Genomic DNA, 72089 nt, shown 5'->3' on the forward strand with positions numbered 1-72089 from the left:
CTAAGCAACTCAGTGAGACCCTGTCTCTAAATAAAATATAAAATAGGGCTGGGGATGTGGCTCTGTGGCTGAGTGCTCCTGATTTCAATCCCTGGTACTCACCCCCCTCCAAAAAAAAAAAAAAAAAGAAGGATATAGAAATCTGTAACTTTTTTTTACAAGTCACCTTTGAATAGTTTTGGATGCTAAAAATTAACCAATGTGCTGACATTTTTATATATTTCCTATTTCATTCTCTCTGAGATGCCACCACCTTTAAGACACTTAGAACATTCTTATTCTATGTTCAACTCAGAAGAAAAATTTCCATGTGGTTACAACATGCCAATTTTAAGATTCCATCCATCTCAGATGTGCATCTTAAAAATCAATGAAATGCCTTAATTATAAACCACAGAATTGTATGGTAAATTATTTGTTTTTCTTCCAATTAACTCTTATGTCTCTCAAATGTAAAACTCCAAAAAGGCATGCATGTTTTGTCCATTTGATGACATTTCCTCCATGCTTAGAAACTGGAACATTTTCAGTATCTTTGTAACTCATTATTTATTTAGTTTACATAGGAATATGTGAATATGAAAAAAAGTAATGATTTTTAACAGTATTTTTAACAGTACTGACCTCTTTTACTCTGGGAAATTTTTCTTGCTTAAAATAAAAAAAAAGTAATTATTTTCAATTTGGCTGGCTTCTCAGGTCAAAGAGATTCAATACATCTCTACACAATTGAAAATATATTCTCTTCCGAGAAGTCTTTACTTACATGTTTCCACAGCACCTTTCAATACTAATAAGCAACAAACACTTTACAAGATTTTTAAAAAGTCAAAATAAACATCCTTTTTAAAGTTAAACAAGTTGAAGAAATTTTTGTTACATTGTAGCTAGCTTGAGCTAAATGCTATTTTAATTTTCTCTATCATAACTAGCAGTGCTTCAAATGAAAAGATAATTTGTAATGAGTCATACCATGAGATCTGGTGTATGTACATCTATCTGCATTTTTCAAATTTGCTAATATGAACACCAGTAAGTAGAAAGGGTTATTTTAAAAGTGATTACAGCTGGGCATGGTGCTGCTTTCTTGTTAATCCCAAGAATTTGGGAGGCTGAAGCAGGAAGATCCCAAGTTTCAGACTGCCATTTCAAGAAGGGGAGAAAGGGCTGGAACTCAGTGGTAGAGTGGCTCTGGGTTCAACCCCTAGTAAGTAACCCACCCCGCCAAAGTGATGACATGAATGTATATTCTACTCAACTCAGAACTACTATCATACACACGGCTGTCACTTCCCAACTCTGTTCTCACATCAAACTGCTAAAATGATATTAGTGTTTAGATGTCAACATTTCTAATGTGAATTCCCATTAAACACAGACAAACATAACCTTGCCTTCCAAGATTCTAGAATAATTGACAAAGGTGTCACTAAACAAGATCATAGCCTTTTTTATATGTCAGACACATCAGAAAAAATAATTTTCCCAGAAAGAAGTTGTTTGTCATCACTTTCTTGTTAAAATAAAGTAGGTAATGGATATGTTCTCAATAGTATTCTCAAAGAGGCAGAACAGTCCTTAAGGAAAATTTTTAGTTATCAAATATATTGAGGGACACCAATTTAGTGTTTGGGTGCCAGGATCTAGGCTTCACACAATTCTTGGGTGGGATGGATCTGTATTATCAAGATTCATCTGGTCACAAGAATTTTGATCTTAAAATGGTTTAATCAAGCCCACTTTAAATGACAATTATTTTAAGCCACAATATTTAAAAGTTTTTATAGGAAACTCTACCCCTTGCCTCTAATTATGTAACACAAAGTAGTAAGGGGAGCTTCAGGAGAATAAGGAAACTTTATGAAAATTAGTGCTCATTTTTTCACACTACACATTAACTCAACATAAATTTAAAATTATAGTGAGTAAACATAGACTAGTATATATGCTAACAGTATGAGATGGCACATAAATATCACCCCAATGAATCTAAAAATTACAATCTTGCTAATATTTTACTTGTTATTAGTGGCAACTGAAGGGATCCATGGAAGGGTCATAGTACAACCTGTGGGTAGACTGAGGCAGCCTGTAATTGACCTTGGCGTGTCATCCCTAGTTCAATCTAGCCTCTATTTTTTATTAGTTTAAATAAGGTTGTCCCAACACTAAGTGTCCCAACACTAGTTTCCATCTTCATCTCCCTCTTGGATTTTCTTGTTTGAACTAGATCCTAGTACTTTTTCTTTCTTTCTTTTTTTAACCAACTCAAACGTCTTCACTAGCAGCAGGTGCAAGCACTCGAATGCATGCTGTCTTTCACTACAGCTGAAGTTTCTGGTTATAAGTGAGACTGCAATGCATGTCATATATTGTCCTCCCTTTATTTCTCTTCTACATGTATGTGAATGTATCACACCGACTTTCACTTATGTGTGTAGGCAGGTTCTGTTGTGTACAACCCTCACTGCTCAGTAGCAAAGTGGGCTTGATAAACATTCAATACCAAGGAGAGGAACCTTGGTTCTGGGGTTGACAACCAACTGTTCCAGACTGAAATCCCATGCTTCAAGGGTTATCTAAACGTTCCTTTGCCTGAGGCAAGGCTTGGGCTCCAGTATTTCACTTTCCTTGGGTGAGTGACACCACCTCTGGAGTACAAAGATCACTCTAAGCCCACCTCTGCTCTCTCACACAGGGCCAAATGATAGTTTAGGGGTAGAAGTGAAAGGAAAGTGACCACAACACTCGGAGTGACCAAGAGATCTTTATTGCAGCAGTGCAAAAGAGGAGGAGAGAGAAAGAGAGAGTGAAGAAAGAGATTGAGAAAGAGAGAACAAGATATGGAGGCACCAGCAGGAGGGAGTTTTTAAAGCCAAATTCTAATGGGGTCTCTGGGTCTGCAAGCTGCCTTGTTGGTGGACAATGATTGGATTACACAGTAGTTGCTAAGGGTATCCTCTTCTGCCTTCAGGCAGATGGTGCAGGGGTCAGATGTGGGTTTCTGTTGCACCAGATGGGTGGGGGTCGAGTGTTCAGACTTGATGTAAACAGGTGATAAAGAACGGGGGGAGGGGGGGCATGTGTTATCCTGCAGCTAACATCCGTTCAGCCTGCCCTACATACAACTGGGTTCAGCCTGTCCTGAACCTAACATTCCTCCCATTTGTTTTTCTAAGTGACATGGGGAAATCATAAAATCCTCTGGCTACATCCTGCTTAATGGTGGGCAGCGTAGGACCTAGGGGAGAAACTGGAGGAATGTTCAGGGACAGGTCTGGGAACACCAAGCAGCCAGAAATAACACCCAGTGGCTATAAACAGTTGTTTTGGCAGGGGTAAAGTCCATAAAAGTTCCTTGAAACCACAAGTGATCGATGGCTTCAAATCAGTCCTGGGCAGAGGAGATCCTTGGTATCAGCCTTTGGTCCTGTCGTAGGGACTCTAGGAAGTATCAGAGGTAGCTTGGTTGAATCCAGTAATGTTAAGGGTGACAGCCCAATTTCAGCCAGTGGAAGGGCAATTGACCCATAAACTGAGAGTGGGTGGTGTAATCCTCATGCCATGTCACTTGGATGTTAAAGCACCATCTGTGGTTGGGATAGAAACTTGAAAGAAATTTAATGATTAGTAAAAGAAGAACAGGATTGGTGAGAAATTTTGAGTTTAGTGGGCGTGGTGGAAGTCCAGGACTGGATATTTGGAACAGGTGCCTTTTTCAGGTGGGAGACATGGTACCAGGGAGAATGTCTAAAAGCTTGGTCACCATTGGGGTAGTAAATATGACTGTATGGGGTCCCATCCAGCAAGGTTGCAACAACTGAGAATGTAGTTCCTGAAGTAAGACTGAGTTGAAGAGGGTCCAATTCAGTTTGTGGTTGTGCTGGGACTGAGGTAATGAATGTTGCAGGAAGGCACTGGTCTGCTTGTTTCCTGAGAAGTGGGGGCTGGACCTTTGTCTAACTGGGAGGAGGTGGGAATTCTTAACATGGGAATGGTCTGCTTGATGAGGATTGAGGTGACAGTGTCAGCAGTTTCCCTGGATGTAGGGAAATCTTCTATCCAACCTGAGAATGTATCAACCAAAGTAAGTAGGTAGTGAAGCTCTTTGTGCCTAGGCATGTGAGTGAAGTTGATCTGCCAGTGTTCATCTGACTGGTGGCTCCTCATCTGATGTGTGGGGAGTTTAGGTTTGATGCTTCATGGTGGGGATGCTGTAGAGCAGACAGACCAAGTAGAGTGGACCTGCCAGAGAGCAGATCTCATTTCTAGGAAGTGAAAGAGAGGTTGTAATATCTGGAAAAGAGGTTATGAAGGGTGTTAGGTGGGAAAGAGTGTCTAGAGCTAGTGTTATGCTCAAATTCGGGACCCCCAAAAAGACCACCAGAGACCCAAGATCAATGTAAGCAGTAAAGAGGCATTTATTATGAGCTAGCTCGGTCCTCTGCGCACACACAGCAACTGGTGATACTGAGAGGCCCAGAGCCCAGGATTTGCAGCAGTTTTATACATTCTTTGGAGAAGGCAGAGACCCCCACATACATCATAGCATCTCTTAGCAAATTATCAGACACCGCAGGAAAATCAAATAACAACTTTAAAACATGATTAGCACATTCACTGGTGGGAACAAGTTGGGTAGAAGTGATTGGTTACAAATATTCATTTGAACTGATGGGTTTAAGCCAAGACGGGTTTTCATGCTGAATTCCATGGTTTCCCAACATGTAATTACTGGGAGGGTCATCTGGCATCCCAGGTATTTCCCTGTCTCATGCTGATTGGTGGCTGCTAGGGGGTTACTATGGGTTTCCACCTAGCCTGAGTCAGGGACACCTGGTGCAGCATATCTCTCCTGTTATTTGTAGATAAACCACTTAGCAGGTTGGGAATGTGCTTAGGAGTGCTCTGTGGGTCTTTCCAAGGACAATGGTCATGTCCCTTACTTGGACAGGCTTTGCTCTGAGGTATAGGCTGGTTTTTCACTAGAAGAGTTGGTCATGAGTCGTAGGTCTCTGTCTTGGGCATCAGGGGCTGGTAGTCTTAAAGAAGTAGTTGATTGCCTGGCTGGTTGGTGAATTTGTGTATCTGATCTTGCAGGAACTTCTGTAGGCAATTTAACATACAGAGTTCTATTAGGAGAAACATAAAGAGGACTAATAGGGGTCCTGTGAGGTGGAGGAGCCAAGGCCACACTTGACTGAACACCACCCCTGGAGTTCTGTTGGCCTAGTTGCTGTCTCCTCTTTTCTAGCTGTTCCTGTCCTTCATTACTCCCAGGAATTACTGTGTTTTATCTTAACTGTTTTTGGTAGGTGTTTAAGATGAAGCTGGTCAAAATTGACTTTGTTTCTATCATTAAGAGTCAGCTGAGTTCCCATAGGGATCACTTGTGGGAGAACTTGAAAGCAGCCTCTTAGTTCTGCTAGTACTATCTGCACAATGAGGGGTCCAGATCTTGCTTGACCATGTGGCTTTCCTTGGAAGAATCAGGGGCATCTCCTGTCTCAAATGACCCTCCTATTCACGGCAAGTTCACTGATTGGGTTTTCATTCTCCAGTGGTCTCATTAATCTCCCTGATCAGGAGGTTATGTGGTCCAGAGTTGCAAAGCTCTTTAGAGAAGTTCCCTGTTCCCTAGATTCAGACTGACTCAGAGGGCAAGAGTCAAATATTGGTTTTCTTGGCCTTTTTAATTTAACTTTAATTCTTGATCTTAAAGATCCAGAAAAGTCAGTTTCACCTTAAATTAAGAGTACTGGCTTTTAGCTGAAGTCAGGGCTACTTTGGAGTCATTCTGATATATAGTAAGATGGTAGGCAGAACATTATCTCAGGGAAGGCAAGGCTCTTTATAAATCTTAGGTAAAGTGTTCTAGTATTGAAGTTGATCTTTGTTTCTTAAATATCATTTTATAAAGTTTACATATATTTTTGTTTGATGTTACATGAATACTAGCTAACAAAATATGATGTTACATTTGAATTCTACCCAGTGTATAGGACTTCATATTTATATTATTGATAACAGGTCCAGTTATAGAAAATTAAATGATATAAATAAATCTCCAATATGTTATTCTTATAAGTCTAAAATTACCATGCAACTTTAGTTTGGAGAACACCAGCTTGATATAAGTTTTTTTGTTGTTGTTGTTGTTGTTGTTGTTGTTGTCGAGCTTCTAATTTAAAGACTTATATACCTGGAAAACATGAACACATTTGATATACAAAAAAGAGTAATACTACCACAATTACTATAGTTGATTTTATATTAATCAAGTTTAGCTCTTAAAGAAATAACATACTACAGTATTGCAAAATAACAGTTGTGGTTTAACCACAGTTGTATAATGCTTAATTACTTCAAGATTACTTGCTCAAAAAACTTACATATATAATCAACTTACACAGACCTTCTTTATGACTTACTGAATCCTATATAGCCAACATAAACAGACCTTCTTTATCACTTGTTTAAACCCTCTGATTTACTTAATCACATACACTCTCTTATCCCAAAACAAATTTTCCTTCTACTAAATCCATACTTAGAACCTTCTAATTTCTCTTTCTCATCTGTTAACTTCTTCTTTATTCACACTTTAAAGCAATCCTTGTAAATTTCTGAACTTAGGCAAATTATTCCATTTTAATAAGTGATATTTTGTTATTTGAAGTACACAATTAATCTCATCTGTTTACCGTTTCATGAAAACATAAACAATGTTTAAGTGTATAGAAGTATACTTTTGTAGTGATGGACAAGGCAAGGCACCTAAGATAGCACTGAAGATGGGGAAACAGTTTTATTTGGTTGCAGCCAGATTCAGAGGGCACCTAACAGGAATACCTTCCAGTAATTGGACAAAGGCATGGAAAAAGCCTGTCCCAAGGAACTCACACACTCTGCTGCATCCAATTTCAGAGCAAGTCCCAGAACACCCTCAGCAGCCCCACCAGGACCTGAGGGAACCAGTTGTGAGCACCGCTGGGAGAAGGACCAGAGGCCAGGAAGGGCGCAGGCCTGCACGGGTATTGGAAGCTCATCCCACCACATCCCAGCAGTGTGACTTTGGGCAGGGCGCTGCACCTCTCTGTGCACCCTGAGCATGGAAACGCACAAGTTAAGTGCCTGGTACACAGCAAAGTGGTAGTGCCATGGCCAGCAGTGCCAACCCCGCCACCCTGGGAAACTGAGGCGGGCCCCAGGGTTGCACCCGAGTGCAAGGATTGAATGGCCAGGGGGACTGGCCCACGGCACCTGGCGCCTTGCCCTGTGCTGGGTCCCCAAATGGCAGGGACTGGGCAGCGCTGGGCAGTGCTGCTGTAGCCTCGGGCCTGTTGGGCTACCTCCGAAGATGCGGGCCACCCACCCGACCCACTCCCCTTGCAGCCTTGGTCTCTGCCGCTCTCAACCTCCTCAAATACCCCCCCTTAACCTCCTCAGCCCCCACCGAACACTGCTGCTGCCTGCAGCTCACGTGTTGGCCCCACCACCGCCAGTCCTAGCGAGTCTTCCCTCCTCTCTGCACTCCGCCGCCCTCACCCCAGGGATAGCGGACTGGTCTGGGTCACTGAGCCCTAGCCCAGGATCAGGACCTTTTATCCATATGCCCTTCCTGGAATCCTCTCCACCAACCATCGTGACCTGGAAGGATTAAAACCCAGGTGCTGTCATGTTTAATTTGCGCCCCCAAAAGACCCGCAGAGACCCAGATCAAGGTGAGCAGCAAAGAGGTGTTTATTGCGAGCTAGCTCAGTCCTCCATGCACAGCAACTGGGGGCGCTGAGAGGCCCCAGCCCAGGGCCTGCAGCAGTTTATACACTCTTTGGGGAAGGCAGGCACCCCACATCCATCACAGCATCTCTTAGCAAATCACCACACACCGCGGAAAATCCAACAACAATTCTAAAACAGGATTAGCGGATTAAGAATATGGAAAGGATTCTTAGTTCAAGGGTTTAATGCAAGTAAAATGATTGGTTTAAACCATGAGGGTGTGGCAAGGGGGGCAGGAGCCCAGCTGCAGGGCTTCTAGTTTAGATATTGGCCACCACACCTAGATGGGAGCATCTGGAATTTCAGATATTACAATATCTTGGCCTGTCTTCAGCGATCACCATCTGCGGCTTTTTTAGAACTGTTTCCACAGAGCTTTTCTGTGGTATTTTCCTGACTTTAGGACTATAGTAGGTCAAAGGTTAAGTTTCAGAGCAAAATGAGGTCCCAAGTAGAATGAGGTTGCTTGGGTCTTTCAGTGGATCTGCAAATTAATACAAATCTGGAAATCTGTATGAAGATTAAAAAAAAAAAAAAAAAAAAAAAAAAAAAAAAAAAAAACTAGAAATGAATACTGAGCCTATTCTGTGCCTGAGGGCTTAGGAGATCCTAGTTTTGAACTCTGCTCTCTCCTTCACTATTTATTTGGGATCACTTTACAAAAGCACTCTTTCTTGAGGCCGTGACTCTCATCATCTTAACACAGTTACCCCAGGTGCTTCCTGTGACCCTGGCAGAAAAAAAAAGCAGGAATGCTGAGGGAGTGTCCAGAGACTGAAGGGAAGGGGCCCAAGTGCATTCCATTAATTGTTTTCCTTGATGATTTAATGGTTCCTTTTTCTTTGTTTTTTGCAATGTTAAATTATAGGGAAAATACTGAAAATTGAAAAGCAAATGTTTTCATGAAGCCAGAATTAGACAGGCAGTCAGTACAGATAGATAACTTGAGTCAGGCAAAATCAAGAAGACCGATTTTGAATGATTCCAACCATTTGGAGACTGTCCAATAAGGGAAGAATTTTAACTCTCTCAGAGTGCTTCTTTGACCCCTGTGAAGAACCTCACCCCTCCACCTGTAACCAAGGTAATCTGTCCCAAGAATTCCCCCTCTTTACAGGAAGCTTTAAGGTGGTTCATTTGTCTTTCGCTCTCTGTATTGCTCTTCCTCCTTCAGCCCACCTGTGTTCCACCTTTGGGCCACCCCACCAAGAATTTCTTGGCCTATTTCTGGGCCTAGTCAAGGATTCAGAAAAGAGAAAAATAAGAAGAAAAGGCATGAGAACAAAGGAAGCCTAGAATACAAAAAAGGACAGAAATCCTCAATTCTTCGGACACCAGTGTTGTTGTTGTTTACCAGTGACAAGTCCTTGGTTCCCCAATGTTGAAGTATAACACCAGAGAAGCACGCTGAGACAAGGTCAGAGTGGAAAGTAGAAGTTTATTAAAGGACAGCAGAAAAGACGTCTCAGAGGAAGAAGGAGACCCAAGAGGTGGTATCCGTGGAAGGGTCTTCTTCTCCTTTTTATAGCTAAGGTTTTCTTTTAGCTTTCCTGCATTTCTGTCAGGGTTCCTGTCCTTTGTTCTGTTATCTTTCAGTGATTGAATGTAGGTGTGAAGGCCTGAAGAGTGGGGAACATGTGGGCCAAAGGTAGCCTTGTGAATCCAGCAAGAAGAGCTGACCAGATTCCCTCTAAGAGTGGAGGAATGTAAGAAAAAAGTTCTCACATCTGTTGAGAATTAACCTCTGAACTATTTAACCAAACATTGGCTTATCCTGTCCTTGGATAAGGTGTATCCAGCAAAGAGATGAGAAAATTAGGAGGCTATTCTTTTAAATTACATCAGGAGGGGGCTTGTTTCTGCTGCAGAGCTCAGAGGGTTCTGTCTGAGAAATCACATCACCATCAGCATACTCAAAGACAGAATTGAGTGCTTTCTTCTGACTGGGAGTTCAGGAATTCACAGGGATAGATAGATGATATATAGATATACAGATATATAGATATAGATAGATATGATGTATAGATATATAGATGTATGGATATATAGATATATAGATAGATAGGTAGATAGGTAGGTAGATAGATATAGAGAGAGATTGATACATAGATACAGATATAGATAAAGCAAGAGGTATTTTAAAATAAAGTGCATGCATGGCAGGCTGTCTGACCTGAGCCAGGGCTATAGCATGGATGATTATGGAAGAAGAAATGGTATGCGTCACCATCACACAGAAGTTTCTAAGGGTTCTTCTGCAGGAACATCACCTCTCATTTTTCCAGAGACCCTGTGTGAAGACTTCCAGAGCTGTTAAGGACCTCCAAGGACATCCTGCCTGCCCCAGCCCCCTCTTTGAGTGCAGAATTTCTTATTTCATGGCAGGATGGGCTAGGAAGAATTCTAGACAGGTAGGGCTGTCCAGCCAGCTTCAACTGGCAGATCAGATTCATTGCAAGGCCACCAGGCCTTGGACAGAAATGTTGGGGTACAGGCTTTGGATGCTGCCAATGGACCCACCTTCTTTCCTGTTTCTCTTCTGACCACCAAAAGATAGGAACAGGTTCTGTAAGGGTAAAAGAAATTGAAGTTAAAGCATAAAAGTTAAAGGGTAAAAGACCTGGTGTTGTAAAAGTTTCTAAGCTGCAAGGTCTGAGTTAAAATGTAAAGGAGGTATTGTTAGGTTTCTATGCTACCTGCAAAACCCGAAATTTCTGTAGCTGTTAAGACAATGCTTAGAACCGCCCAGTAAATATTTCCCCTGACTATTTGGATTGTTTAATAAGGGCTCTGTGTGGTCGCACATAGGCATTGCAGGGCCTGGACCAATCAGTTTAAATGTAACCCCCTCCTTAGGAATGACCTATCACTCCAGCCTGACCTGTTCCCGCCAATGAATGAACCAATCATGTTTAGGAGTTGTTATTCAATTTTCCCGCGCCTAATGATGATTTGTTCTGATGTATACAAAGCCCTCCGCCCTTCCCCAAAAAGTGTACTTAAGCAGTACTCAGCCCCTGCTCGGGGCTCTGGGCTGCTTTCCCTTCTTGAGTGGGCACGGAGCCCCAGCATGCTGGTTCAATAAATCCCCCTTCTGCCAATTGCATGAGTGGTCACTTGGTGTTCTCTTTCTCTGATGTTTCTCGGGACCCTTACAGTTCTATCTCCCTTTCCATGACACAGGTAGGCCCTCTTTCAGTCCCAAACAGGCTGCATGGGAGGTTTCATGAACTGTTATGCTTGAATTCAGGACCCCCAAAGACCACCAGAGACCCAAGATCGATGTAAGCAGCAAAGAGGTGTTTATTGTGAGCTAGCTCGGTCCTCCTCGTGCACACACAGCAACTGGTGATGCTGAGAGGCCCTGAGCCCAGGGTTTGCAGCATTTTTATACATTTTTTGGAGAGGGCAGGGACTTCACATACATCATAGCCTCTTTTAGCAAATCATCACACACCGCAGGAAAATCAAATAACAACTCTAAAACATGATTAGCACATTCACTGGAGGGAACAAGTTGGGTAGGGGTGATTGGTCAGTACAAAAGGGGTATTCATTTGATCTGATTCGTTTAAGCCAAGAGGGGTATATGTGCTGAACTACATGGTTTCCCAACTTGTTATCAACCACCATAAACCACTGGCATCCCAGGTATTTCCCTGTCTCATGCTGATTGGTGGCTGCTAGGGGGCTGCTATGGAACCCCACCTAGCCTGACTGAGTCAGGGACACCTGTCACAGCAGATCTCGCCTGTTATTTGTAGATAAACAACTCAGCAGGGTGGGAATGTGCCTAGGAGTGCTCTGTGGGTCTTTCCAAGGACAAAGGTCATGTCTCTTCCTTGGACAGGCTTTGCTCTGAGGTAGAGGCTGGTTTTTCAGAACACTAGAGGAAGTTGGAAGTCTTCCATGAATGCCTTCTGTGACCCCAATAGTAACCTCCTTTTTTGTGCCTCAATTTCCACATGGGTCAAAGGAGCTGGATAAGATAATCTTCAAGGCCCTATCAACTCTGTACAGAATAGTGTTTGTCCCTAAGATTCCCTCGATTTTTTTTCTTGACATAGATTTTTTTATAGAAGCAACTTTTCCTTCTTCTCCCAGGGAATTATTAGCCACATGTTTCTGAACTTTTCCACACCACCTTCTCTGGACTCGTCTCACTGAATCTTTGCTTATTTCTCAGGTCCCTGGTGGCCAGAGCTAGTAAGGTGTTGCCTGCCTGCTCCCTGGGACACACTGATCTTATATTCCCATGGAACTTTTTCCGTGGAGGGGGAATGAAAAAGGTGCCCCATCTCTTTGAGCATTGGCTCAGTCCTGGGCCCCAGGCTGGGCTCTTTCATTTGTGTTTCATTAAATTTTGAAAGCATCTCAGAGACACAGAGGAGTCAGTTAATATGAGGAAACTGAGGCTCAGAAACCATGGCTTGTGCAATGTCCCAGATTAAGAAAAGGTGAAGCTGGGAATCCAACTACATCTGTTTGGCCTGAAAGCTAGATTTTATCTTTTGCATCATATAACCACCTGGCTTCTTCCTGGAGAAAATTCCTGCCTCAAGGACAGGGGTGGCCAAATATCAGAGAAAGAGGAGAGCACAGAATGTTGATCTGAAGACACAAATACTCCTCAGGAAAACAGGAAAGGGAAAAAGAGACACTCAAGTCTCAGAAACTGGCAATAATCAACTTGAATCCAAGGCTCCTGGCATGTGACATCACACCCAGTCTGCTCCCCACCCAGTTTTGTCAATCTGACTCTTTAGAGAGGATTTTGTACCAAATCCTACAAGAGCCCAAATGGCAGAGTGCAATGTGCCCTCATTTCCATCACAGAGGAGCTGTGGGAATTTGGATAAGCCCCTTCCATGCTCAGAAACCTTGTTTTGTTTTCATGAGTAATGAGTGTGAGACTCTGCACCTATCTCAACAGATTATGGTGGGCAGCAAAACTGAACAGGCTTCTCTGACTCAGATGTAAAAACATATTATCCTCTTTCACTCACAGCACCCACACATCTCAAGTATCATCTGTAGAAATACCTGACAGACATTTTTGAATCTCTACCTGTCACCAACTTTGAACAGTTTCTTAAAGCTTCATGAGTATTTCCATATTTTCTAGTCTGTAATTCTCTCCACAGACCTCTCAGTAGGCAGTGTGGCTCCTGTCCTTGGCTGTAGTTCACAGATTTAGAAACTAAGGCTCACCATTTATGGTTCCCAGCTTGTTGAAGGGTTGACTTGAAGTTGGAGCCCTCTGTCAACATTTCTCTATCTTCTTGTCATTTGGAGAGAGCAGGTGAGTAAGAATATCTCTACAGCCATCTGTGGCCCAGATGTGCCCAAGACCCTCATCAGCTCCATGTCCCTCCACACCAGCCACATGCCTGAGTTCAAAGCCAGCCTCGGGACTGAGCATAAAGGCTAGCCCACAGGTCAGCCCTCCTGAGGCCACCCACGTTCTGAGGGCTGCTGGTCTTCTTTCCTGTTTTTTTTTTTCTTTTTGTGTGTGTACTGGGGACTTAACCTAGGGATGCTTCATCCCTAAGCCCCATTCCCAGCCATGTTTTATATTTTGTTTAGAGACAGGGTCTTGCTGAGTTGCTCAGGGCCTCATTAAGTTACTGGGGCTGGCCTCCAGCTTTTGAACCTCCTGCCTCAGCCTCCCAAGCTCTTGGGATGAGAGAATGTGCCACCATACCCATCTCTGAGGATGCATGGACACGTGTAAATGTACCATGACCCCAACTTGAGTGGGATTCACCCACAGAGCACTAGCCTATATAGGCATCTTCCTCCACAGCACACTCCCCATGTCCCCTTCAGTCCCACAAGCTGGGCACCATCCCTGGGGACATGACTGCTGGAAAACTGCCTGCAGAACTGTATGATTTTGGAATTTGTTCTTCGTGGTCATAGGATGCTGGCTTATTTCTGTGTTTTCAATGCCATTTTGAAACTGAGGTGGTTCAGACTTCTTTACAAACAGCCAGTCCTGAATTCAACTTTATTAAGGGCAATTAATCTTGGATTCATTATAAATTTGCCCAGAGGAAGTTATTATACTTTCCCCTTTGATTGAAATTTGGGCTTTAAAGATGCTTTCAGGAGTGAAATGGAAATTTCTCTTTTCTCAGAGGGGACCTACCTTGCCAGCAATTGCCATTAACCCTGTGTGCTCCTCAGTGGGTTGTACACCAACCTCAGAGCAGACTTTCAGGCCTCCAGCTGAGCTCCCTGTCACCCCCAGAACTGAACAGATCTGCTAATGTCACACTGAATCAGAGGTGCAGGAAGTCTGATGCAGTGGCAGAATCTCATTCAAGCAGGGCACAGTGGTGATCATCTGTCATCCAGGTGGCTCAAGGGCTGAGGCAGGAGGATGGCAATCAAGTTGGAGGCCAGCCTCCACACCTTAGTAAGACAGTGACTCAAAATAAAAACACCAAAGAGAGCGAGGGATACAGCACAATGGTAGAGCATCCCTGGGTTCCCTCCCTAGGACCGCAATCAATGAGAAAAACTGCCACTGAATTTGGTTTACTAATACCAGATTTTTGTGAAAAATTTTGTGTCTATGTTCATGGGGATATTGACCTTGTTTTTTTTTTTTTTTTTTTTTTCTGCTTGTAGAATCTTTACCAGATGCTGTTACCAGGATGATGCTGGCTTCATGGGAACATATTAGAAAACATTTCTTCCTCTTTATTTATTTATTTATTTGATAAGAGTTTGAGATGCATTTGGTTTCATTCTTTGTTTTGGCACCAGGATTTGAACCCAGGGGCACTTATCCACGAAGCCCCATCCCCAGCACTTTTTTATATTTTACTGAGAGACAGGGCCTCACTGAGTTGCTTAGGCCCTCGCTTTTGCTGAGGCTGGCCTCTAATTTGTAATCCTCTTGCCTCAGCCTCCCCAGCTGCTGGGATGACAGGAGTGCACCACCTTGCCTGGCTGGTGTTCATTCGTTAAATATATCATAGAATTCAAAATCGAGTCAAGCCATTGGGTCCCGGGCTTTGCTTTTCTTTCTTGGAAATCCCTTGCAGATAGCCATACTTTTTTTTTTTTTTTTTTTTTTTTGTACTGGAGCTTGAACCCAGGGGTGCTTAACTACTGACCTCCATCTCCAGCCCTTTTAATGTTTTATTTTGAGACTAGGTTTCACTATGTTACTGAGGCTGGCCTCCAACTGGACATTCTCCTGCCTCAGCCTCCTGAGCCCTGTGATTACAAGCATGCGGCAATATGCCCAACTGAGAAAAATAACTTCTATTTTGCTTTACCCACCATTGTTTTGAATCTCTCCATTAATGCAGTTATACTAACATTCTAACTAATACAATATTAGATCATCACTTGCACAGCTGTGAGTGTTCAGCTGAGGTTGGAGGCTATGATGACACAAGGGCTCCTGGGGAACCCTGGGTGACTTTCTCCTCCTGAGCAGCAGTACAGAAGGAAAGGCAGGCTTGATCCCAGGCTTGGGGGTTCAAAGATAAGATGGGACAGAGGTCAAGGCAGGCAGGGAGCAAAAGAGTTGGGAACCAAGTGACTGAGGGCCTCAGTCTTGGGCTGGAGAGAAGAGAGGTGGAAGGACTTAAGGTGAAACTTGATGGGAGTGAGAAGCTGAGAGACGGGATAGATGGTTTGTCCAGTGCACGGTTCTGGAAGGTAGTTCTCCATAGGATTATTGGTGTATGTTTCATTGCATTGATCTGGCATTTTAGTACCTATTAGTGGATACAAAATATAATTGAAGCCAGGCACAATGGCATATTCCTGTCATCCCGGTGACTTGGGAGGCTGAGGCAGGAGGATTGCAAGCTGGAGGCCAGCCTCAGCAACTTAGTGAGTCCCTAAGAAACTCAGTGAGACCTTGACTGTAAATAAAACATAAAAAAAGAGTGGGGATGGGGCTCAGTGGTGAAGTGCCTCTGGGTTCAATCCATAGTATAAAACTAAAGAGCATGGATTCAACCGTGTGTGTGCGTGTGCAGGGGGATATCTTCTAGAACTTTCTTTGAATTCATCAGAAGTCTTATCTAGAAGCTTGTTTGTAGACTGTGTACCACGTTCCAAAATTAAAATTAAAATGGTAAATATGTGTTCTCCACCTTCATAATGTAAAGCAGTATAGGGATAGAGGCAAACATTGACTCAATAATGATGTCAATGATTAGAATAAAATAATTAGATTTTAAAGTCAGACTAGAGAGGACAAAGAAATCACATGGGAGTCAGGAGCCCCCACAGCTGGGCTGGATCTCGGGCGTGTCTTCACCCTCCTGTGAACTCACTTATCCCTGGAAGTTCTGTATTTCTCTGGATGCATTTTATTCATCTGCAAAATGGTGCAATGCCATTTGCTTCTGATAAATTCTCACTCATTTATTAAGATTCTGAGTAGGTGCCAGGCATGGTGGCGCACACCTCTAATACCAGCGGCTTTGGAGGCTCAGGCAGGAGGATCGCTAGTTGGAGGCCAGCCTCAGCAACTTAGCAAGTCTCTAAGATTCTTAATGAGACCCTGTCTCTAAATAAAATACAAAATGGGCTGGAGCTGGGGCTCAGTGATTTAGAGCCCCTGGTTTTAATCCTTGGTACCAAATAAACACCCAGAATAACGCTCCTCGGGGCCACCCACCCCCTGGGCTCAGCTCCTCAGCCAGGCAGCAAAACTCTTGGCTCCCTCCTGCAATCACACCCTCAGAGCTAGCTGGAAGAACCTGTTGCCAGGGAAGTCAACCCAGAGACACAGCGGGAAGTGTGTGGGCGGAGCTCTACCGGCAGCTGCGATGAGCACATGCCTGAGCCAATGGAGAGTGGCGGTGTTCCAATATCCTCCAATGGGGCACCGACAGAGGCGGGCTCTTGCCAGCTGCCCTTGTAATGGCCCTTGGTAACCCCTGGGCGGGTGCAGGGTAGTGGCTCCTGCACTGGTTGGGCTCTGGCTGGCACTTTGAAGATCGAGGAGGTGGAGAGCACCACGAAGATGCCGCGCATCGCCTGGCACAGCCACGGGAAGGGGCTGGGCCTCAGCGAGAGTGCCCTGGTCAAGCAGGCGGCCTCGGGGCTCCTGGGCCAGGAGAATGCATGAGAGGGATGGCGGGCGGGGCTGGGGGGCGTGGGGACCTTCCCGGCATTCGTCCCGACTCAGTGTCACTTTGGTGCCCGGCGTTGACCCCGGGGGCGCTGCCCACAGAACCACACTGTGGCCCCTTTTGTGTTTATTCCGAGACAGGATCTGGCTGAGCTGCTGACGCTGGCCTCCACCTTACAGTCCTCCTGCCTCAGCCTCCAGGTGCCCTGGGATGACAGGCCTGCACCATCGTGCCCTAACCCTAACCATCCTTTTACCAGTAAGTTCTACTTTTGTTAAGTGGCAACTGTACCAAGTCCCTGCAGTTATGGTATTTTTTATTATTTTATTATTATTATTATTATTATTATTATTATTAGCAGAAAAAAATGGCCTATCTATAGGCCACCGAGTTTAGTAATGACAGCTGGAGGTTTGCACTCCACCACCTCTAAGCTGCTGGACCCTAGAGTCATGGCCCATGGTCTCCCTGGAGGCTGAGCAGCTACAGAAACCTGCAATTTATATGAGCTTGTGACTGTGGCCTTGGAGTCTCCTAGTAACAGAAAGGGCCAAAGAAAAGCCTCTGGTTTCTTGTCTATGTCTTTTTTGGAGGGCGGGGGGAGCCCTAAACCCCTGAGCCCCTCCCCAGCCCTATTTTGCATTTTATTTAGAGACAGGGTCTCTCTGAGTTGCTCAGGGCCTCACTTTGTCTGAGGCTGGTTTTGAACTGAGATCCTCCTGCCTCAGCCTCCCGAGTCCCTGGGATCACAGGTGTGGGCCACTGTGCCCAGCAGACTTTCCTCTCTCACCTCCACTGTCTGGGCACCCAGAGCTGTGCCTGGAGGGTGCTGGCTCTCAGGGTTGGTTGGACAAGTCTGTAAATTGTTTGGACCAGGGACTGCATTTTTTTCCCCACTGAAACACAGTAATAGTGACCATTTCTCCCCTCTGTGCTGCAGGCATGTGACATCATAGAAGAATTAATTGAAAGCAGGAAAATGGCAGGAAGAGCCTTGCTGTGGGCCGGACCCCTGGGAACTGGAAAGGTGCTTGTGTTCTCGTTGATTTCTGCTGCCCAAGAGGACGATTCTCACGTTGAAGCTAGTTGGAATATGCATCTTAACTAGTCTTTGTTTAGCGACGTGGGTCACATGTGTGTTTAAGAAAGGAATCTGATCTCAACTCATACTTCTAGAATGAAAATCATCCTGGTCAGAGGGAGGGGAAAGTCCTAAGAGGGGTCTGGTCTCTGGGATGGTCCTTGAACTCTTTCAAGTCTCCTTTGCTTGGGAAATGTATCTCTTTTCCTTTTTTTTTCTCTTCTTTTTTTTTTTTTTTAACCAGTTATTGAACTTGGGGGCAATCAACACTGAGTCACTTCCCATGTTTGTATTTTATTTAGAGCCAGGGTCTTGCTAAAGTTGCTGGGGGTATTGCTATGTTGCTGAGGCTGGCCTCCAACTCGTGATCCTCCTGCCTCAGCCTCCTGAGTGGTAGGATTATAGGCATGCACCACCGCGCCCAGCTGAAAATCCATTTCTGTTGGTCCAGGGCCTCGTAAAAAATTGTGATGGGCTGTGGCTGTGGCTCAGTGGTAGAGTGCTCGCCTCGCATGTGCAGGACCCTGGGTTCGATCCTCAGCACCACATAAAAATAAATAAGTGAAATAAAAGTATTGTGTCCAACTACAACTAAAAAATAAATATTAAAAAATTGAAACAAAGATATTATGTCCATGCACAATTTTAAAAATATTAAAAAATCTTCTGTGGCACATTTTTGGAGGGGGAAAATGAGTCAGCCAGTATTTTTTTGAATGCGAAATTTGCCCACCACTATTTTGGCTACGTGCATGATTGACAAATAACAGAAACACAAGTTTGATCTTCAAGGGGCTTCTAGTGTTTTCTGGGCAGAGAAATAGGAAGTCTCCTGATGGCACAAAATGGCTCAGTTGAGTCTGAGCTTCAAACTGCTGACTGATTATAAATGCTGGAATTGGGCAGAGGGTTTGATAATTCCCCCCAATTTGGGCTTTCCAGGGGACAAAAGAGGACACATGGTGGAGCTTTTTGGGATCTGCAAGGGGATTGGCCAGATCCTCAGGCTTCCCAGAGCTCCTGGTCTGGGCATGGCTTGTTCTCTGGAAGGGCCTCTTGGCACAGGAGAGTAGGAGCCTGCACTCTTGTATGTAAAGAAGTGGGCTCTTAGAAGGGGTGGTGGCCCCTGCCTGTCACCTCAGTGACTCTGGAGGCTAAGACAGGAGGATCACATGTTGGAGGCCAGCCTCAGCAGTTTCACCAGGCTCTAAGTGACTTAATGTGACCCTGTTCAAAAATAAACACCCTAAAGTTCTGGGCTGTGTCTTGGTGGGTATTGATTGATCAGTTGGGAGACCTGGGGCAGGCTCCTGACCTTTCAGAAGCAGAAACACAATCAGCTGTGAAATAAAAGCTTGAATTCTAATTTTGAAGTTGTACATATGGAGTTGCCAGGGTGTGTTGTGTGGTGTCTGATGGTGGATGAAGAAGTCTTGAGTCTGGGGGAAGTTATTTGAGGCTGGAATGCTATACAGTGTGCACTTACAGGAACATTAGCATGTCCAAGTCGTCTTCCATTTTTTTGGGGGGAGGCTTACCAAGAATTGAACCCCAAGAATTGAACCCAGGAGCTCTCGACTCCTGAGCCCCATCCTCAGCCCTTTTTGCATTTTATTTAGAGACAGTGTCTCACTTAGTTGCTTAGGGCTTCGCTTTTGCTGAGTCTGGCCTCCAACTCGTGATCCTCCTGCCTCAGCCTCCCAAGCCACCAGGATGACAGGCCTGCGCCACAGCACCAGCATGATAGCTGTTTCCTTCAGTGCTGTTTCTCTCAGTGTTATTTGGTACTTTTTATCTTCCAGTGTTGCTCTTAAGAAGTCTGATTTCCAGGGTTGAAACCTTTCTTTCTGGATGTTTTGGACATACTTTTGGATAGGGAGCCCTCCCCTGATTTCCCTTTCTTGATGTCCACAGGGCTTTCTGAGTCTCAATGTTTGGTGTCGTTGGTGTGGACAGTTGCCAGCTCTGAACCCCTGAGCTGTGGGCTGTTCCTGTTCTCTGTGTGCTCTTTCTGGAAGTCCAGCTAGGTGAGATTAGCTCTGCAGTGATTTTCAACCTGGACCGGTTTTGCCCCCCCAGGAGATATTTGCCAGTATCTGGAGAATCATCTCTTGTTGTTTTCAAAACGTGGTGGGGGGACTCGTGGCATCTAGTGTTAGAGGCCAACGATGCTGCTAAGCAAACTGCACTACAAGGCTGTCCCCAAAAAACAGAGGAAAGACTGAGAAATCCTTTTTTTTTTTTTTTTTTTTTGGCTACCAGGGATCAAACCCAGGGGTGCTTAACCCCTGAGCCCCGTCCTCAGCCATTTTTGTATTTTATTTAGAGACAGTGTCTTGCTGAGTTGCTCAGAGCCTTGCTAAGTTGCTGAGGCTGGCCTCCAACTAGCCATCCTCCCAGCTCAGCCTCCCAAGCTGCTGGGATGACAGACGTGTACCCCCACACCCAGCTCCCAGTTTCTTAATCCATAAAATACAAGTTAATGGGCTGGGATTGTGGCTCAGTGGTAGAGCACTCAACTAGCACGGGTGGTACCCGGTTTGATCCTCAGAACCATATAAAGATAAAGGCATTGTGTTGTGTCCATCTACACCTAAATCAGTTATATCAGTTCAGTCACCTATATCAGTTCAATATTTTTTGCTAAGGGGAGGGGTGCTTAACTTTATAATGGCCTGATTTTTGAGCATTATTTTTAAGAAATAAGTTCTTCCCCTAATTTAGGGCTGGAACAAAATTAAACTTGTTTCGAAGAAAAAAAAATAAATATAAATAATGCAACCCTGTTCAAAAGTAAACACCATAAAGGTCTGGGTTGCGTCTTGGTGGGTATTGATTGATTAGCTGGGAGGCCTGATAATATTAAAATATTAAAAAAATACAAGTTAGACTTTCAAGATGACAGCCTATGCAAAGATCAGTGAGATTTATAGAGCTCCATAGGAAAGGGTAGGTATATGTGGCTTTTCTTCCATGAGTTTTTTTTTTTTTTAATAATATATTTTTTAGTTGTAGTTGGACCCAAAACCTTTGTTTTGTTTATTTACTATTATGTGGCACTGAGGATGAAACCCAGGGCTGTGCACATGCTAGGTGAGTGCTCCACCACTGAGCCCCAGCCCCAGCCTAGCCCCTTCCATGAGCTTTTAATTGGATAAAGATGGACAGACATGGAGCCATTATTAACCAAGTATTGATCCTATTTGAATGGAAGGGTAATGATCACCCCTTCAGTATTAGGTGGAGGGAGGCAGGGACGCTGTTCAGTGGGACGTGGTCACTGTTTTGACACTGGAAACTGAGAATGGGGAGTTGGGGGCTGTGAAAGAACAGGGAAGAGACATTTTGGGTAGAAGGTGGACATGAAAACCAGGCACTATGGCTCACACCTGTAAACCCAGCAACTTGGGAGGCTGAAGCAGGAGGATCTCAAGGTGGAGTCCAGCCTCAGAGGCTCAGTGAGACCCTGTATTTAAATGAAAAATGCTGGGCCTGGGGCTCAGTGGTGGAGCAGCTGCCTGGCACATACAAGGCTCTGGGTTCCATTCCCAGAACCAGCAAAATAAAACAGGTGGGCAGAGCTGCCTGTGGCCTCCCCTGGGCCTTGTGGTGTTGGAATCGCATCCCTCTGTGTTCTATTCTAGACATTTTCCATTTGCTATTAGAACACATGCTTTGGGCTTGCCCACTCAGGTGCCTAAGCATTTGGGAAGCAAGGCAAGCAAAGGGACTGGCTAAGCCCAAAAATGTGGTGCCCTGTCACTAAAAGAGGGCCACTGGGTCCAGACCTGGTTTCTCAAAAGAAGCCAAATAGCTGGATTTCTACATGAAAGTTCCTAAGGTTCAAAAAATGGCAAGAGCTGGGCACAGTGGCACATGCCTTCAATCCCAGTAGCTGGCTCTGGAGGCTGAGTCAGGAGGATAGCAAGTTTGAGGCCAGCCTCAGCAAAAGCGAGGCCCCCAGTAACTCAGAGAGATCATGTCTCTAAATAAAATACCCAATAGGGCTGAGGATGGGGCTCATAGGCTGAAGGCCCCTGGGTTCAATCCCCCCACAAAAAAAGGCAAGTTTAAAGGCACATTTAAGACTACATGGTCCCAACCAAACCATCCTGTGGGCAGCTCATTGGCTCCTTGTAATCTAAACTGTATTTTAGTTCATCAGATGAGGCCATCCAGCATTAGCACTATTGTGTGCTCAAGACCACATTGGAAAACAGGGCGGATATCAGAACTAGAACCAGCCTCTGCCCCATGGGCTAGTGGATTTTGCCCCACAGTGATCAGTGATCATCCCCCAGGTTGGCATTGAAAAGAAAATCTAAGAGGAGCCTTCCCTGGGCCATCTTTGAAGCAGCAGCTCCAGTTGGCCTTGTCCCAGCATGTTTGGAGTCTGAGGCAGGAGGATCAAATGTTGGAGGCCAGCCTCAGAAACTTAGTGAGGCCCTCAGCAACTCAGGAGGCTCTGCGTGGCCTGCACACCTGGGGTCTGACCTCATTCTTGTTTCAGAAATGAGGGAGGATGAAGTGGCACTCAGAGGCCATGGCATTTCCCAGTCCTGGGCCCACTTGAGAGCATTTGCTTTCCATAACTTGGTATTTGACAAGATGTCTGTTCCACCTGGTTCTCTTTAGCATCTGCCAACCTAAGTTAGGTTACTGAGTGTCAATTTATAGTTGACCACAGGGCACGGTCCAGGGGAGCTTGCAGACCAACTCACTGCTTCCAGATTTGGCCTCACATATTATCCACTATTTCCTGGCCTTTTAACATAAAATGAAGGTCATGTGATAAATCCTTCCTGATTTGTTTGTGTTGTTTTTTTTTTTTTCTTTTTTTTGAACCCAGGGATTGAACCCAGGGGTGCTTAACCACTGAGCCCAATCCCCAACCCTTTTATATTTTATTTAGAGACACATCTCACTGAGTAGCTCAGGGCCTTGCTAAGTGGCTGAGAATGGCCTCCATCTTCCCATCCTCCTGCCTCAGCCTCCTGAGTCTTAGGGATAAAAAGTATGTGACACCATGTTCAGCCTCTTGAATAAATTTTTTATAGATGGCTTTGAATTATGTTTTCAAGACTATAAAATAAAAATCTTTCCTTTCTTGCCTCTGTAGACAGCCCTGGCCCTGGCGATTGCTCAGGAGCTTGGGAGAAAGGTGCCTTTCTGCACCATGGTGGGGAGCAAAGTTTACTCTATGGAGATCAAGAAGACAGAGGTACTGATGGAGAACTTTTGCAGGGCTCTCGGTGAGTGTCACGTTGGAGTGACAGATGGCTGTTGCTTTTCCAGTGCTTTGAAATGTTTCATCTTAAAAATGCTTCTGTGATGTGTTGATTGGAATGCTTGTGTTCTTTTGGTGCTGTTGACAAGACAGGCAAGAGCAGCCAGCCATCCCAGAAGCTTGGGAGGCTGAGGTAGGAGGATCACAAGTTGGAGTCCAGCCTCAGCAACTTAGTGATGCCCTGAGCAACTCAGTGAGACTCTGTCTCTAACTAAAATATAAAAAGGGCTGGGGACAGGGCTCAGTGGTTGAGGGCCCCTGGGTTCCATCCCTGGTACCGAAATAAATAATAAATAAATAAAAAGACTAAGAAATCTACTTGGGGAGCTTTTGATTTAATGCTGAAGGAAAGAAAATGCAGTGGGAGGGTGCAGCATTTGGAAGTGGGGAGATATCATGGGACCCTGTTTCACCCCCCACAGCCATCTGATTTTCTGGTGGCTGGCAATGTGTCTTCCTGCGGTGCCTCTCTGAGGGACTGGCTCTGCCTCTTGATCTTCCCAAGCAGGTCAATGTAAGCACTAAACTATGGGTCTCTCTCTCTCTCTCTCTCTCTCTCTCTCTCTCTCTCTCTCTCTCTCTCTCTCTCTCTCTCCCTCTCGGGACCATGGCCGCTGAGCCACCCCCAGCCCCTCTGTGACACTAATGCTGAACTGAAGAGTTCTAATTCTGAACTGTGTTCAGAAGCTAAGCTTTGTGTCACATTGAACTTAGGCTTTTTATTTTTATTTTTTGCTACCATGGATTGAACCCAGGGGCACTTCACCCCTGAGTTTCATCCCCAGCCCTTTTTATATTTTATGTAGAGACAAGGTCTTTCTGAGTTGCCAAGGCTGGCCTCCAAATCTCAATCCTCCTTCCTCAGCATCCTGAGGTGCTGGGATTATGCATGTGCACAACCACACCTGGGTTTTACGTTTAAAATTTTTCTCTCTATTGTTTTTTCCTCATTTCTCCTTTTCTTTTCCCTTTTTATTTCCTATTTTTTAGGGTCTCACTATGTTTCCCAGGCAGTCCTGAAACTCCTGGGTTCAAACCATCCTCTTGCCTCAGTATGCTGAGTAACTATGGCTACAGATGTGTGCTGCGGTGCCAGGCTTACTTTTCCTTAATTAAACATGTGCCAGTGATTTTATTTAACTCATTAATTAAACATATGAACCATATTGCAACAGCTCAGGAGGCTGAGGCAGGAGGATAGTAAGTTGGAGGCTAGCCTCAGCAACTTAGCCAGACCCTGAGCAACTCAGTGAGACCTTGACTTTAAATAAAATATAAAAGGGGCTGGGGCTGGGGGTCAGGGGTTGAGGGCCCCTTAATTCCATTCCTGGTACCAAAAAGAACCCCCCAAAAATGTGACCAGTAAGATATCACAACCTTTCAAATACCTGAATATTAATATTTTTAAGAACTTAAATTTTAAAAACACCATTTTTCTGGGCTGGGGCAGGGGCTCAGTGGTAGAGACCCACCTAGCATGTGTGGGGCCCTGGATTCCATCCTCAGCACCACATAAAAATAAAAAATAAAAAATAAAGGAATTGTGTCTATCTACAACTTAAAATTTTTGTTAAAAAACCCATTTTTGTGAGACAAAAACCTGATAAAACTGGTCTTCACACAGTTGCTTGTGTTTCAATGGCTCAGCAGGAACTGAAATGCTTTAAAATTTGAAAAAGTAGAGGTCACCAGGAACATTTGATGGGAGTCGCTCCTGGGGTGGGGGGTGGGAGACACAGCAGGGGCTTTTGATGGCAGAAGGTGAGGAGAAACTTCTAGATTTTGCCACACAATGAAAGGGCAAGCTGTGGCCTCCCCTCAGACAGGAGCCTTCTGTCCCTGCACCTTTGACTTCCTGTGAAGCTGCAGAGGGAGGGAGAGAGGGTCATCTGTCCCCTCTGTGCCACTCCCTTGACGTGATAAAGGTCCCTGTCAGGGACTTAGAAACCGGAGCCAACAGATGAAACCCGTGTCCTTTGTGCTGTCATGGCCAGAGACAGTGCCTTCAGCCCCTCTCCTGGCCACCAACTGGGCCCATGGTCCATTGGGCCTTCCTCTGTCTACTTGTCACCACCGAGAAACTTCTAGACAAATATGAATGGCTGAGAGACGGGGATGCCTTTCTTCCCCTCCTGGAAAAATTTCATATCACTGTCCCATGACAGTGAGTATGGGCAGGCATTCCATTTGGAGGAATTTCCTCTTTGCCGAATAGAAAAGGTTCTATAAAAAATATCAAAGTAGGCTTAAAAGCCCAGAATTTTCCAAGCTTGACAGAGACTTCTGATACCTTCATGTTGTCTGGGAATTTTTTTTTTTTTTTTTGTACCAGGGATTGAACCTAGGGGCCCTCGACCCCTGAGCCCCATCCCCAGCCCTATTTTGCATTTTATTTAGAGACAGAGTCTCTCTGAGTTGCTCAGGGCCTCAGTGTTGTGGAGGCTGGCCTCTAACCCATGATCCTCCAGCCTCAGCCTTCAGAGCTGCTGGGACTCGAGGTGTGTGTAGCTGCTCTGGGCTTTGTTTGGGAAGTTTGTCTTGGGGTTCAGGAGCTGGGAATTTGGTTCATCAAACACAGAATGTGGCTTCTCTTTTGGGTGTTTTCCAAAAGGCCCATTTATAGGCTCTCAGGTGGATCACAGGCAGAGGATAGCTGGCCTTTAGCTTCCTGTCTTGAGTGTCCTTGTCCTGGTTGGGTTTCTGGAGAAGAGAAGGCAAGGGATGGTGTGATAAGATAATGCCCCCCCCCCTTGAACAGTGGGAAGTGGCCTGAATGTCGGATCCTGTGGCCATGTGTCTCTGCCTTTGGGACACTTCTATATCAGCTCACAGAGAGCCCGATGGCCACCTGCCAGAAGAAGTCCTCTGTGGCCTTCCCATTTGTCAGGAGAGCAGCGAGCCTCATCTCTTCTTCTTCTTCTTCTTCTTTTTTTTTTGAGGAGGGGAACCAGGGATTGAACCCGGGGCACCTAACCACAAAGCCACCTCCCAGCCCTGTTTTGAATTTATTTGGAGACAGGGTTTCACTGAGTTGATCAGGGACTCACTGGGTTGCTGAGGCTGGCCTCCAGCTCACCATCCTCCTGCCTCAGCCTCTGGAGCTGGGATGACAGGCCTGAGCCACCGCTCCCTGTAGTGTTGCTCTCCACCCATGATGGTGTCTCCGTGTTGTACTGTAAGGTGACTTGTCAGTTCTTGTGCTGTGGCAGTTTGAGGTAAGAAGGTTGTTGGTGGGGAGAAGATGGATGTGGAGAGAAGGATGGTCCTGCTTCTCACCGTGTCCCCATTGGCCATCCGTCCCAGGGCTGTGGATAAAAGAGGCCAAGGAGGTCCATGAGGGGGGGGGGGTCACTGAGCTCATGCCATGTGAGACCGAGAACCCCATGGGTGACTACAGCAAGACCATCAGCCATGTGATCATAGGGCTCAAGACAGCCAAGGGCACCAAGCAGCTCAAGGGGAGTTCATCCTGAGCCCTGCCCTCGGCACTGCAGCACCAGGCAGGTGGTGTGACCTCTGTGTCCCTCTTTCCTTGGTCTGTGCACTGTTGATGCCATATGGGACACTCTGGATAACACCGTGTAGTATAAAGGGACACCTTGTAGAGGGCTTGGACATAGGTCCAAGTAGTTCTTTCTTTTCTCATTGCTCCTGGGAGTTGTGTGGTTAAGTCAAGAAATTGCTTCTGCCATCTCATCCCCCGCATGATGACCATTGGCCAGCCAGGCACAGTGGAGCACTCCTGTCATCCCAGCCGCTCAGGATGCTGAGGCAGTAGGATCACAAGGTTGAGGCCAGCCTCATCAACTTAGTCAGGGTCCTGAGCAGCTCAGGGAGAGCCTGTGTCTAAATAAAAAATGGGGATGGGGATGGCAATGGGGCTCAGGTGTAAGTCACCCCTGGTTTCAATTCCTAATACTGCCCCCTCACCTCCCCATAAAGTCAAAGTGGACATAATTTTGTTTTCTTTTTTCTTTCTTTTTCATAATGTTTTTACTCATCCACTGTTGTTATGATTGACCCACACTAGCTCTGTACCTGTCCCCTGCTGCATACCCAGGTCCCCTGCTGCGGGCTTCAGGAGGTATTTTACCTGTGGTTCCTCACAGCTGTGTGTCCATGTGTGCAGGTGCCATAAATCTCATTTCCCCTGTTTTCCAGATCAAGGCCTCAGGCTCAGAAAGGGGCTCTGCAGTCATCCTGCATCCAGTGCTGGCTGAGGGGCAGGTGACTGTGAGTCCTCTGGTGCTGGGTGACCCCTGAGAGTCCTCTGAGCTCTCTGAGACTCAGATTCTCTTCTCTAGACCACTCTCCATCCACCATAGAATCTTTCCATCTTTCCCCCTTTTATAATTTGATGGTTCTTTGATTCTCTGAGGTGGTTTCTCAGTCACTGCTTTATGGAGATCATGAAAATGTCACTTCTTCCAAGGGCTATTTTTCTGTTTCCTAATGGGGCCTTCATCTCAGGAGCTTGGCTCTGCAAACCTCTCTCTCTCTCTCTCTCTCTCTCTCTCTCTCTCTCTCTCTCTTTAATCCCTCCCCACATCCTGTCCACCCTGGATTAATGAGGTTCTGAGAACGTGGCCCCTTCTCAGGAATGACACCTTGAGCCAGTTCATCTGGAAAATCAACCATATAAAAGTGCCTGAGAGGAAAAGAGAAAAATTGTCCTCTTCCCTGTAGGAGAGAGGACACAGGAACACAGTGAAAATTTGAGCCATCCATCGGTCTGCTTTGTCCAGCTTCTTGAAGAAAAGAGCCTAATGGAAGAAGAGGAAAATTGTCTCTGATCCCAGCAGCTTGGGAGGCTGAGGCAGGAGGATCGCGAGTTCATAGCCAGCCTCAGCCAAAGTGAAGCCCTGAGCAACTCAGTGAGACCCTGACTCTAAATAAAATGCCAAACAGGGCTGGGGATGGGGCTTGGTGGTGGAGGGCCCCTGAGTCCAATCTCTGGTACCCCCAGCCTCCCCCAAACCCAAGTCCTTCTGGGCAGTTTTCCCACATGGATGAGATATTGGGACAGAAGTACCTCAGGTGCGTTGTGTGGAGTTGTGAAGTGTCTGAGTTTGAAGGAGGCTTATGAATCTTGGCCTGGGGACTCCCCACCCCTGGTCCTGTTTGCAAAATGCCCAAAGGAGACCAGAGAGGCTGGTCCCTGGCAAGCTCCTGGCAGCTCTGTTGGGGTGCAGTTGTGAACATGATCCACCCATTTTAAGTGTGTGTTGCCCACAGGATTTTGAGGCATGACATAGTTTACTCTCCCCATCTTAATTCTAGAACATTGTCATGACCTTCCAAGGGACCTAATTCCCATGAATGGCCACCTGATGTCCTTCCCCCTGGCCTTTGGCCACCACATACTGACTTTGTTTCTGGATTGGCCTTTTGGGGGCCCCCTCCTGCTGAGGGAGCCCTGCACTGGGTGTTAGTCTGTGTTGTATCCCCTGCTGCCCCCCTTTGACTATAGACTCTGTCTGGGACAGAGTTCAGGTGTGTTTCCACAGGGTGGCCATCTGTAGCAGCTGCTCTGGAAGCTCAGCCTCAGGACCTGTCTGCCATCTGGGTCCTGTAGAGGCTGCTGTCCTTGCCCAGTGCACACCCCTAGGGAAGAGCAAGGCCCCGTTTAGCACCATCACCCCAAGATGTGTGTGCACAGCCCAAGTATGGAAGATGCTAGAATTTGCTTTCTTCTGGTCCTGGGATTCAAACCCAGAGTTGTGGCCATAGTGAACCAGTGCTCTGCCACTGAGCTGTGCCCCAGCCCCAGGGACTAGCTATGTGGTCTAGACTGGCCTCCACCTTGGCGATCCTCCTTCCTCAGCCTCCTGACCCAGACAGTTTGGGGGGGATTCCAACTTATATTTCCCTTCTGAGCTGGACTCCTCTGTGGGTGCTTCTGGGTGCTGTCACATAGAGGAGGAGACCAAGGCCCAGAGAGCCGGAATCACAGGCCACATCAAAAGCAGCCTCAGGTGGCTAAGCAGGAAGCTCTGGTGTCCCTAACCCAAGGACTGGAGCTGCAGTGGTGATCCTGGGGGGTGCTGTGGGGCATGGCCATGGACACATGTACCCTCTAAGAGCAGCCGGGTCCCTGTGAGAATGCTCCTACCACTTTGCAACCCCTGAAGGCAAGGCAAGGAAGAGTAATGGTGATGTTCTCTTGTCTCCTACAGGCAGACATGGTCACCCTCAGGTTCACCTCCTGGTGTGCTAAGCCCCCAGTCCAGGCTCTTGTGCCCTGCCACAAACCTTCATACCCATCCACTCCTGGGGTGGTTGGCTACCTCAGGTGTCTGTCTGTCTGTCTCTCTCTTATGTTTAGTCCTGTGAACTGAATCAGTAGTGCTTAAGCAGGGAGCCAGAAGTCTGCCCTTTTTATTTTGCTTTGTATTGTTTTCAGAGAGAGTTTCCCCTTGCTAAGTTGCTGAGGCGGGCCTCCAACTTGGCGATCCTCCTGCCTCAGCCTCCCAAGTCCCTGGGATGACAGGTGTGCACCCCTGTGCCTGGCCCCTCAGGTCTCTTACAGAAAAGTTTCTTCCCTCGGGGTCAGAAGGAACTGGAATTTGCATCATGGTTGTCTGAGTCCCCTTATGTCTGGTTTGGTTTGGTATTAGCTGAACCCCAGCATTTTTGAAAGTCTGCAGAAGAAGCGAGTTGAGGCCAGGGACGTCATCTACATGGAGGCCAACAGCAGGGCTGTGAAGATATGCTCCCGGGGGACAGTGCCATGCCTGAGGGTCTGCAGAGGGAGACCTGGGTGACCAGGGAGTCACATTGCTCAGCGGAGGTGGGTGGGGAAAGTTCAGCAGCTGTCCCTTTACCTAAGTCACCTTGGCTTTTCTCTGTCTTCTTCTCCTGGTGACTTCAGCAGGCAGAGTGTTCAAGACCCAAATCCTGTGGGGGGCAGGGACCAGACAGCCTTCGTCCCTTCCTGCTGCACCAGGCGTTGTCTTCCATCTTCCTTTATCTCCCTGGTGTCCCTCCCTGAGTCCTGAGCCTGGGGACTGCACCAGGTGGCTCCTCCTCTATCTGCTGCTGCGTCCCAGGGTGGCTGCACCTCCCTGGTTCATGGATGAGCCTAAGGCCTCGTGTCACCCATAAATCACCACCTAGAATAGCCCGGGCTCTAGGCTCCAGTGAGTCCCCTGAATGCTCTTTTATCAGGAGTGAAAAGAAAGGGGAGAAAATCTTCCAGAAAGTCTCAGGTGTTGGCTGGGCGGGTCTGGGAGCCCAGTGTTGCACCAGGCCATGGGGCACAGGTGGAGGGTGACATTGGGGGCCCTCAGTGGGCAGCAGAGACCTTTCTGTCACTGAGCTCTATGTGGTCCTGGTGCCCCATGGTCTGCTGGCAGAGGCAGGCAGGTGCGACTCCTTGGCCACGGAGTTCAACCTGGAGGCCTAGGAGGACATGCCCTGCCCAAGGGCGACGTGGACAAGAAGAAGGAGGTCATCTAGGATGGGACTTTGCATGACCTGGACGTGGCCAACACCAGGCACCAGGGACAGGCCTTGTCCAGCACATTCCCAAGGCCCTGGGAACCAGTGTTCAGGGCCATGCTGTCCTCCTGGAGGCCTTCTGGGATGCTCAGCAATGAGCACGACATGAGCTTCGTCCCCTGTCCCAATGTCCAGATGCTGTCACAGCTGATCTCTGGGCATGGTCTGCCCCTGGCCACCTGCCAGCCTGCTGGGAGCTGCTCTCCACCTTGGGCTGGGGGTTCCTGGTGGGAGCCTTCACAGGGCTTCAGACAGCCTCACAGAGGCCCCAGCCTCTGCAGAGCTCGAGCCCTGAGTCCTCCAGCTCCCAGCTGGCGCTACTCTGGACCCCGCTGGACAGAGAGTCAGGTTTGCTCTTCATCCTAAAGGGGGTCTCCTCCTCCCCACCAGGAATGGGCTTTCTGCCGGGAATCTGGTTTTTCTTTTTGTCCCACAGAACTTTGCCCAGGAGAGGCCAGAGACTCTTGGGATTGGAGTTTCTTCCTACCTGGCCAGAGGTTTGTTTGTTTTTTTTTTTTTTTTTTGTACTGAAGCTTAAACCCCAGGGTGCTTACACATGGAGCCCCATCTACAGCCCTTTTTATATTTTATTTAGAGACAGGGTCTTGCTGAGTTGCTCAGGACCTCACTAAGTTTCTGAGGCTGGCCTCCAACTTGCGGTCCTTCTGTCTCAGCCTCCCAAATCGCCAGGAGTTTTAAAGACACGTGCCACCAAACATGACTCAGCTTGATTCTTGCAGGTCAGGGGAAACCTCGAGGGGATCCCTCTGAGTTCAGGAGCCCCTCATCCTTCCCAGGGGAGCTGTGCTGGGCCTGTCCACCTAAGGCTTCCAAGTTGAGTGACATCAGGGACCCTCAGTAGGCAGGAGGATAGGCTTTGGTAGCTGCCTTAGAAAGTCCTCTCTCCTACAGGGGAGACTAGACATCCTGTCCATGATGGGCCAGTTGATGAAGCCAAAGAAGACAGAGATCACAGGGAAGATGCATGGCGAAGCTTGAGCCCAGAGCCGAGTTGAGGCCCTGCCTCTGACATGCTCCTGGCTCTGAGAGCACCCCCCCCCCACTGCGCGGCTCTGAGTCTTCACTCCCGTAGGAAGCTGTGGCCAAACTGTGTGCTCTGGACCCGCTGAGGTCAGCATCTGCTTCCTTTGAGGCCCCAGAAAGGTGCCGACTTTGACACCAGGCAGTGGGTCTCCCTTCTCCTTTGTGGACTTATTTTTTTTTATTATTTTTTATTTTTTGATGCCAGTGATTGAACTCAGGGGCCCTCGACCACTGAGCCCTGTCCCAGCATTTTTATTTTTTATTTAGAGACAGGGCCTGGCTGAGTTTCTTAGGCCCTTGCTAGGTTGCTGAGGCTCGCCTCCAACTTATGATCCTCCTGCCTCAGCCTCCCCGGCTCCTGGGATGACAGGTGTGTGCCACTGCGCCCGGCTCTTCCCCAGTTTTATGTCCGTCTCGGGCCCATTACCACTTTACTCCCTGAAAACGTAAGTTCAACATGAATCCACTGTTGCCTTGAGGCCTCGCAGCAGCCTAAGCTTCCTCCATGAGTGGCCAAGAGCAGGTCTGTCACTGAACTCAGTTTTGAGAGCCATGCATCATGGCTCTGGGAGAGGACAGGCCTCAGATCCCATTTCTTTGGGAACAGCTCCATCCTGATGACAGGGGGCTCTGGTTTGGAAGGTGAGGGCTGAGACCTGAGGTGGGTCTGCTGTTCTGTAAGGGCTGATGTTTCTGGGGCTAAGGCAGGGCCTGCTCTCACCCTCCTTGATCAGGTTTCCTGGGGAGAGGATTCTAACTGCACTTGATGGAAAGCTCATTAACCTAAGCATTGTCATGCACAGCCCCCAAAAGAGCTCCTTGACTGAGTGCAGCAGAGGGGAATTCACATTTGAAAACACATCTCCCTGGAGCTCCCAAATGAGGTGTCTTGGCATCAGGGTCAGGGCTTGATGGGGCAGCTCCTGGTCATTGTGCCCCACACAGCTCCACAAAAGGTGTTTTGTGGCATTTGGGGGCGATCATGCCTGTTTTATTTTTTTTAGATGAGGGTACAGGGATTCAACTCATGGGCTCTTGACCCTGAGTCCCATCCCCAGCCCTATTCTGTATTTTATTCAGAGACAGGGTCTCAACTGAGTTGCACAGGGCCTTACTAAGTTGCTGAGGCTGGTCTCCAATTTGTGATCCTCCTGCCTCAACCTCCCAGGCTGCTGGAGTTATAGGCGTGTGCCACCACAGCTGGCACGATTCTTGTTTTCAAACGATGACACCAAACCTGGAATGGGTCCAGTACCCAGCCTTGGGTCAGAGAGCCAGTAGGAGAACCAGGCTGCAGGGTTGGTTCTTGATTGAATTTAGGTGTGGAGAAGAGAGCAGGTGACATTTCCCCCACTGGCTGGGACCCTGTCCAAGGTGAGATCAACAAGGTGGTGAACAAGTACATCGACCAGGGCGTGGCTGAGAGGGTCCCCAGCATGCTGTTTGTGGACGAGGTGCACATGCTGGACATCGAGGGCTTCACCTCCCTGCACTGAGCTCTGGAATCTTCCATCGCCCCCATCGTGATTTTTGCCTCCAATCGAGGCCACTGTGTTATCAGGTAGGTGCTGCCAGCTGTCCCTGCTGCCCGGGTCTGTCCCCTCCCATGATGTCACAAGTTGGGATGGGACGAAGGGAGTGCATGTTGCCCCTGAGAGGAGACAGCAGGGGGACTGAAGGCCGCAGCTGCCGTGTCCCTGATGGGCAGGGTCTCCACAGGCCTCTGAGGCTCGACATTCCTGTGAGGAGCAAAGGCCTGAGGAGGTGGGGCCGCTCTGGTGACCTGAGTGTCAATTCCCTCACACTGGCTCCCAGAGGCCAGCAGAGCCCGTTTCATCTTCAATGAGGACACTGAATGACATTGCACCTTGTCCCTTGGCATAGGTGGGAACACACATTTGTCTCTGAATTGGTTCTTCTTAGCTCCCCATGACAGCAGTATGCATCCTGCCATGTCACCTACACACGGTGTGATTTTCATTCCTGTGACTGGCCCTGCTGTGGGGTGTCCCTGGTTGTGTTCCTATGTGAACATGGGAAAGTGACGTCCATTTATTTTCCTGCATCCCGCAGTCCCTCCCCTCCCTTCCCTTTGTCTCATCCAATGAAATTCTGTTCTCTTCTCCCCTATTGTGAGTCAGCATCTGCATGTCAGAGAGGACACTCAGCCATTGGTTTTTGGAATTGGCTTACTTATGCAGCACAGTCCCCTCCAGCTCCATCCATTGACCTTCAAATGCCATCATTTCATTCTTCTTTATGGCTGAGTAATATTCCACTGTGCATAGGGACCACAGTTTCTTTATCCATCCATCTGCTGAGGGGCACCTAGTCTGGTTCTGTAGCTTGGCTACTGTGAGTTGAGCTGCTCTAAACACTGAGGAGAATGCAGGTCTCTCCAGGAACAAAACCAGTAATAACAGGAAGACATTCCTGAAGACACAGTGGGGCCTCTGGCCCCTGCCTGGCCTCAGCCTGCCTTTGAGTATAGCTGCTCCAGGCTGTGGGGACAGGGGGTCTGGTGCAGAATGGCGTGGACACATCTTTAGCACAGTGGCCCTGCTATCTGCACCACAGCTGGGGGACATTCCTCCCTGGGCCCCTGGGCTGGAGAACTCCCGCCTTCCCTCAGGCCCAGTGGCTGCAGTGGGCAGGTCGTGCCCTCGGGGTTTTCTGTCTTCCTGGTTCAACAGGAGCTGGGCCTGGGCCTTCTCAGCACCGGTGGCAGGAGGGCAGCCAAGGGCTATGGGGACGAGTCCCCGAGAATGCATGCTGGGGCAGGAATTAGAAAAGAACCCTGTGGTCCAAGTGTCTCAGGACAGCTAGAGCCAGAAGTGACCCCCCCATTTGCCCAGACTGGCTGCTGAGTGACAGACAGTGGGAAATTCAGTTGCTCTCAATGGAGAAGCCCCATCTCAGGAGCTAGGGGACCACAGCACCAGGCCACCCACAGGTCACTGCCACTGGGTGTTCCCTTGCCCTTGGGATCTGAGCGAATGACCCAGGTTCATGGGCAGCATTGTGTGGTCCCCCCAAGTCCCCTGACGTGACTGAACAAGATCAAGGCGAAAGTACCTCCTGCAGCTTGGGGGCAGCTGATGTCAGTCTGGCCAGCTGCTGGGGGAGCTCAGGGCACCCTGAGTAGCATTGGGGGCCAGGGGCCCTTCAGCCACCACCTGATACTGTAGGAGTCCCCTCGCTGGTTCCCCATACTGGATCTCCTCAATGGGTCCCCATCAATGGGTCCCCTCACTGGTTCCCCTATCTGGGTCCTTCCTGGCTGGCCAAGGGCTCCACGTGGATACATGGCACCCCCTGCTGGGGAGCCCTGCTCACAGCCCCCTCCCAGGGTCCCTGGCCTGGCCAGCAGGTGTCTACAGAGAGTGCTGCTCTGTCCACCCTGAGCCCCAGAGAAAGCTCCATGGGAAGGTGGCTCTGGCCCGAGAACCTGCCTGTGGGGATGGAGCCCCGTGGTCTCCAGAACAGGACTCTGGTGCCTAGTCCCGGGGACGTGGTTGAGTAGCACTGAGGGACATGGCCCTGCCCCCCAAGCCCAGGAGCAGGGGCTGTGACCTGGTGTCCAGGGAGCGTGCAGCCCAGAGGCAGGCTGTACTGTGACCAATGCTGGACTGGGCCAGGACCCAGGGCTCTGGGCAAGATGGGGTTGGGGCGGGGGCTGAAGAGTATCTGGGACATGAGCACACTGTCGGCGACTTCTGACCTGCTGCCCACAGGCTGCTCCCAAGGGGACCTTCCCTCTCCCTGCCTCACAGACCCATGTCTGACCCCGGAACTCATGAGGGACAGGGGAAGAAGGTATAGTGTTGGCTGGGGGCTTTTTCTCCTGGCTTCGCACGTGGGACCTCGGGGGCAGTGGGAAGTCCTGACTTGCTGAGAGCCCGTGGGGCTGTCCTGACTCAGGGACCTGCCCAGGCCAGAGCCAGCAAGTGTCCACCCCAGCAGCACCTGGCTTCAAGGCCCACCCCCCCAGCCAATGCATTTAGAGACAGAGACTCACCAAGCTGCTTATTTAGCACCTTTCTTTTGCTGAGGCTGGCCTCCAGGTACGATCCTCCTGCCTCAGCCTCCCAAGCTGCTGAGATGACAGGCGTGGGCCTCTGCAGCATCCAGTCTTTTTTACAAGTCTTAGGTGGTGAGTCTGGATGGAGGACTTGGCCTCCTCGTTTTCTTCTGTGTGGGGCTAAGGAGGGAGCCCAGTGCCTCCCGTGCCAGGCTAGCTCCAGGCCATAGGCACCAGGCCATAGGCAGTGGTGTGGCCTGGTCTCAGTGGGAGCCTGTGGCCTAGTCCCAGGTGGGGCTTTGAACAGCCCTCTGTGAGATACAGCTCCTACACCCTGGAAAACTCAAGCAGTGCTTAGTGTGTCCACAAAATCGCAAGGCTGCCACCACAGTCGGTTTTAGAACACTGCAACCCCCATCCCTGTCAGCCATCCACAGCCCCTCTGCTGCTGCGTCCCATCCATCACCCTGACCTCAGGCAGTGGGAGGCTGCTTTCTGTCCCTTAGCCATCTGTGGCTGTGTGGGGTGTGACTGACAGGATTCACCCTTGTCCTCCAGGCCCTTGAATCCCCCGTGGCTGAGGAGCGCCCACTGCATGGGGCCTTCACCAGCTCATGGATCTGTGCACTCATCAGTCCCAGCCCGTTGGGAGGTTTGGCTGTAGGAGTGATGCTGCCGCAGATGTGCAGGGACTGCAGTTTCTTTCTTTTGGATCTGTGTGGAGAGGTAGAGCTGCTGTGTCACAGAGCACCTTTGACCTTCCAAGGAACTGCCAGTAAGATGGCTTTATTGCCATACTCCTACCACGAATGTCTGAGGGTCTTGGTTTTTCCATATGCCACTTGACATCTGTTACTGTCCACCGTAGATGTCCTGGTGGGTGTGCGGTGGCCTCTCACTTGATTTGCATTTGCCAAGGGCCAGTGAGACTGCATTTTTTTGTATTTTATTGGCTATTTGTTTATCTGTGTAGAAATTTCTGTTTGTATCCTTGGCCTTTTTTTATTATGTTATCTTTTATTATTGAATTGTAAGAGCTCTTTATATATTGTGGATATGGCTTAAAGTCATCTTTAAAGGATGTCATTTTGGAGAAAGAGTCAATAAAAGCAGAAAATTTGGTGGCAATATATAAAAACCTGGATAGATCTGTATCTAAACCTGAGGATGAAATATTCTTTCTAGAAAAAGAGCTACAAGAAGAGGAAGCTAAACATTCTCAACAGGATGAATTGATAGTGGGATATATAAAAAAATTAAGTTTCTAGTAGATAAATCAAAATTCCTCAAATCACAAATACCTGAAAGTAAAACAACCTTGAGAATATGTCAAATAAATAAAGAAGGAGTTATGGTAGCAATAAAAAATTCTTTGAATAAAAATCCCCAACTTCAGGAAAGTAAAAAATAGCTTTTATAAGAAGTTGAAGTATGAAAAGAAAAACTGAATTGCCTTAATAAACTGCATATGAACACTCTAAAGTACATGCAGAACAAGTTTTAAAAAATAAAGAAAATCACATTAAGTCTCTGAATGAACACTTGCTGCAGATGAAAGATTGGGTTCCTCTGCTTGGAGAAGTGCTAACAGATGGTGGTAACTTGGAATTGGAAATGGAAAGTGAGTCAGAAATTGGTGCTCATTTAGAAGATCAGCCAAAAGGAGCTTTAAAAACTGGTTTATGTTGCTAAGTTAAAGGCCTCTTTTAAAAGCTTAGAGAAAGAAATAAAATTTTTACTTTATTATCTGATGTAGGTAAAACAAAGGAAGACCTTATAGAACATTAACCATCTTAAGACAGAACAAGCATCTTTTTTTACATTGTCTTTTTAAAAAAATTTATTTATTTTTTATTAGTTGTTCAAGACATTACAATGATCTTGACATATCATACATTTGATTCAAATAGGGTATAAATTGTCATTTTTCCACGTGTACAGATTGCAGGATCACATTGGTTATACATCCATGTGTATACATACAGCACGCTTTGCAAGCAGAAAATACAGAATTTGAAAGTCAAAAATCGGAATCTTTAGCATAAACTTAAAGTCATGATGGAACTATATCAAGAAAATGTAATGAAACTCCAAAGGAAATTAATAAGAGAAGAAAATTACCAGGTAGAGCAAGAGGAGAAACATTCCAAAGTGGAGGAAAAGATCAGCCATATGACTAAACCACTGCAGACCTATAGAAAGCAAGCCAAAGATCTTGAAGAATTCAAGAGAACCATTTGTTCTTATCAGGCACACTTTATTTACTATGAGAAAAAAAGCACATGATAATGTGTTGGCAGCTCAGAATGCTGAAAGATACCTCAATGATTTAAGGAAACAAAATGCTCTCAATAGACAAAAATAAACTGAAATGGATTTCAAATTTAAACTTGGGGAAAAATATCCTTCTGTGCTTGATGTTTCATATTCAGTCTTTGCCAGCAGAATTCCCCAAATAGTTCCTCAACATTGAGTCAAACTTCATGTGAAATAAGACCTTCTCATTCGGAAAAGAAGGGTCCACTCATACTCTCACCTTTGGTGCCATTGGGAGGAGAAAGAGGCCAAAGGGCCCAGAGAATCCTCTGGACCATCTTATCAGCAGTTCAAAAAGAGAATCAAGCTGTGATTTGTGAAGTGATCTTCAGAGAGCACCTTCTGGTGCTGGGCCCCTGGCACCTCCATGGGAACAGGCCCATAGGATAATGATCCTGCCACCAGCCACATCTTCCTCTACAAAGGCAAGATGGATGTTATTCTAATTATGGTAGTAGACCATCTTGATAAGCAGAAGTCAGAAGTTCCAATATGCTGCCCTTGGATTAATTGAATGGGCCTCATCTTCAGAAATGAAAGCCAGTAGAAAGGATACCAAGTTGATCTTGGTGATTCCAATGAAACTGATTCATCTCTCCCTGCTGGAATCCAAGCAACTGACTCTGGCTTTGCTTTCTTACCTTTCCCTCATATCAAACATCCATTGTTTCCAATGGATCCAAGGAGTAAGTTCATGAGAAGAGGACCTTTTTTTCTTCCACCTCCTCCAGAAAACATGTATGGAGCATCTCAAGAATATTTTCCAACCAAGGCCACCACCCCCTCCATTCTCAATGGGACCATGATGTTTTCTTCATTATCTCCCCCCAGAGCTGGATTTCCTCTCTCCCCTGCATTCTGAAAGTAGAAGTGAGTTCCCTTCAGGGTGGATTCCACCTTCAAAAGATTCTGCTACTGAACATTCAGAAGTACAACAGGAAACTTGACAATAATTTTTTATCTGCCTTCAAAAGTAATATAGTTGTCATTTTTGGTTTACGTAAGTGCTTTTATTTAAGTGATTATAATTTTGCTCCAATTGAAGCTTGGTGAGATTATAATTCTGAGGATAGTATTTTATAAATAAAGATGGTTTATAAATCTTATGAGTGAATTATTTCCATTTTATCTTATTTAAGAGAGTATAACATTTAATTTGAGTAATCCACTATTATATGAGCAACAGACAGAGTTTTAAATATGTAATCTTTCAGTTGGGGATATTTTAAATTCCAAAGATTGTCCCTTTATACAAAGAACCTATTTACTGTGATTGTAGCAAATGTGAAAGTAATTTTATGCTTAATGAAAGATTTTAATTGATTTAAAGTCTTGTTTGGCATTGATAATGATAATAAAAATCTGCTACTTTTTCCATTAAAAAAAGTTATAACTAGATCATATCAAGAGTAAGCCAGGAAACACAATTAAACATGTCATGGAAATAGGAGATTTTGAATACAGAAAAAAATTACAATTCTCAGAAAACTTATAGGAGTTGAAAACCATAATTTAAGTTCACTCTGTCCCTGTTTTTTCTTACATCTTCTTTATTTCATACACATGATGCTGATATGGGGAGTGTTCTAGTCTTTGTTTTGTTCCCAGGGAGAGTTTTGTAAAATGCAAATAAATTATTAGGACACTGAAATAAAGAAACAAAGACATAACTCAAAATTTTGTTATTGTTAGATTCAATAAGCATAAAATGACTCTGCTAAACTACTATAACATGTTTGAAGTTCTTATGTTCAATTTCTATATCATTTCAAATAAGTAATAATTTCCAAAACTGCACCAGTCCAGAGGTGACACTTTGAACAATGCTTCCCTGATAGAGACCAAGAAAGAACATTTATTAAAAATACCCTAATTAAGAATTAGTGGTTAAAGCTTTTTTTCAAGTATAAATATATTCTTCAGTTTTTTGTGAAGATTATATATTTAAGTCTAAAATAAATACAGTAATATAACTTTCTTCTTAAATATAAACAGTAGCTTTATCACAATTGATGGCCAGTGAAGACTTTCAATGATACTTGAGCCCACAATTAATTTAAATGAGGAAAAAGTTGGGCCTTGAAAAAGAAAATCTACAAGTTCAATAAATCTAATCTGTTTTCTCTCAAAAGTAACATTGGTTGTTAAATCAATCCTATAAATAATTTTTACTTTCCAGCATAAAACATTACTCGCTCTAAATAAGTGGATGGCAGTCTACATCCAAAGTTTCTATAAAATGGGCTGACTATTCCCCACTGATATTAATCAAGAACTACTTCTGCCCTAACTACTGTAGGAGAATAGTTGCTAGTATAGTTCATGTTTTACATCAAGAAACCGAAAATAATATAATTTCATGTTGAAAACAGTACTGAAATGCCTAAATACCATGATACAGTCCTATAAAAAATTATAGCTTCAGAATAAAAACCGGAAGGGCCCTTTTAAATATGACAGCATTTAGTGAATCAGGTTCCAACATTGTTTACAGCTCTAAAAATGACAGTAAAATAAAATAAAACAATATTAAAATTCAGCAATTTATGGAAAAATAAGGAAGTATTAAATAAAAAAAAGTAATATATACAGTACATGTTTACATGTACTTTACCTAAATAATTGGGCTGTTATTGTAAAAATCAAAATTTCCACAACTAAAGAGGAATCCTCCTCCTGATATTCACGCTGTCATAATTAAAGAAATAGTCTTTTTTTACATGACTAATGTGGATAAATATAGTACAAGTGAATGAAACTAATAGGTATATGATTAAGCGTTTTATTTATGACTTTTTAAAGTTGTTGATTGACCTTTGCTTTACTCGTTTATTTATATGTAGGATACAGAATCAAACCCAGTGCCTCACACATGCAAGGCAGGAGCTCTGCCACTGAGCCACAACCCCAGCCCATGATTATGTTCTAATAACCACTAATAATAATCTAAAAATATAATGAGGATATCTACATTATAAAATTAATACAAGCCCAAAATAGATAACCAATAACAATTAGGCCTGAATTATTTTCAAATACTCTATTCATTACAGGGATTCCTTGATTCTATAGTGGTTTTACCAAAGGCCTGAAGAAGTATTTCCTAGCACTTGGCCACCATCTACTCTTCTAAAATAGAGGAAATGTATATGGTAGAATTTTGCTGAAATGAATTAAATTCATATATTCAGGGATAGCAATATTTCTCAAATATGCTATGGACCTGAGAGTATTTATATTGAGGAAAATAATTAGGTTTAAAAAAAATTTGAGGGCTGAGGTTGTGACTCAGTGATAGAGCACTCACCTAGAACATTCAAGGTCCTGGGTTCAATCCTCAGCACTGCATATAGAAAAATAAAGTTATTATGTGCATCTACAACTAAAAAATATTTTTTTAAAAAATGCTTAACATGTAAAACTTTATGTCATGTCTATTTTAACCACAATACAGTGTTTAAAATGAAAAAAACAAACAACTGAGGGGTTCCAGTGAAGGAGCAGTGAGTCTAAAAGAACAGAGAGGTGAGTTCTCAGTGAGGATGGCAGGTGACTCAACTTCAATACATATATTAGATGGTGCCACATGCTGGGATATCCAGCCTGGTGAGGTGTTCATTTGAGGATTCATTTGGGAGGGTTTAGTTGGTGATGGCAGGCTGTTCATAAATCCTTGCCTGAAATTTTGGTTGAATAAGTCATTATGCCATTAGCGATATTAATATTGGGTCAGAGGAAAACATACAACTTTTGTTTTCAACATACAACTGAATGAAGGTCATAAATATGACAAATGTGGCCTTCTATTAGAGTTTTTTAAAGTGACAGATTTCTGAAAATAAGAAATGACACCTTCATTTGGGACATGTAAACCTCTATTCAAAATATGTATATACTTTACGTACCATAGGAAAATTCTGTGATATAAATTACATGATGCACTTTTTCCTGAGTCCCCTCTCTTCCATTAGCCCATGACTCTAAGAAGAGCACCTCCTAGAGGCTGTAAGTCCTGCTGCCTTAGAGCATTGAGCTCTGCCCTGAGCAACCTTGAAAGTGGCTCTCTGGTGAGGTCCAGAGAAAGGCAGGAATGGAGAAGTTTGGGCAGGGCAATGACATGGCACGACAAGAAATATCCTGGAAGATGCTGCCTTCTGTCTGGAGGATCTACTAGAAGAATAGGTGTTGAAAGGAATTGTGACATCAGGGAACTTGGGGGAGAAACCATGCAAAGCATGCTGAGAAACCTGGCTTCACCTTAGAACTTTTCAGTGAACCTTTCTCTAACTGTGCCTAGAGAGGTGTGTGGCTGTCTGCACTTGGGACAAAGTACCTAGTGGCTCTTCCTTCATCAAGGATAAAATCAGAGCCTTAAGTGAGACCCTGTCTTTTTTATAACTGGCTTCTTTGAGTTGGCCTAATATTTTCAAGGTTTATTCATATAATAGCATGTCATCAGTATTCCATTCCTTTCTATTGCAGAACAACATTCCATTAGATGGAAATGCCATATTTATTAATCTGTATTGTTAGTTGACTGAGTCACTTGTACTTTTTGGCTATTTGAATAAAGCTGCTGTGAATACTCATATACCTTTGTTTCTCTTGGGTGTACACTTAGAGTAGGATTGCTGGGTCATTTAGTAAGTCTGTGACTAACATGGAAGGAGTTACCTGACTGTACTAGAAAGTAGGCACATTCTTTACATTTTTTCACCCAGGTCACAGTGTGTCCTGAGAACATATGCTACTGTCCATGTCTTTGATTGTAGCCTTCTAGCCATAAAGTGGTCTCTTGTTATGACTTTGATTTGCAATTCCTTAATGATAAATGATAAAATGATTACTGTTTTGCAAACATAATGGTCTTTAGAGAAGTGCACATCCAAGTCTTTGGATACATTTTATTGGATTTTCTTTGTGTTTAGTTGTAACAGTTCTTTCTATATTTGGGAACAGTCATTTCTGAGCTATAAACTATGACTTACAAATATTTTTTTTCCATTCTCTGAGTTGTCAATTCAATTTCTTAGTGCATTCTTTGATGCTTAGAAGCTTTTATCTTCAGCAAAGTTCAATTTACTTATTACTTCCATTATTGCTTTACTGGTGCCTTATATTAGCAACCACTACTAAATATAAGGCCAAAATGATGTATTCCTGTTTTTTTTCCTAAAAGTTTGTAGTTTTAGTTTTGCGTTGAGTTCTGTGATATATTTTGTGTGTGTGTGTGTGTGTGTGTGTGTGTGTGTGTGTGTGTATGTGTATATGAATTGATGTAGGGATTCTGACTCCATTCTTTTCTGTTCTTACATGCCCATGCATGCTAGGTGATACCTTAGCACATCATAATATTGACCATACATATAAGGGTTTTCTGCCAAATCCCATTCATACTTTGCTCTTCGGGATAAGGAGGCATGGAAGCCCCTAGGTAACAGGTTTTCTTTCTCCATCCTGCCAGCTTACTGTACAGTACTCACCTGCAGGTATAGGTACAGCCTATCCTTCCAGAGGCTGGGCTCTCTCTGGGACTCATGTCCTGAAGACTCCACATCCAATGAGCACTCATACCCATACTTCTGTGTCCACATAACAGATTATCACCTCTGCATTATGACACCCTATTTGCTACTTGACCAAGCACATGTCCATCTAGATTGGCCAGAGACCAAGGCACATTGAACCCAAAATGGACTGTTAGTTCCTTCAAGTGCATAGCTCCATGTAGTTACCACAAATGTCTCTTCCTAGGATGTCATCCAAAGGGGCACATTAGCAGATTATTTCTTAATCCATCCATGTAGGAATCAGTTATTGATTGTATGGGTGAGAGATAATTACACTTATATTAAATATCCAAAATTAGAAAATCATACAGTTAGGAAGGAGAGAGTTTGTTGCCAGGGACTTGGAAGGCATTTAAGTGGTTGATTAACAGATTAAATTAATCAAATCAGTTATTAAAATGTTTAAAACAAGGTAATTGTGGTAATTTTACCACAAAATTTTAAATGTCAATACTTAATTAATTTTTTGATGGGCACTCTTATGAGAATTAAACCTCAATAACACCAATAAGAAAAAAAAAAATCGTGAAAACACTGAAGTCTATACAATTATAGCCAGAGGTTACAGAAATGAACTATGTATTTGGACATAACTTTCTTATCTTTGTATTTGAACAGATGACCAGAGTAACTGTATTATGTAGAACCACAAATATAGAATTCTGACTACAATGAGTTATACTCACTGTATGCATAATATTCCAAAATATTTCCTATCATTATTAATATTTAAAAATAACAAATAAAATATAATAAAAAGAAAGAAACTATGGAGTTGTAGTCACCCACATGTACTCTGCATCACCAGACTAAAGCTTGGATGGTAACACTGGATAACAGAATTCAATAGCTTTCTCTGTGTCAGACATTCATTATTTACTTTGTCCTTATCTTTCCATTATCTTGAGTCCTGATTGGAAGACTTCTAATCTTACAGATGAGTACACTAAGTTTGAGGGATGACTGATTGTCCCAAGGTCACCATCTATGCAGACTAAGGCTCTCACAATTAATTTTTGTGATTTACAATTTACTGTATCATGTATCACAATACAAAGTCAGTCCATGTTTTTTTTGTTTGTTTGTTTGTTTGTTTTGGTTTGATTTGGTTTGGTTTGCCACCCCCCCCCCACTGTAGGAGGAGGAGAAATTACAACAAGAGGTAGAAATTACAACAGGGCACCAAGAAACATATGCATAAACTCTCAATGTAAAAAAAAAAAACTTGATTGTGGTCACTGTTATATTGGTAAATAGGTATGTCCAAACATGACAAAATATGAATTATATATGTATATTTTATTGTATTTTGGTATTACCCTAATACAATGGTTTTACATTTGAATGAAATAAATAAATATATTCCTCAGAAAACAAACGATATATTTGGAAAGCATATAAAAAATACTGAATATTATATGTCATTAATAAATTACAAATTAAACACACATATAAAAAATTACAAAATTTCAAACCTCACAATATCAAGAGCTGGCAAAGATGTGGAACAAGAAGAACTCTCATACACTGCTGTTGGGATCACAAAATTGGACAGCCACTGTGGAAGACAGTTTGGTAGCTTCTTAAAATTACAATATGCACTTAATATGGTTCACTAATTGTATTTCTCACTGTTATTTCAATGGAATTAAAAACTAAGTCCACACAAAACCCACATACAAATGTCCACAGCTTCTTCATTCATGATTGCCCAAAACAGGAAGCAGCTAAGAGAGACTTTAGTAGCTATTTACCTGTTATTAATGTAAACACTGTGATACATCCATACACTGGAGGGTCATTCAAAACTTAAAAAAAATGAAATTTACTATCAAACATAAAAATAATGTAGGCATCATAAATTTATATTTGCCAAAAAGAATATATTGTCTGAAATGCCATATTTGTGACATTATGTAAAAGTCAAAACATTAAAAATGTTAAACATTGCCAAGAAATCAGGGAGAGTAGAAGATGCTAAAGAGGTGAAGAACAGGGACTTCTGGTGTGGTGAATATACTCTGTAAGACACCATCATGAAGAAAATTGACATTATTATTTGTCAATGCTTTAAAAACTGCAAAATTAGTGTTTTAATAAATAATTAAACTAGTCATTGCCATTAATAATTACTTAATAATAAAACTATTGGCAAAATATTTTGATTTTTTGCTTATATCAAATATTTCTCAGTCATATACAAAGAAAAAAGTAGTGAAAACTCTAAATAAGGGAAGGGGTATCATATCAAGGTACTATGTGCTTCATTTTTCTGTAAATCTAAAACTCTTCTTAAAATAAAGTCTGTTCATTAAAACAATCAGAGAAGGTTTGCTGATTTTCCTTGCCTCAAACACGCACAGCCCTAGGACTGGTCCTCAACAATAAAACTTGTACTAAGAATAAATAATTTCCAACAACTTTATTTTTCTTTCTTTTTTTTCTATTTTTACAATTTTCATTATCTTTTTAGAGAACAGTGAACATAAGTCCTTAGTGAATAAACTAGTACCTTACATTCAAAAGATGATTTTACATCAATAAAAAATGGTTATTTATCACTCTGCTACATAGGTAGTAATTCTTTGAATACTAAGGAAAAGATGTTCTAAACTTATTTTACTACACTCATATTCATGTGAAAATTATCTGAGATTTTTTAAGTCTACCTCACTTCCAATATGCTACCTATAAAATGAGAGTACTTTCTTTTTCTTACTCAACAAATCTCTGGTTGAAATAAATAAAGATAGTCCAAGTAAAGAGGTGTGCTGATACACATTAAAGGCCAGATAAATTGTGGGTGATATTACTGAGAAACACAGTCCAATTGATCTGATAAATAGTAGGCATTTGGTAATACTGAGAGCTCCATATTCTTTCTTCATTTTTTAATAAATTAACCCTTTTCGGGTAGATCTTGCATTTCTGAGCTTTGGTAGTTACTAATACTAACCTACCCCAAACAGATAACAGGGACTTTGAGTCATTTCTGTCCAGATCAAGTTCCATTACGCTCACAACAATATTTAGTAGAGTTGGATATAATCAGGGCCAGTCAGAACCTTCGCTTACATTCTCAGCTAAGGTTAACAGAAAAGAGGTTCTCATTTTGGTTCCTAGAATGGGAAAAAGAAAATCCTGCATGATTGGCAACCACAGTTCTTTTTTTTTCACAGTTCTTAAACTACCTGCCCATGGCTAAGCTGGACTGTACAGTGGCTGAAGAAATTATCTTCAAGCACAGATTAGTTCATAATCACAATGTATATCTGCTATATATTCAACATGATGAGTGTGAGAGAATGAGAAGATGGACTATAATGGAAAGGGAGTAATTGGAAGGAAAACTGGCTCCCTCAGGAAGAAGTTGTTTAACATGTCTTCATTCCCAAATGAAAAAAAAAAAAAAAGTCAAATGTCTTTTTTTCCTTTCTCTCTTCTCTATTTTCTTCTTTCCTCATTTTATCGGTTATTTCCATCTTATCTCTCACTCTCCATTCATTCCTTGATTTCTTTCTAAGAGAAGATGTCTCAGTTCACTCTTCATATTTACTTCTCACAAACTAGTCATTTGGAAAATAAAGCTCTATGGGAGGCATATCCATTTATAATAGGTGTCATTACTCTGAATTGGTTTTAGTTGAAAAACCTGAAAAATATATTTTAAAAGTATACACACTCACATAAAACATTAGTTTTTTTTGTTTGTTTGATTGTTTGTTTAATTTATTTTCTTATACAACAAGCCATACATGTCCAGGGTCTAATGAGAGGTCTTACATTGTTTTGCGAGGAACACAACCAAAAAAAAAAAAAAAAAAAGACAACATCAATAAATACCAAATTATTTTCTATTATGTTACTGACTTTTCTGTAATAAGAGCAGTTTATAATAATTTAGAGAAAGGTATTTTACCTTTTTCTGAGAAGTATTCAAACTTTCAAAGGAATTTTCACTGATTTTTCACCCAAATATCAAAGGATGATTTTGTTCATTGAAAACTTTCAAGAAAAAAATGCTCTTCAAAGACAATTTAAATTCTTTCAAAGAATGGCACTTTGGGTGTTTGGATAAAGTAAACATTTTCTACAGAAATTTTTGTAATTTTAAAAGAAAAAGGTAACCGGATCATCAGAGTACAGCATTGCCCCAAATATCTGAATCCACACATTGATGTCAGGATGGCCAAATCTTGGAAAAAAATGAATTTTTTTTGAAGAAGACTATAAGCCCTTGATATATATTTCTTTGTACCCATGAGTCTTTCAGGAACTGTGAGACTATTCTATAAGCAGAACCAGAGTTAATGAATATTGCAACATTTTTCAAAGTGTAGCCATTTATCTGAGAAAACTTTTTGTTATTACTGAGTTTATTCATGGAAAATAGTCATTTTTTCTTCTCGGTTATAGATGTGTTAAAGACAGTTGAACAAGTTGAACTTGATAGTTCCTTCAACCACAGCCTGGTTTATTAGTTTCCCTTGAAATGAAGCATTTTATTGAATTTGTTACAAATATGTGTGTAAACTATTACCTTCTAGACTGTACTCAGAAGCAAGAAAACTGATGATCTATTTTGTTAACTTTGTTGCTTTCTACAAAACATCTCTAGGCTTCACATTTGGGTTTTCAGCAAAATTCAACATAATGTTCATGATAGAGCTCCTCTTATTTCCCTATTTCTTAACACTGCAATAGTATCTTATATCCTCCTACTATACAAACACCTAAATGTCTTAGTGTAGTAATTATCTCAATACACAAACATGAAAAATATTGATTCAACTTTTCATGGAACTTAGATTTTAATTCAGAAATATTTTATAATATTCATCCTGCTCTCATGCGGTCTTTGTCACTTCCCTTGACTGATATACTTGTGTTTTGTTTATTTCGAAGTTTTTATATTTATTTCAGGAGAATTATGTGAAGTATGAATAACATTAAATTCAATTAAAAATAAATTTTATAATATTGGAGAGTTAGAGTGTTAAAATATTTTATCTCATTATTTCATATTTCCATGTAGAGACTCTGATAGAAATTATAGCTAAAACTGTTGTGTGGATCAAAAATTTAAGATGTGGGCTAAAAAGCTTGAGTAAAGTACCCAAATTGATGTGATGGCTGTGTTATTTAATGCAGTTTTACCAAGTGATCACAAAACATTGGATACACACACACACAAACACACACACATACACATACACATTTTCACATACATGTTTAAAGAAAGGAGTCTTGGAGATGTCAGTCTTCTTCTGGGGAAAACAAAAAATGTTCAACAATATTGTTATTTGAGGACTAACATTTGCTAAAGCAGGCTAATGTTAGAGTAGGCATTTCTCCTCTAAAGTATAAAGTCTTGAGTATATTACATTAATTTTCACAAGCCAGGGATTATCACAAGCCTAACAACTAAGAAAAACCCAGGATCAGAGGAATTCTCAGCCCAGTTCTACAAGAAGTTGAAAAAAGAATGAACACCAATTCTTCTAAAATTATTTTATGAAATAGAAAATAGAAAAGACCTTCTAACCTCATTCTATGAAACTGATATCAACCTGATGAAAAAACCAGACAAAGACACATCAAGGAAAGAACATTTCAGACCAGTATTCCTGATGAACAGAGATGTCATAATTCTCAATAAAATTATGGCAAACAGCATACAAAATCATATTAAAAAGATAGTACAACATGATCAGTGGGCTTTGTCCCAGAGATGCAGGGTTGGTTCAATACATAGAAATCAATAAACATATTTTTTAATTAAATAGATGTAAAGACAAGAATAAAAAAAAAATCTCAATAAATGCAGAAAAAAACATTTGACTAAATACATAATCAAAACACTAGAAAACTATGTATAATAGAAATATGTCTTAATACTATAAAAGCTATCTATGGTAAACATATGGACAATATTCTCCTCCTCCTCCTCCTCCTCCTCCTCCTCCTCCTCCTCCTCCTCTTCCTCCTCCTCCTCCTCTTCCTCCTCCTCCTCTTCCTTCTTCTTCTTTTTGGAGTAAGGAGACTTTACTGAAAACAGAAAACAGGGAACAAAGGTTTACAAACAGGAATGTGGACTCCTAGCAAAACAAAAACAAAGAACAAAAAAGGCAGGGAGGAGGGGTGTTGGAAGGACAAAAGTGGGTAGTGAGAGCAAGGAAAAGGCTTAATATTTTTTTTCTTTTTCCCATTTCTTTAAAAAAAAAAAACACAAGGAAACACACAGGGACACACAACCATTTGTTCACGAATAGAAACATAAATGGGGCAGAATCTAACACTCTGTTCTTCTATTTCCCAAAAGCAAAACAGAAAAAGAAAAGGCAGCCTGGAGGCTGTGCCCCATAGAGACCCCTTCCGCAGTGGTGTGTAGGAAGGGGCAACCTGTGGGTTTGTGCAACACCTGGCAGCAGCGCAGGAAAAAGAGGGGGGGGGTGGAGGTCATGGACTCCACCCCCCTAAAGGAGCAGGGGGTCCAGCTTGTCAAGCCCAGGGCACCCATGGGGATCCCTGAGGACCAGGCCCTCTCTGAGTCCTGGGCACCCTCGGGGAGGTGGTCGCCAGGGTTGCACCCTCCCAAGTCCAGGGCGCTCACGCCATCTCCCTCCCCTTGTGAGCCCGCCCCTCAAGGAGGGGGGCCGCGCATGCACCCAGTGCTTGGGCTCTGTACAAGGGCACCTGGTGCTGGGGCAGCGGCTGGCAGCCACTGTTGACATGGCTGAGGACGTTCTGCTTGAGCTGTGCCACCTGCTCAGTCAGCAGGCTCCTGGTGGACGCCAGGTCGTGTTCTGGCTCTTGACCTCTTCACTTTCTCCTCCAGGGAGAGATGCTCCAGTTTGCCCTTGGGGCACTTGGAGGCTGCAATGCGGTTGAGCAGCCGATTGCGCTCAGCCTGGATGTGTTACTATGTGTCCATGTCGATGAGCGATATCCGCAGGCTCTCGCTGAAGCTTGGCAAGTCGGGCACCTTCTGTGGCTCATCCTTGAGCACAGCTAGGCATGGCAGCCCCAGTGCGTGGGGGGCGGGTGGAGGGCGGCAGTGACGGGGAGAAGGGAACGGAATTGGAGGTGAAGGGGACATTTGCAGCACCCCCGGCCCCACCCCTGTAGCTGCTCAGGTTCCTGAAGACTGATGTCAGCTGGGGGGTGAGGGTGTGGCGCCCGATGCATGACAGTGTCCTCCTGCGGAGGCTGCAGCAGCAGCAGCAGCAGTGGGGCTGCACACTCGCCAAGCTGGTGCTGCTTTTCCAAATCCTCCAGGGCCGTGACAAAGTCCTCGGTGAACTCCTGCTTCTCGTTGGCCAACACCTTGGGGTAGAGGAACTGTGTGCTCCTCGGTGTAGTGGTAACCAGCCCATTGGTCTGGATGATGAGGCACTCAGCTCAGGAGAGGGGAGCTTGAGCAGCCTCAGGTAGGGCTGGAGAGCAGGCTGTCAGGGGGCACCTGTTGTGTGTGCAGTGTGCAGATAGGGGGGCCAGAGTTGGCTCTGCTGGCACCTGTTCCCTCAGGCTCAGCTTCAGGGCATCATTCTTCACCACGCTGCCTGCCGCCCATCTTGGCGCCTCAGGGACAAGTGGGCCAGGGACACAAAGTTGCTGCCACTGCCACTGACGCTATTGCCCAGGCTTCTCAGTGCCTCATCACCATAGAAAAGTGTTTCCACCCTCTGCTGCACCGAAGGCTTGCTCCGCTGGGGGAGGGTGGCCAGGGCCTTTGTCCTGGGGTCTCCCACCCCCTCCCCTGCCCAGTCAGTCCTGGGCCCACCTGCCGCAGTCCGGCTGGCTGCAGCAAAATACCCGGGGGGGGGGGGGGGTGGTGACGAATAACTTGTGTACCTTGATACAGCAGGAGTGGGAGCCATTTATTGCAGGACAGGAGCAGTATTTATACATTCCACACAGCTTATCTAATTAGCATAAACTAGAGACATCAGTCAACCAATAAGGAATCTCCACACTTAATGGCTAGCTTTTGTTACTTCTCAAACCACTCCCTCTGGCATTTTTCCAGGCACCATCTAGACTTGTTTATGAACTCTAACATTCCCCTGGCAAAATGCCAGGTGTTATTTTGACTTGTTTACAGACTCTAACACCCACCCTGCCAGTGGGCTCTGTGCCTGGCCCTTATGTGGGGGCTCCTCAGAAACATTATTATTAAGGGAGAAAAAATTAAAGAATTCCCTCTAAAATTGAAAAAAAGCAAAAAGATGCCTTTTTTTGCCATTTTATTCAACATCATCCTTGAACCTCTATCCAAAACAATTAGAAGAAAGAATTAAAGATAATGAATAGAAAAATAGGAAATCAAACTATCACTATTTGCTAATGGCATGCTTCTATATTTAGAAAATCCAAAAAATTTCACCTGAAACTTTCTTGACTAATAAATTTAGTAAAATAGTATAACATGAAATAAACACTCAGAAACCAAACGAATTTTTATAATGAAGTGTTCGAGTCTGTAAACAAGTCAGGATGGCACCTGGCATTTTGCCAGAGAAATGCTAGAGTCTGTAAACAAGTCTGGATGGCGCCTGGCAAAATGCCAGAGGAAGTGGTTTGTGAAGTAGCAAAAGCAAGCCATTAAGTGTGGAGATTCCTTATTGGTTGACTGCTGTATCTAGTTTATGCTAATAAGACAAGCTGTGTGGAATGTATAAATACCGCTCCTGTCCTACAGTAAACAGCTCCCATTCCTGCTGTATCAATGTACACAAGTTGTTCGTCACACCCCCCGCCTGGTTTGCTGCAGCCGGACTGCGGCAATGAAGCAATGAATCCAATGTAAAAACAAATTAGGTAAACCACCCTATTAACAATGGCCTCAAAAAGAAAAAGAAAGAATAAAATAAAATACTTGGGAATCAAACTAAAAAAGAGGTAAAATACCTCTACAATGAATACCACAGAACACTAAAGATAGAAAATGAAGTTCTGAGAAAATGTAAAGATGTTACATACTCTTGGATAGGCAGAATGATCATAGTCAAAATGGTGATACTAACAAAATAGTTATAGAGATTCAATGCAATTCCTTTTAATCTCCCAATGACATTCTTCATAAAACTATAAAAAGCAATCATGAAATTCATTTGAAAAAATAGGAGAGCCACAATAGCCAAAGCAATTCTCAACAAAAGGAGTGAATCAGTAGGCATCACGATACTAGACCTTAAACTCTACTACAGAGACATAGTAAAAAAAGAAAAAAAAAAGTACCAAAAGACATATAGACCAATCCATACTAGACAAAGGTGAAAAAAACATAAATTGGAGAAAAGAAAGCCTCTTCAACAGTTGGTGCTGGGAAAACTGGAAATCCATATGTAGAAAGATGAAATTAAACTTCTATATCTCACTGTGCTCAAAAATCAACTCAAAGTAGATAAAAGATTTAGACATGAGAATGGAGACCCTAACAAAAAAAAAATGTCCACATCCTCATCCTGTTAGCTTAGGACCTGACTTCTTGAACAAGACTCCTAAAATACAAACAGTAAAATTAGGAATCAATAAATGGGATGGATTCAAACTAAGAAGCTTATTCTCTGCAAAGGAATCAATCTATAACATGAAGAGAGAGCCTACAGAATGGGAGAATAAATCCTTAGCACAAACACATCAAATAGAGCAGAAATCTCCAAGATATATAAAGAACTCAACAAACTTATTGCCAAAAAAAAAGAGACATAACCCATCAACAAATGGATGAAGGAACTGAAAAGACACTTCACAAAAGAAGAAATACAATTGATCAACAAACACATTAAAAAGACCATCATCTTTAGCAATTAGAAAAATGCAAATAAAAGCTATTTCAATATTTTATTTCACTGCAGTCATAATGGCAATTATCAAGAATACAAGCAATAATATTGTTCATGAGAATGTGGGAGGCAAAGGTACACTCATACATTGCTTGTGCCATATCAATGTATTCACAATAGCTAAGCTACGGAACCAACCTAGGTATCCTTCAACATATAAATGAATAAATAAAATGTTATATATAATATAAATAATATAACATTTATATATAAGATATATATATATATATATATATACACACACACACACACAAACAAACATACAGCCACACACAGATAGATTAGCCTGTGTGGCTGTATGTTTGTGTGTTTGTGTGTGTGTTGTGTGTGTGTGTGTGTGTGTGTGTGTATGGAATATTACTCAACCCTAGAAATAATAAAATTATGCCACTTGCTGGCATATATAACTTGAGAATACCATGCTAAGCTAAATAAACCAATAACAAAATTTCAAAGGCTTAATATTTTATCTGATGTGCAGATGCTAATTCACAATGGAAGGCACTAGGGAAGAATAAATACACTTTGATTTATAGAGAGGTTAGTAAGGGAGGGAAAGAGGTATGCGGTTTTGAAGGATCATGAAATGGATCAGATATTATTACCCTGCATGCTTATGCAATTACATGACTGGTGTAATTCTGCATCATGTACAAAAAGAAAAAATGTGAAGTTATACTCCATTTATGTATGCTGTGTCAATGCATTATACTGTTATGTATAGCTAATTTTAACAAATGCCAAAAAGATAGAATCAAATAAATTACAAAATACAATAATTAAAACACTGTTTTACTGAAATAGAAAGCAACATATAGACCAATGCACAGAAAAGAGAACAAGGATAAGCCCAGACATTCACTGCACAATCATCTTTGAGAATGGGGCCAATAATACAGAATGAATAAAGGATAGTTAGTCTCTTTAACAGATGGTGCTGAGGACACTCAATATCTGCACAGGGAAGAAAGAAAACAAAAATTTATCTTACATCATATCAAACATCAACTCAAAGAGGAGAAAATGTAAAGTGAGAGGTGAACCTGTATAATTCCTGGAAGACAGTACTGGGGTCCCATTTACCAATCTCTTCCCATCCTACTAAGGTGACAAATATGATCACTACACAGTGTTATATGTATTAAAATATCATGCCATACAACACAAGCAGATGAAGTTGCTATTTTTAATCTAAAATAGAAAAAAAGAAAGAAGAGCATAAGTTTGTGAGCAAAACATACAAAGAAAACACAGAAGAAACACTTTACAAGATAGCTCTAGGTAATGGTCCTTTTGCTATGACAATAAAAGGACAGGGAAGAGAACCATGAACAGAGAAGTATAATTCCATTAAACCAAAAGCTTCTACACAGCACAGTAAAGCATGAACAGCGAAGAGATTCAACTGTTGGAATGAGAGAAATGACTGACACATCACCTGAGAAGAGTATAAAATCTGAAACACAAAATATCCCTATGAGAAACCATTAAGTGAGCTGGGTACAGTGGGACATACCTTGAATATCAGTGATTTGAGAAGCTGACGTGGGAGGACCACAAGTTAAAAACCAGCCTCATCACGTTAGCCAGGCCCTAAGCAACTGAGTGAGACCCAGACTCTAAATTAAAATAAATAAATAAATAAATAAATAAAACTCTGGGGAAGTGACTCAGTAATTAAGTGCTGTGGGTTCAATCTCTAGTTGCAATATATAAACAGAGAGTAGCATGCTGTTTGCAAAGAAATGTGGTTAGGGTAAAATGTGGTGCTGCTCTTCAATGGATATAAAATTTTAATTGCATAAGGTAAACAACTTCTAGATATTTGCAGCATAATTCTGTAGTTACACTTTACAATAGTATAATGTTCACTTACATGTTTTCAGAGTACATATATCCTACTTAGTGTTCTTACTATTGTGCAAGGGAGGAAGGGAGGATACAAGGGACTGAGGGAGGGAAAGATGATGAAGAGAGTGTTGAAGCCAGAAGGCAGGGAAAGGAGGACTAGCCCCATGATGCTCTTCCTACACAGTCAGGATTCCTGCTCAAAGTGGACCTGTTCTTGATTGAATATTCACTGTTGCTATCATAATTTTTATTGATTTTATCTTACTACTTATTTTTCAAAAGTAAATTCCAAGAAGGCAATGGACCACAGGTATAAACACAGCACATAAATGTAACCTGCAGGTATAGTGCTTTTGGACACTTCATAAACATTGAGTTTTCATTCCCATTATCACAAATTCCAGTGGGCCACGGAAATATGGGAGCTAAGAGAGAGTTGGGTACAAAGTGACCATGTCCTATCCACAAGTATAAAAAAAAAAGGGAGCATGATGAAACCCAGGTAGGACACACATTAATGTCGAACCAGAATTAGATTCAAATATAGAAAGAAGACAGCTTTGTCACTCAAGGTATTTCACTGTGTTAACCCAACTTTCCAGCTGAGGATGTGAAGGGATAGGGAAAGCAGGGTAATCCACAGTCACTTTTCTCCCAGCTCTTTCAAACTCATTAACAAACCAGCTGGAGAAATTGTTCACAGTTATCAGGGTGTAATAAATGCAATTGCACTGGTTCTGTGTAACATATTCACTGCTTTGGTATTAATGAACACAACATGGATGTGTAAGCTCTCCAATGTGACTTTCTCATAAATTTGCATTTAGAATTGATATGGCATACAAAAAGATGAATGTTAGAAGTCTTGCTAATAATTTAAAATTCTGTAGTAAGAAGGACAATTAAAAGACAAATTGTACAATGACATGTGAAGAGATCACAGAAGAAAGAAATAGATTTCTGTGGCATGATGTCAATGGTAGAGGTCACCTGCTTTTAGACAGGGAGTCTAAGTTTTCATTTTGCATTGGTCCTGACAAATTACACAAGTTGCCCTAAAAATACCAGTAAAAATGTGTATATTTCCCTGGAGAAAGTGGTGATTCTAGCATCATGAAAGATAAATTTTAAAAAAAAAATGAGCCTTAACATATGAAGGAGGAAGAGAATGAAGAGTAGGAGGAGAGTCTCTCAAGGTTTCCCACATGTGAATTCCTGATAAATGACATAAGAACTAAAGTAAAAATCCTGAAAGATTGAAAGCTGGAAAATATGAGCAATAAAATAAAAAACTTTAATATTAAATTATAAGTGAAAGCAACAAATAAATGTATATTTACTGAGAAATATTGACTACATTGATAAAAATGATGGGAAAAAAATCTTTCATATACAAGAGTTCAAAACAATACAGGAGAATAGCATCCCATCCTGCATGTGGAGCTTAGTATCTTTGTCATTTTATGGGTGGGCAGATTCAGTGACTTGATTGCAACAAATAGTGAAAGAATAAGGAAAATATTACAGTCCCAAAGGATGAACTCGGCACAAACTACCTTGACAGTGGATGGACTGTAGCACTTCAAATATTTCAGTGACCATCAGATAACCTCATCATGCTGTGACAACAAGGCACTTCAAATCAAAGAAATCATACGATTTCTTCCAAAATTATTTAATCCATTATCTTTATAGGTGACTAACAATGACCATTTTCACAAGCAGGAAACAAACCATAAGGATACTCTCTTCCTCAGTGTTGAGTGCCTACCTTTCAGTGATCAAGTAGAATAATTAGTTTTAATTTGTTTTTAATTAACAAATATTTACTGCACATGTTAATGGAGTTGAGCATAATATTTCCAAATGCATGGTACACAGTGATCATATCTAATTATCTATCTTCTACTTTCATTGATTGCCCTGCCCCAGCACCCTTTGTACTCTCCAGAAATTACTATTGGGCTTCCATATTACTTCTAAAAAATCAACTCTAAGGTGTAGGTGATAAACATGGTAATAGAAAAAAGATTTCTGCAGTCACAAACAAACATTTGCAGGAATGAACTCTCCCCACATCTCTGAGAACATAAATGTTAACACCCGGTTGAGTCTCCCTTTATCTCATTGTAAACAACCAGAAAAATGACCTCCAGCTATTGCCTTCACTATGCTGACCTTATTTTTTCCATAAATCTTCAATTTGGCTTCAATTCCCACCACCTGAGGACAGAGGTTCCACTGAGATTATCAGAAACCCCTATGGCACCAAAACTCAAGGTCCCTCCTTTGTCACCCTGTGGCTCACTTTTTAGTGTTTTTTAGAACAAGAGGTTCTGCCTTTCTTTTTAAAATCACCTCTTCCAGAAATTCATGTCATTACATTTTCCTGGTTTTCTATCTCCTTAACTGAATGCCCACACTCTGTCTTCTTCATATTATTTCCTTCTCCGTGGCTAAATACAGGTGTGTTCCCAGCTCAGAGAAATGCTCCTTGTACTTATATATCTTCACCCAAACCTGAGTCATGCTCAGTCTCATTGCAGTATTTTTCACATTCCCCTGCCTTCCAAATATTCATTTTCTTCCCAGTTCTCTCCTCTCACCTTATGTGGATATCAAGGAGAAATCACAAACATCAACACAAAAGCCTTCTTCAAGACTAACACACTTTTTCCTGCCTCATGTGGTTTTTCTGCTCCATACAGGAATGCTTTTGCCAAAAAGCTCTGAATATTCACTTAGGCCTACAGATGCCCAATGAACAACTACAAGTGAGATAACACTTGGCATCTCTGAGATATATTTATTCTATTTAATGGCTTTTAATAATCATAGCATAGAAAATAGAAAGAAATACCTGCAATATTAGTAAGGACTCCTGAAACATTCCAGGCACAACAGGTGTAGAAAGAGGCCATGATTGAATTGAAATCCTTATCCCACTTCTGAATAAATTTTGAAAAAAATATATGTGTGTGTGTGTGTGTGTGATATCACACACACACACACACACACACACACACACACACACACACACATATACACTGGGTAGTTAGTGTAATACTCCCTTTCATAGCTGGATGATTAATTTCATACATACAATTAATGAAGATTTGTACAAAAAAAAATAAAAAGCTGCTTGTAAAGCAAGTACTGAAGAGTTTTCTAAAGTATTTCTTAACCAAGCCAGCCAATAAGTAGGCAGATACTCTGGTGGAAGATAGAAAAATGTCAAAAGTACAGTTCTGATACCATCTAGTGTCTAATTAGGACTTAGCACTTCTAACAATGGGAAAGTACCCACATTACGCAGAGCAGTAAGTACAAGTAGGGATGAGACAGGAATTCTTGAAACCTAAAAGAGGGGTGAGGAGATGCAACTGGAGAAGCAAGCAAGGAAGGGATCTTTAAGGAGACCTTTATCTCACAGGTAGGAAAGGATTGGGGCAGCTAAATGATATGGAGAAGGGTGTGTTTTAGAATAATTGAGAAGGTAAAACATTGCCATGGATGGTAACATTAGATCAGATGCCTAAAGGGGGTCAGTACTTCATGTCTCTTTAGTGCCTGAATTCTTGGGTCAGTCCAGGGGAATGGTAGCCCCCACAAAAACGAGAGCAGAGATTCCTTGCTGTTTTGTTCATGTCTGTGTCCTCTCTGCCTAGGACAGAGCCTGGTACTATAGTTTTTTTTTTTTTTTTTTTTTTTTTTTTTTTCAAGGAGTTATGTTTCCATATATAAAATTAATGAAGGCTGTGGTTTTGCCTAGAGGTAGAGTGCATGAGGCATTGGGTTCAAGCCTCACCATAACATAAAAATAAAATAAATGTATTGTGTCTACCTACAACTAAAAAATGAATGTTTTAAAAAAATACTAAATGATAATACTGTCAAAATATATCCCCTGCCCCATCCATTGCAAATTGCCTTTTAGAGAATCATGAAGCTGGAACTTGGCCTTACACCAACCTGAGAGTCAGATGTCACTTTGTGTCCCACTTTACAGACTTAGGGAGTGTCCCAAAGTAGCACCTGGAAAGAGCCAAGGCCTCTTCCCTCATCAATGCTTTTTTTATTGCCCAGGTGCTATGAAACCCCTGCCTGTGAGTGAGTGAGTGAAGGGGACTGTGCGATCCAGATCAGACTCCAGCAAGTGACGGCTGCATCACAGGCTCACCCTCTCTGGACTTCAGGGTCTCAATATGTAAACAGCAGGCACCAAGAGAAGTCTCTGTGAACACACAGGAAAAAAAAAATTATTGTTCCCCAAAAACAAAGTGTCTCAGGCGATATCCCAAGGACCCCTTCAAGAAACCCCATGGGACCCAACCAACCTGAAAATATAGAAAGTGCACAGCATCCAATGAGTGGGAGGAAGAAAGAAAGGCTGTGCCATGGCATCTTCAGCCTCCCTCCATTGCCTCAGTGGGTAAGAGGGGAAACTGAGGCCCCCAATGGAGCAGACATTGAGGTCACATTACTATCTCAGAGGCCAAAGACCCTGCTTCCCCTCTGGGTCCACAGTGAATCCTGACAGAATTACCAGATGGATGCCTCTCCTGACTCCATTTGCCTCCTGTGGATGCACACACCATGCCCTCTGCTCCTGCATTACTGTGCCTCCTGGTTCCTAGGCTGTGCTCACCTAAGGGGTCCTGGGTAGGGTGCTGCCTCCCACGTTCTCCCCCTGTCTTCTCCCCGCCCACTGTTCTTACAAGTTGGGCTCCATTCACTCAGGCTGACTCTGCCTCACCAGCTCTGCCCACAAGGTCCTCTCCACTTTTTTCATAGGCGCCACCCAGCATCTGGCCTCTTACCTCCATTGTTTTGAGAGCCACGCCCACTCCACCAATTTGATCCTCTGCATTCTGTCCACATGACTCATCCTCCGATGACATATTTAACACTCTGGGATTGCAGGTTTTTCCCTCTAGCCCTGGAACCTTTGCAGTCTGGCTTGGCCCAATTCCACCAGCATCCACTAGCATACAAAATGGCTCTGCTCTTCTTCATTAGCCATGGTTTTCCATCAAGTTCACTCCTACACCAGCCTCACTGTCACCTGGCCTCTCCACTGCTCCTTGAAAACTCCATCTGAAATGAATGAAAGAGATATTGCTGAGATATCCATGGTTGTGACACCACTGAGTCTAAGGGACAATTACCTTTGGGCTCTGGTCACATTTGAACCCCACATCTTCAATGGTTCACCTTGAACCACTCTGCTAACCACAGAGTATCTCCATTTACAGAATTCCAACTGATGATAATACTTTTTTGCATAAATGTGAGCATGTTTTCAGCACTGTCTTTGTATTATGGATGCAGAAGAGGCACTGTACAGCAACTAGCAATGTCCCTGCCCTATTTGTGAAAGAGCCCAGCCAGATTTAAAAAGCATGTTTTCAAAGGACATGCCCTTCTGATTTTTTTTAAGCTCTGTGGCCTTCAGCACCTTCTCTCCCCCTTTCAGCACAGGATGGGCACAGCTATTTGGCAAACAAGAGTCATCTGTGATCTCTTCTCCAGCCAGCCTGGGGCATCTCAGAATGAGGAAGCATAGGTATCTGGTCATGGCCATCTTTCTCAAGGTTCAGTCTCAGAAGAGAAAGCCTCTTTATAATGACTTCTGTATAACTATGGTTTATTCTGACAACCTGACACAATGCTGTAGAGACAGGGAAGCAGTTGGGGACTTGGGCTTCAAGCTGCAGAAACTGAACTAGGTGATTTATTTTTTAAAAAAAATGACACTGGGGAGGTCAAGGAATCTGATAGCAAAGTTTTTTTTTTTTTTTTTTTTTTTTTTTTTTTTTTTTTTTTTTAAGAGAGAGTGGGAGAGGGAGAGAGAGAGAGAGAGAGAGAGAATTTTTTTAATATTTATTTTTTAGTTCTCGGCGGACACAACATCTTTGTTTGTATGTGGTGCTGAGGATTGAACCCGGGCCGCACGCATGCCAGGCGAGCGCGCTACCGCTTGAGCCACATCCCCAGCCCTGATAGCAAAGTTTAATAAAACCAGGAGCTGGGTTTTGCCAGGTGATTTCAGTGGCCAAAACCCATTTATAGTTCTCACTGAACCCCATTGCTATATGAGCACACTGAAAGCCTTCCTGCTGTTGCTTAGTTGCTGCAAAACAACAAAGAGAAGGGGTCCAGTAGGCTGGGTATAGGTATTGGCTGGGAGTACAAATTCTTCACATTCAACTAGGTATTAAAGGATAAATTGAAGTATGCTAAAGAGCAAAGGAAAGGACATTCTAGGTAAGAACACCATTTGTGATCTCACAAAGAAATTTGTGTCCTCTCAGAATCACACAACCACACTATGCCAGGGGCTTTTCTCATCATGTCATTCAATATCTCCAAACCTTTCAAAAATAGTGCCATACTTTGGGAAACTTATTTCATTGTTCCACAAAAATGCTAAAGGCTTCTATAAAGAATTCAAAATATACAGCAGAATCCTGCAAAACTGGGCAAGGGGTGGAAATCTTGCCAAAACCCAGTGCCCCAAACACCAGAATTAACATAAGGCAGTATCATTTCCCAGGACTTTTTAGTCACATAGATTGGAGGGTGAATAAAAAAACAAGGATGGGTAGAAAGAAAGAAAATAATTTGATTAAAATGAGGTTAAATGTGGGCTGGGTTTGTGGCTCAGTGGGAGAGTGCTTGCCTCGTGCACACGAGGTGCTGGGTTATATCAATACCACATAAAAACAAAAAAAAAAATAAAATAATGGTTAAAATTATAAAAAGTTATTAAATATGAAAAAACAGCATTTTCACTTGAATTTATGGAAAGAAAAAAACAAAATCAGTAAAAGAGAAGTAGCTGCTAACATGACATATTTATTTTGTGATAAAAATGCTTGTTTGATATAAGAATACCCCAATATTGTGATTAACAATGTGTCTCAAAAGCTAAAAAAATACCATTAAAAAATCTGAGGATGAGGCTCAGTGGTTATGTTCCCCTAGTTTCAAACACTTGTACAAAAAAAAAAAAAAGAAAAGAAATAAAAAAGAAAAAAATGTGGTTCCTTTTCCTTATGTTACATATTACAATTTTAGCATTCATTTTTACCTGTTGTGGAGGCTGTGAAACATCAGTCTCTCACACATACGTTTTGCCCACATCTGACATTTTGCTCTCAGCCTATTGTTTTATGTCAAGGTCTATACTTTACCTGCCACCTCACTTTAATTGGAAATCTTTTAAAATCCTAGGTTTCTCTGGAGGCAGGGTTCATCTTCAGTCCTTGGACCCAGGCTTCTTCCTTCTGTGTTCATTTAGATTCAAGTCTTTTTTGGAGACGACCCACTTCAAAATTGGGAACAGTATGGCTTGCTTAAAATCACTTTCCCAATGTCCCATCAGTGCAGGAATTGAGATTGGGACCAGCGTTAGTCTGTTGTGGAACAGTTCTCAGGAGAGCCATGGGAGTCCTGGGATTTTGGACTTGAGTGTTGGCAACAAGAGGAAATATACTCACTCTCTGTGAACATTCTGGGACAGATGAGGGATCCTGGAGATGATTCAGGACTAACTCTGTCCCAAGGGCTCAGATTAGGTACTGTAGAGGTTTTGTGTTGTACTTCCACTCCATCCCCAGAGACCTGAAAAAGAATTGGTGACAAAGATGGCTGGTTCTTTTGACCTGCATTGTTCCTGAACCTGAGGACAATGAACAGAAAGTAGAACAAGGAGAAAAATCAATGCATCTGTCTTTCCACTGCTAGAAAAATGTACCCATCAAATACTGAAAAAGATTTCCTTTTACTTGAAAATCAAAAAGCCCAGTGGTTGGCAGTCTGGGCTGCTATGGCTATCCAGCTATGCCATCATGCCTCAGAACCCTTTCTGTTTTTCATTCTGCAGTCCATTCAATACAGCAATCAGGGGAAAGGGAAGAAGGAAAAAAACAAAGATCTAAGAGGCCCAGTGGCTTCCACTGATATCTCATTGGCCAGCACAGAATCATAGAGACCCCTACCTGCAAATAATATTGGGGAATACAGTTTGTTTTTCATTTTTAGTTTGAGTTTGGTTCTGTTTTTTGGTTGTGGGAACTGAATCTAGGATTTCTTAAGCACTGAACAACCATCCCCAACCCTTTTTATAGTTTATAGACAGTGTCTATCTAAGATTTTTAGGGCCTTACTACATTGCTGAAGCTGACATTAGACTTTTGAGCCTCCTGCCTCAGCCTCTATAGTCACTGGGATTATAGGCATGTGCCACCAGGCCTGCCTGGCTTTTTTTTTTTTACATGCTGGAGTTGGATCCTGTGGGAGGCCATTCTTACATGTGATTTGAGTTACCTCCCTGGCTGGGTGAGAGGGGCTTAAACACAGCCTGTGTTAAAAAGCCTTCCCCACCCTTTCCCAGGTCCGAGGGCTTGTCCATGCAGAGGTGTGCCTGGCCACTGACCTGAAGACCCAATTGCCAGCCCTGACCTTGAGATGCTGACCCCCTTATCCTCATTGGCTGGTATTTTCCCTTGAATTTTTTTGTTGCCCAATAAAAGCTCACTCCCTGGCATGCTCTCCCTCTCTCGCTAGTCTCTTCTGTAAACCTCAACAACAGATTAGGTGGCTGGAGGCGGGAGCTAGGAGAAGCCATCTCAGAGCTGCATTAAAGGTATGAGAGTCTGTCTCTTTAATTTAAAACTCTCTAGCAATTTCTTATGCACTGAATCTTCTTTCATGAAGCTCACGCCGGTCGTGTGGCAGAGGAACCCAGAGCCAGGCACATGGGAAACACTCGTTTTACTACTGAACTGTACTTTCAGCCCTAAACCTGTCATTTTGAAGTATTAGAAACCCATTTTATAAAATATAACGTCCCAGTGGAATGAATTAGGGATACCTGCACCTGAACCTTAACAAACAGTTGTGCTTGGGTGGCTAAGTGTAGGCCCAGTGCATAGTCAAACAGTGGGGTGAAAGGATGGGCATCAAGTGAGGAATGGGTCCTCATGGGCTGTTAAAGGAAAACTGCTGGATAGGTGGCCAGGCTGAGATATTGTTCTTTCACATGTGTCAGGGTGGGCATCCCAGGTGGAGAAGGGGTACAGGGTGAGTGCATTTGGGTGATTACCCACTGAGATACACCTCCAGTTTTTTTTAAATATTTTTTTCTTTGTTGATAGATTTTTATTTTGTATATGTGGTTCTGAGAATCAAACCCAGTGCCTCGCACATGCCATGCAATTCAATTGTATTACCACTGAACCACAGGCCCACTCATCCCCAGCACTTTTTATTTATTTATTTTATTTGGCCCTTCTGAGATTGAACTCTTGGATACTCCACCACTGAGCAACATCACCAGCCTCATTTTGTATTTTATTTAGAGTCTCACTAATTTTCTTAGTTCATCACCATTGTTGAGGCTGACTATGAACTCATAATCCTTCTGCCTCAGCCTTCTGAGCCACTGGGATTACAGGTGTGTGCCACTGAGTCTGGGTCCTCTTTTCTTTCTTTTTTTTTATTATTTTGATACAGGATTAAATTGTTTCTCAGGACCTCACCAAGTTAATGAGGCTGGCTTTGTACTCTCAATACTCCTGCCTCAGCCTCCACATTCACTGGAATGACAGGCCTGTGTTACTGAGCCAACTCTAATACAAATTTTAAAGTTATTTATTCCATGGAAATATAGATCTATTTAAATTCACAATACAAAAACTTACATATAATATATACACTTATTATAAATAAATTTATAAGAATTAGCATATGACATTTTTATAAAAATAAATGTCACAAAACTTACTCTCATTGACCAAATGTGACCCATAAAATCTTGAAAACATATGGATATTTGATTTATATATTTTTATTCTTTTTCCAAATTTATTATTAGAGACAAGTTCAAAACACTGAATGAGTGAATGCAGAGAATTATGCCAATTTCCCAAATTATTTATTGAGGATAATATTTTATTTTTCCTAGTAATGACATTTATTTTCCCACAAATACTGCATGTGGCATTCATGTGTTGAAGCTGAAAATTTGATTACACAGAAACTGAAAACAGAAATGCTAACCAGATTTATGATAAGAATGAGAAAGAGACTGATTTTGTGTAAGAAGTGTCAAAAAAAGTTAAGACCAGAAAGTAAGTCTTAGATTTTAAAGCACAATAAGGTGATTATGTTCTATAATAACTTCTTAAACAAAACAAAATAGCAAGAAATTTGCAGGTTTTAAACAAAGAATAATTTTAATGAGATGAAAATTACCCTGATCTGATAATTACACACTATATACACATGTTGAGTTACAATACTGGGTCTCATATCCAAGTACAAATAGTAGATTCCAGTTAAAAATTAAAATAAACAGAAATCAACACTTTGATGTTTTAACCAAATATCTACATTACCTCAGATTTTAAAATGGTATCCTATGTTCATAAAAGTTTCACTATTTTGGTTTCTCTTATTGTTATGTCTTTTATATCTAAAAGGTCTAAAGAGTCATGGAACAATTTAGCCTCATCCACATGGTTTTCTGATAACTGCTATTTTTTTTTCAAACCTTGTTTACACTTTATTTTATTATTTTATTTTTTATGTGGTGTTGAGGATTGAACACAGTTTCTCACATGTGCTAGGCAAACACTATACCACTGAGCCACAATCTTAGCCCTGATGACTGGTGTTTTTAAATATGTGGCTTGAAACAATTTAAAACACATACCTACTATTTCAGACACTTAAAACACAACATGCCTTTTATAGAAAATATTCCATCAGATTAACATCAAATTTTCTGTATCAATTTTATGTATGGTTTCTTTACTGAAGAAACACATTCTGCTTCCTTCAAGCAGATGAATATTGGGATTTTATGGAAGTTTATCTTTTACGCTTGGGTCAAATTCTTGATCTTTAATTAAAAACCTTACAATGGAATGACTTTGAGTCTATCTAAACTGTGACTTGAATTACCACCTTTATTCCAGATGACTGAGGAGAAGACAATAATAAAATATTTCTACTGATATTCAATAGCTGGAATTTGGTCACTTAAGATATTTTTTCTGGTCATGATAATAACATATATGCAAGGTGGATAGCTACATTGGGGATTCAAAGACAGGCCTAAAATACTGCCAACGAGCTTTCTACACATATTGCTAGAATATTTTAACTTTATGAAAACAATTTGAAGCAAAAACATATGTAGCCATTATTAAAATAAAAGATTTAAATCTATTAAATCACATATATCAGGAACTGCATAATTAAAACAATGGCCAGCATTTCTACTGAGTACTTTTTATTTCAGAAACACATCCATATGTGTTCTTCTTTCATACACAATACCTCTAGAATATATGTAATAAGACTCTGTATATGTCATACAAGATGATCAGATTTAGCATCAAGGTAACACTTTAACTCAATAAAAAATTATAAATACAAATAAAAATATCACCTTAGAGGGCATGCTTCTCTGTGTCATCTTAGATGATATATTAAAGGCATTACGTCAGGTAGTAAATGGTCAAAAGACAGCACTAAAAAAATACATTGGTGTGCACTCCTACTACATTGAGATTCATTTTTTCAGATGGTTGCAATTCTTTACTTTTGTGCAATCCTTCCATTTCAATTCACTGAAAATTGTAGAGTTTTCAATATGTTCCTACTGCTTAATCAAGAAGAGAAAAATGAAATCAAAGTAACATACTACCCCAGAAAACCTCAACATGAGATTATATCAAGAACTATTTTGATAATATATGGTAATTCTGAATCTATAAGAAAGCTGTGTATAGTGGGAACACAGTTGCCATTATATAATTCAGACATAATTTGGTAATAATATTGGAATGGCACCTGGAGGATATTAGAGGGTGATAACTGAAGTGAGAAAAATATGTGTTGGGTGAATCCACATCTATCCCTAGTAATAGGATAGGTTTTACTCAATCCAGAAAACTGTGTTCTGTATGGTTCACTGAGGATATTTTGTTCTAACAACGTTTGCTTCTTTAATTTATATCCTCTAAAATGAGTCATTTTTTAATAGGGAAAAATGATTAATTTTAGTTTTCCATTTGTTCTAACTTTAATGAGTTCTAGTGATACAACTTAAATATGGAATGTCATCTAGAGATTTTAAAAATTACTTATTTGTATACATATTATAAAAGAAGACATGAGTTTTACCTTGATATTTTATAAACTTTATTTTATTTTTATGTGGTGCTGAGGATAAACCCAGGACCTCACACATGCTAGGCAAGTGCTCCACCACTGAGACATATCCCCATCTGTAATTTAGCATTTTTTATTTATAAACTTGCTTTTGTAATATTATAAAATAAAATAGAACTACTATTGATATGAATTCTATACTTTGAGTAATTATAAGTTTTTTAAATTTTAGAAGGAAATGATATTCTATGTTAAAAACTTCATTTCATAGAGCGCAATATCACAATGCCATAAACTACTTATATTTATCATAAAGTCTTTGGATCCAATTTAACTCAAAAGATTAAAAATTTCCACACCCTGTACTCTTTAAGTTAGGAAATGACAAATGAGAGGATCATGATAAAAGGGTTTGGAAGCACACGGAATATTTTTGAAAATCAATGAATGTACTAGTAATTACCCATTCCTGGATTAAAAATACACAGGAATATAATTTCCAAGTTTAGAGGAGGAATATTTGTGTTCATTCGTTCTTTATGTATTAGTTTCATGTGTGTATATATATGTGACTATATACATACATATATGCCCTTTCTCATTTCTGTCACAACGGAAATGTCTGATTTTAATTTTTCTTAAAGGAACATTTAGGTCAGTGGAATCTCATCCTATCCTGATCACTGTACTTAAATTTCTGATGTTTTCACAAACTCAGTTGTTTTTTAGTTCTTTTTTCACTTGTTTGTTTGTTTTTTGTCTTTAGCATGAACAAATAATTGCGAACCTATCTCATTCTCTGGTCACTGAAACACAAAGAACAAGATGACACAGGAAAGCCAAAGTTGTGGGGAAGAAAAGCAGGACTTGAATTTTACATAACTACCTCAATCAGAGGGACAGACTGCCCTCTAGGACTTTTTCTTGGGTTTCCCAGTAATGACAGCTTGATATCTATGAAGAAGCACCTCTCTAGCTTCCTATTTCTTTACTTTAAGATTAAACAGATCTTAACTTTATGAAACATATACATTTATTGATCATCAACAATGTGAAAACTCTAAGGCTGGACTCTGGGATGAGGATTTCTTTAAGCCACTGTGCATTTTCTAGCTTGCATGGTAATTACACTCTAATTTAGAAACTGTATGATTACCAAGAGTTTCTAAAAATATATTCTATAATTAGAAAGAGGCATATAACTCATATAAGCATATATTACATTAATACATCTGAATTAATGAAGCACATGAGATCACAAAACAAAAACATAGACCTAAAACTCCTCACACAGCTATAATAATGCTACAATTACAAAGCAAAATAACTGTCTTTTAGGTCCAAAGCATGTGTTTTCAAAGTCCTGTAGCTAATAAATATATATACCTTCTTTATTCCAAATTTATTGCTGTGCATGCATTATCATAATTTGTTTGAAGGATCATGTGTTCATATAGTGTTTCATTTAAAAAAATTCTCTTAAAAGAACTAAGAAATTTTCTTGTAACATCCATCACTAATTCATTAGTACCATAGTTATATGGTGAATTTTGAGCCTATACAAGAAGTTTACTTAAAATTTAAAAATTCTGTGTCACTGAAAAGGTAGGAGATATATTATATTAAAGCTGACCTTATTGTCTAGGAAATAGAAATCTGTCAAAGAAAATATATCCAGGTATTTGGTCATTTTTGAGGTACTGATCTGTGTATAATAAGTAAAATTTAATTGTATTTGCAGATATATGGAACTGTGCTTCAGAATAAATGTGCCTTGAGAAATAATATTAGTGCATTTAACTTCTACATCTATGTCTAGAAAATTTACATAATATCATAAAAATTACATGATTTGTGTAGAAATGCTATTCACTGTATAGTATTTTGAGGAGATTCATGGATTTGGTATTTTTGCTTCAAATATGTTTTGTCAAAAATAAACAGAACTTGGTTATAAAGCTTTTTGTTTTATATTGTATAATCAATTTATAGTGATATAATTATTCTCTTTCAAGCACAACTATATATAAAAAATAGTGATTCTTTTTCTTGTTGTCATGTTATCTTCCAAAATTCTTATCCTTTGTTAAAAACAATGAAATTTTGTAGTGCAGAATTACATCCTAATGAAGCCTATTTTATTTCATCCAATTTTAATCATGGATCTAAATTCATATTAAAATGCATTGAACATTTTTGATTGTATATTATAAACCCATAAACTAAGCTAACCATTTTATTTAGAGATCTGGATCTTCAAATATACAAGTCTGTGGCTGGGGATGTGGCTCAAGCGGTAGCGCGCTGGCCTGGCATGTGTGCGGCCCGGGTTCGATCCTCAGCACCACATACAAAGATGTTATGTCCGCCAATAACTAAAAAATAAATATTAAAAATTCTCTCTCTCTCTTTAAAAAATATATACAAGTCTATTTTACTGACAATAAATTAAAGTAACAGTAAAAGAGAAGCATAAAATGAGATAAACATCCACAATGAAAAGAGGAGGTAATCTCCAGTGACAAAAGACTTCCAAGAACTTCTGGAAAACAGAAAGTCTGGAAGTAGATGAAGGATGCATTTGAGTTCTAATTAGGGCTTCCCAGGAGGTGGATTAAGACCGTGACTAGGCATCTTGGAAGTCCATAAGTTAGTGTGCTTCAGATCAGCACAATGGAAATAAAGGGAAGAAAGCATATTTGGGCACAAGAATCTGGGTTTGCAGTCTAATCTCAAAGGAGGCTTCTGCTTACTCAAAGTGAAATTATGGATCTGTATTGCACTCTTATATATTTCCTACTTGAGACATGGAGTGTGATTTACATGAGTCTCAAACAATCTTGAGTTTAGGAAGCCTTAAATGGTAATAGCCAGAAAAATGATCTTCTACTAATGAAAATATTTTGAAAAGACCACTTTCAGCAATTGTCTGGGAAATGAATCCTTCAGTCCTAATGGTGCCATAAAGCATAGTTCCCTATAGTGACACCACAAAAATCTCATTTTTCAGTCTAAGTTCTTTACTTAGTTTATGGTACTGGTGAGACTGTATTCCTGAAGAAAACTTATGAGAATGGAAAAGAGTGCAATTAATTACAGTTTTGACAGCTGTGTAGACTGAATGTCAAATTAATGGTCATCTTGTGTCTCTTCTGCTGTTCATTTCAGATCCACTAAACATACTTCCTTTGGTCTCTATACTCATCCCCAAATCATTTGAGGCTCCTTACTATAATTTTCTCAAGATACAACTCCTGCACTGATACTTTTACAATTCCTGTATGGAAAGTAAATACTAAAAAGTAGAGAATTGGATCATCTGTTTTCAAATTGAATCATCTGTTTTTTATCTTCAAATATACAATAGACTTTTATATTTGGATACAGTGGATACCACGGTCATAGACCAATAGTAATATTTTTATCTTTGTTAAGTGTGGTCTGATTCAATTTTAGGCATGATGTATTGGCACTTTATTAGTGGTACTTGCTTAGCATTGCAACATGGAATCAATGTCCTTCTGGTGAGGAGAGTGAATTGACCTACCTAGGATTGTAATTTCTCCTCTTGCTTTCTGTTTTCTTAGTACATAGAATTTAGAGTCCTCAGGTGCAGTTTAAGTTTTAGTTAGAATTTTGTTAAACATCCTGTTGGTAAAGAGTCCTCTTAAATAATTAGGATTTCTAAAAGTGGAGGATGCAGAGACATGATGTAAGGAAATATGATTTCCAAGTGCATTAATAGGAGTGATGGTGAGTTAAGACTCTTAAAATTTGACACTCTGGTTCCTGGATCTATATAGTGTGTCTCTTGGTAGCACAAACTGATATAATGATGTGAAATTTAAGAAGTGTTAGCAACACCATCACCTATTCCAGAATTCTACCAGGCCAGCAGCTTTTTGTTTATTTTTTAGATGATAATACAGTGGATCCCATGGTCATAGACCAATAGTAATATCATTATTTTTGTTAAATGTAGTCTGATTCAATTTTAGGCATGATGTATTGACACTTTATTAGTGTTACTTGCTTAGCATTTATTGTCTGTAAATGCAAAATTAAAAAAAAAGTTTGGGTTTTTCTGGTTAAAATTATTTCTGCATTAAAAGATGTCCACTTGTTAATTTATTATGAGAGAATGATGAAAAGAATGATGCTGTAACAAGAACCTAGAGATAGACCTCTCCTCCTAGCTGGCTAGATATTTGGAAGAAGCATTTGATAGATAAAATACGGTGACTGGAAACCACTATGGTACTCAGTCCTCATTCATCCTGTGCAGCATCAGAGGCTGGATAAAAACAACTGGCCAAGTCAAGTTGTCAACTTGTTTGTCTTGTACAATGTCCATGATGTAGGTGCTTTGGTATGTGATAGCATGAAATCTTATGATATTTACACTGCATTGTCTCTCTCAGAGATCCATCCTTATTACTGTACCCCCCAAATTTTATAGTCTTCATAAGTTTCTTCTAAACCATTGACCAAGT

The 72089-nt window shown here is 42.1% G+C and overlaps 3 pseudogenes; 2 read left to right on the top strand and 1 right to left on the bottom strand.

The window, feature by feature from the left end:
* The first annotated feature begins 17856 nt into the window (after nt 1–17856).
* Nucleotides 17857–33391, top strand: LOC139707807 (ruvB-like 1; annotated as a pseudogene).
* A 1947-nt stretch (nt 33392–35338) lies between these two features.
* Nucleotides 35339–39088, top strand: LOC139707871 (melanoma inhibitory activity protein 2-like; annotated as a pseudogene).
* Nucleotides 39089–49580: 10492 nt separating this feature from the next.
* LOC114081935 (transcription factor JunD-like) lies at nt 49581–60311 on the bottom strand (annotated as a pseudogene).
* Between the last annotated feature and the right edge of the window lie 11778 nt (nt 60312–72089).

Source organism: Marmota flaviventris, chromosome 12 (assembly GCF_047511675.1).
Source record: "Marmota flaviventris isolate mMarFla1 chromosome 12, mMarFla1.hap1, whole genome shotgun sequence".
Taxonomy (NCBI): Eukaryota; Metazoa; Chordata; class Mammalia; order Rodentia; family Sciuridae; genus Marmota; species Marmota flaviventris.